This window comes from Musca vetustissima, unplaced genomic scaffold, assembly GCF_032173495.1.
Source record: "Musca vetustissima isolate MV318-11 ecotype Yass unplaced genomic scaffold, APGP_CSIRO_Mvet_v1 utg7762, whole genome shotgun sequence".
Taxonomy (NCBI): Eukaryota; Metazoa; Arthropoda; class Insecta; order Diptera; family Muscidae; genus Musca; species Musca vetustissima.
Genome location: NW_026887718.1, coordinates 1 through 58,106, shown reverse-complemented (window position 1 = coordinate 58,106; position 58,106 = coordinate 1). Strand labels below are relative to the sequence as shown.

General features: G+C 33.5%; 1 protein-coding gene across 1 annotated transcript; it reads left to right on the top strand.

Annotated features, from left to right (window-relative positions):
• The first annotated feature begins 562 nt into the window (after nucleotides 1-562).
• On the top strand, nucleotides 563-39,731 carry LOC133335416 (uncharacterized). The gene is made up of 4 exons (XM_061543686.1): nucleotides 563-680; nucleotides 744-1,614; nucleotides 15,370-15,436; nucleotides 39,543-39,731. The coding sequence occupies exons 1-4, from the start codon at nucleotides 563-565 to the stop codon at nucleotides 39,729-39,731; spliced, it is 1,245 nt and encodes a 414-aa protein (XP_061399670.1).
• Nucleotides 39,732-58,106: the final 18,375 nt, after the last annotated feature.

The window sequence follows — 58,106 nt, the reverse complement described above, 5'->3', positions numbered from 1 at the left end:
CTTATCTCTGCAAGCTTCTATTGCTTCTTCTTTTTAGTTTGCCCACCCTCCTGCTCCATCGATCGATGCTCAGAAATTGTTGCTTTCATGTCAATTCACTACTCATCGCTTAGTAAATGTTTTACAAATTGCCTGTTGGGTCCAAGCGTCCACATTCGTTACTTTTGCTGCTGTTGTTGTTGTTATTGACGCTGTCTCTTGATGAACTGTTTTTAAATATGGGGCAAATTCAATGTTGTTTTTTCGTGGTAATTGTTTTTCGTTCATTGGTCAACTAATGTTGTTGTTTTTATTATTAATATTTTTTTTTTGGGCAATGTGAAGTTATTTTTTTATCCGAATTGAGATTTTGGAGGGAATTCCAATTCTCCTATGAAAAAAGTCAAATGTTTCAAATTGTTTTGTATAAATTTGCCGAGCAGTGCTTGGTATGGCATCAGTATCAGTTGTTGTCTTCTTAGGCTTCGTTCCATTTCCATCCAAATCAATTAGAGCTTCAATCCATTAACACGAAATTGAACCGAGTTTTATTGCTGTGATTGATTGCCTAGGACCAACAAAAATGAGGGCATTTATTTTGTTTTCCACTTTGATGGTGGCTGCTGTAATGGCACGTCCCGAACCACCAGTGACATATCTGCCAAGCCAGCAACATGTCCAAAGAAATCATCCAGTGAATAGTAAGTTGGATATTTCAAAATATTGAATTTCAATATAATGGTGTCTTGTTTCTGTGATTCCAGGTCATCCAGCTAAACCACATGTTTACCAACAGCTGCCTAGTGACAACGGATTTAAAAACTTTGCAGCCGCACCAGCTCCAGTATCCAAGACCAACCAGTTGCCATTGGCTATGCACAACGAAGAGGATTCCTACAATGCCGCCTATCGTCATTCCATGACCGCTCAACATCAATCCGGATATTCCAACGGTCCTATGGAAACTCAAGTTCACAAACATGTCTATGTACATGTTCCACCCAAAGAATTCGAGGAAGAAGAATCCGTTCAACCCCGTGTAACACACCAAATGGGTCCCAAACAAAAGCATTACAAAATCGTCTTCATCAAGGCTCCATCTGCACCGGTCATGCGTGCTCCAATTGTTCCACCAACACCACAACACGAAGAAAAGACCCTCATTTATGTGTTGCACAAGAAACCAGAGGCTCAACCTGATATTGTTATACCCACACCTGCTCCCACCAAACCCTCGAAACCAGAAGTATTCTTCATCAAATACAAGACCAAGAAGGAAGAAGCTCCCGTCTATGGTCCACCACCCGGCACATACAATGGTGAACCCCGTCAAGCTGCTGAAGCATCGAATGAATATGCTTCTATTGTCCCTAACGATACCGCTGATTTCCCTCAAAGTGGCGCAGAAGAAGAAACTCAACCGCAGTACATGAATGTGGAACAGAATCCCGAATCATATGTTGAAGCATCTATGACTGCTCGTTCCGATAACGATGTTCCTGAACCGGAATCCGAACAGTATGTGGCCCCAGAAATGAGCTCAACTCCCATTGTTGTGGCCGACTCTGAAGAAGAACCACGTACTCCCGCAGCCACTTATGGCTCTCCTTCCCGTTACTTTATCAAGAGAAGAAAGTAAGCAGGAAGATGCTATGGTGCCATTGTGGTCCTCCGGATGACCACTTATTGTTATTTTATTCTTAAGGACATCGCGACATGTTGTTCATTTCATTTGCGTATTGCACATTTTCATATCAAATTATTATTCACCGTTTTATTTGTTACAATAAATTGATTTAACGAATTTTTTATTAAAAAAAAATATAAAAAAGGTTTTAATGATTTGTTTGTGGCGACTTTTCTTGCCAGACTACAATAACAATTAAATGTTATTGGCTAAATACAGCTAAATACGTTTATTTGTTGTTTCAATATTTTTGTAAAAACAACGAAATGTTTTTATAACTACCTAAGGGTTTTAGGTGCAAAGGTGCCAGCACTTGTACTGCCTCACAAATAATAAGTGTAAATAAAAAATCAAAATCCTAAAGTTAAAAAAAAGGAAAAAAGTCGGTCATCTCGAACTTTTATATGCTCAACCATGAAGTGAACATTCAAAATACATAAAATACATACTTAAATGGGGTCGAATCCACGCTGAGTTGCTACCACGAGAAACCAAAATACCAAATTACAGACACTCAGCCTTGAAAATTGGGCTAGGAACTTGAACATCTAGGAAAGGACGCGTTCTATAGTATTGGAACTTTGTAGCCAATGAGAATTCAAATCGCACACAGGTTTATTATTCGCTTTATACAAATAATATATTTTTATCAAGAAGTTGGCCGTCTTTGGTGTGGTACCAGGAGAGTTTGCCCTACAGACCCCATCTTCGGATTTAATGTTGGTGTGGTAAAATAATACGATGTGCAAACAGTGGATCAAATCGTTTATTCATTTCGTTTTATCTTTGTATGGTAAAAGGATTACGATTCGCAAAGATTGGATTTAAGCGGTCATTTCAAAAAATATTAGGTTGTACAAAGTTAAAATTAATTTCAGCAAAATTTTTACCATTTTGTTTGAGAGGTACTGAAGGAGTAGAGCGATATTCTCCATCTTCCAACTTGATTTTAATTTGGTAAAACTATTGAGACTATGTATAGAATCTCTTTCAGAGTCGATTTATGCATGTCCGTCTGTCTGTCCATGTTAAATTGTAAACAAAGTGCAGGTCACATTTATGATCCGAATGAAATCATGTGAACGTTGCTGTCTCTCATATATTAGGTTGGGGAAAAAGAAATCCATTATTTTGATAAGAATTATAGGACATTATTTAACATGCTTCAGAATGTGCGATTTGGGCCATATATGCACCGTTTTGTTGTAAGATTTGTTGTCATTTTAAAGGTAACTTCATAATGCCTCTCTCATAGAAGTCCTGCTTTCTATACGCTTCTTTTTGAATCCTGGTTTCAGTAAATGGCTTAAAACAGTTTTATGGTCGATTTTTAGCTCCGCTAAAATGCCGGTCAACTTCGATCATTTCTCCGAATTCCGGCCGATTAACTCAAAATTTTGTTCGTCGTACTGAAGTTAGTATAGTCTAACGTGTGTTCGGTTTTGGTGAAAATGGTTCAGATTTTTTTTCAGGCGATTGTAGGTGAATGGTGCAAAGTTTGTTCGATAGACACAACGTATCAAAATGGGTCTGGCAAGTTTGGATGAAATCAGTTCAAAACTAGCTACAATATAGATTTTCATCCGATTTTATCCAAGTTTGTCTGATTGTCACAACAACGTGTCGAAATGAGATAAAAATAAATACAAATTTGGATAAAGCTCCCATATACATATATATTGGTCCAATTTTATATAAATTGTGCATGAAGTAATGGTGCCGACTTAACAAAGCAATTTTTTGGTAACATTATTGGTCTGTTCCCGTACTCCAAGAATCTAAATTTGTAAACCAGGCAAATAAAATTCAATTCGCCTTGACATTTCAAAATTTAGGCAAATTTGATGCAACCAATCCAATAGTACGTTTACATTGTACCGGATTTGGTTAACCCAGTGGGTTTCAATTGTCAATTGCATTGTATACATGTCAAATAAATCCACATAGGGTAGGTTAACCCGGATTTGGTTAACCGTGTGGTTTTAAATTTTCAATTCCTTTGAATATATGCAAAATAAATCCTCATAAAGTAGGTTAACCCGGTAAAAAGTTCTAATGTAAATGCCATATTAGTCTTTTCTTGCTGTCAACTTTTTAATCGCGAAATACAAAGCAGAACACGATAAAATTTCGAAATATCTTTCAATAAAGTGTATTGATAAGATTGTGCACGTCTATTTTGTTTCCAATAAAAATATTTTTTGTTTATTAAGCAATCAAATAATACAAACAGCAACACAAAATTTAAAATTTATTAAATTAATCCACACATTTTTAGATTACATTCAAAATTTTAAATTTCCTGAATCTTTTGTTTTTATTTTCAACAAAAGAAAAAAATGAAAAATACGTTCTGTCAAAGTTGAAAATTTTCAACTTGAAATTTTGTGCGTTCGACGTATTTCGGTAACATTCATATAAATACATGTATGTTCTACTTTTGTGGTGAAAAACGTCGAACGAGCTAGTTGAATTTTAGGTAAGGCTCTTAATCTTCAGGGTCGTAGCTAAATTCAGTGCGTTGCGTACTAAAATATCCACCTTTATAGGGTTTGTTGAACGTCCGTATTACCCAAATACGCAAGGACCTTATTGACTTGTATATTGATTGAAAACGGCGAAAATGGATGAAAAAATTTTCTTAATTAACTCACATGTATTGAAAAACAAATTTTTTAATGACTGGAATTCAATTTTCAAAAAACAAAAATTCACCTCAAGCTGCCCTACCTTGTATTATTGTACCATGCATGTATTTAACTTTTGAGGTGAATAAAATCGTATGCAAACGCTTGAATTTAGGTACGACCCTCAAACAATAAATTTGACTGTCAATGAAGACTTTTAATTGTTAACCTTATTAATAAACCGTGACCCATCAGAACAAAATATTTTATAACCTACACATCTACGTTAAAAGTATGTGTTGGCTCAAGGGTTTGTAGCTGCACGATATATAGATCCTAGACTCAAATTTTTGTATGTCGTTATCATCTCTCAGAATCGTCCTAGTATTACACATGACCGTCCATTATAATTTGTAATGTGATCTAAGTCGACTTATATTGGTTTTGGTAGTGACCGAGGAAATTACGGAGACGGTGATTTGTCCTAAATATAGCTGTTTTCATGATAATCGTTCAATATTTAGCACGTCAAATAGACCAAGAGTTTATTTGAAAAATCGCTAAATTTTAATTGTATGGCGTACATATTTTCTACTGAAAGGTATAGATTAATAGTATATCCAAGGGGAGTGGTTAGCTTTTATAAAGACTGCAATTATATTAATGTATGTACACAGAGGTGGTATTTATATCGCACTTTCCAATATCGAGACCGCATAAAGTTCAAAGATGTCACAAATGATGATGGATAAAAATCCTTATTATCTCTCTATTTTCTGTAATATACCATATTTATAGTTCATATACAACCAAATTGTATATGAGAAATAGATTTGGGCAGAAAATAAACATGCATACATTGAAAATGAAGGTCCAATGGTAGTTGTGTAGGGTATTATATTGCGACGTCCGACTATACTGCTTAGTTCACTGGTTTAAAAAAAAAGTTGTATGAAGATGGTGGAGAAGTTAAATAAAGTGTCAATTTTCACAATGTTTTACTTCCTCCGCCATAAAGTGGAGTGTATATTCCATTTGTCATAGCCCTTTCGTCCAGCCTAATTTCTTGTAACTTGGACTGTAACATGACATTATGGGCTTTTTGAGTGTTAAAAACACCTTCTAAGAAAATCTTTCCAGTTTTGTTGTAGCCCTCATATAAAATTCCTGTCCATTTTTAGGTATTTTGGTTCTCTCGAAGTAAAATTAGAAAAAAATCACTAAACTTCAAATTTATTTACAAAATTTAATTTATTTTTTAAGGCGAATTAAACATTACAACAATTTGTTTTGACATTCAATGTTACAATCAACTGGGTCGATGCCACTACCTAATACATATACATTGTGTTTATTTTTTAGGGTCGTACCTAAATTCATGCGTATGCGTACGATTTTATTCACCTCAAAAGTTAAATACATGTATTTCAATGAATGTTACCCAAATACGCATTGCGTATAAAAATACAAAGTTGAAAAATTTCAACATTGACAATGCGTATTTTGAATTTTTTGTTTTTTGAAAATTGAATTCCAGTCATTGAAAAATTTGTTTTTTTATAAATGTAAATATTTTTCGGTTGATTAAGAAAATGTTTTCATCCATTGTCGCCATTTCCAATTGACACACGTTCAACAAACCCTATAATGGTGAGAAGGTGGGTATTTAACTACGCAACGCACTGAATTTAGGTACGGGCCTTAAACAATTATGTTCTTCATTGAAACCAAAGCGTTTCAAACTTTTTTCTTTATTGTTTGTAAAGTAAATTGTCAAAAACATTTTCAATATTCCATTTCGATTTCAAAAATGGTATTTTTTTAATAATAAAAATTAAAGAAAACTACATTCATAGAGGCGGACGGAAAGGAAACCTATGCTTAATGCCATGTACAGACGAGCGTTGTTCGCTCTCTCATTCGTTGTTCGACCCTTAATTATGAAGTAATTACTTAGTTGCCCATACAAAATTGTCTGAGCGAACACCGACTTTTGTACGTTGTTCAATTCGAATAACTCTCTGAATCACCAAGAAATTCGTCCCATCCCTAACAACTTAGAGCATTTATCGAAAATAAATTAATTTTGACAGCTTTAAAATATTTATAAAATTTTCAAACTTTTTTAGTAATATAATAATGAATGAAAAAATAAAATAATGAATGAAAAGTAAAAAATTGTCTAGTTTTTATATATGCAGCAGGATGTAAATTTTGTTATCTACATAATGCAATGTGAATTTCTTTCCCCATGGTTCTAATTAGCGTACAAAACAAGAAACAAATTTGGGGACACTCAAACAAAAAATTCTCCAAATTTTTATATGTGACATTTGCATTTAGAAAATATAAAAATGTATGAAAACAACAATATTTTCAGAAAAAATGGAAAACATGAATTAAAAGTAAATAGATATCGGTTCATACTATAGTCAGGAGAAAGAGAATTAATTTTTCTATTTAGATCCATATGTGATTCATGTAAATATGTTAGAATTTTGGCGTAAAACAAGAAACAAAAAGTTTGAAATAAAAAACTCTGATGACATGAAGTAGGAATAGTGTTGTATGAACGGGTTAATTCATGTACGTAATTCTGAGAGCGAACTACGTTGTTGGAATGCCCGTCAGAACATGGCATAAATCAGTTATAACCCCTTTCGCCGATTGGTCCACATATTTTATGTTATGCGTGGAAATCTGTCCATGAAATCGAGGAGATTGTGTTAGCCTATATTGGAATCGGCCCTTTGGTGCTTGTCACAATCCTCGGCGGAGGTTAAATACGCATATAAAAGGTTTTTGTTTATTTTTGTCAAAAACTTGTTGTCAGCATGACAATTTAATTTCTATAACAACAATGTTGTTTTTGTAAAATATTTGTTGTTGTATCTGATGCAGACACCTTATTAAGTCATGATTTAGATTAGGCGAGTTTACTTGCGGCAAGTCTTTGTTTGTAGGAGAGAGGGGCAAGGGGAATAGAAATGAAAAAAAAAATTGCTTGTACTGACAATTTTCTGGCAATTCATTTTGTGTATTTCGTATTTGTTGATATTTTATATATGTATATTTAAATGTGAAAAAACAACAAATAGAACAATATTTTGGAAACCGAATTGCCTTGTATAGACGCATGAAGCAAGTTCAAAATAGAACGACAAGAATTTCCGCAAGTAAACTCGCCTAATCTAAATCAAGACTAAATACACCTTGATTGAAACTATATCAGTTGTCAGTTTGGAAAAAAAATCACAATATGACAGACGTAACAAAATCAAAAATTACCTAAACGAGCCAATTTCCTAAATATGGATAATATCACAATGGAAACTTTTTAAAAGTCGTAAATAGAGTGGACCAAAATGGATTTCTGGCAAAAGCCTTCAAACTTCCGCAAATTCAGAGGAATCTTGAATTGATTACAAAATCGCCAAATGCCTTTGAAATATATGTATGCATCTATACATACATACATCCTGTACCCATGTGTGAGGGCAACGTCAAAAGATCAAGCTATATTGAAAGAGGTCTTCTAATCATTGAAAACCTGATTTTAAAAAATAATATGACACATAAATAACCAATTACTGGTAAGTGCCGCTACATGTAGATTATGCCTATTTGTGTACATATAAAATAAAAAGTCGTTAGTTGCACCGCTTAAAACTCACAGATTTTGGAGATTCATTTTAATTTAGAATGCCATATGGTCAGGGTAGACTGATATTTACGAAAACCGCGAAATATTTCAAATAAAATGAAGCCTATTTGCATTTTCCGGAAATTTTGTATCGAGTTATTATGATTGCATCATGCCGTTGTTGTTTTTTTACATATTGTGCAAATACACTACAACATTATGTAGAGAGAACAATCAAACAACTTATTTTACAAAGGTGATTCAGAACTTAATACTCTTTTGTATGAAAAATGTCCAAGGAAACGGATTTAAAATAAATAATTTAATAGTAATGAATTTTATTTATTTATTTTGTTCACTGGCATTTGGACAACACCACCTTTTGTCGTGATATAACAAATCCAAAGGCAGCAGAGAAGAAATGCAAAATAAACATCATTTATTATTTATGTAATTTATTATTCGAGACGAGCAAGTGAACAGAAGGAAGTTGGATTTGCTGCTCATTTTGAAGAGATTTGACGACATTCCCTTCCGCCTCTAAAGTTTCGTTAGAACAATATTAAAGTGTGTACTTCATTATAAGGCCCTGGAGATAAACAATTAAAATACATTTCGTTCTAAATTAAAAATAATTGTTTGTCGTTAATTGACAGTCTAATATTAGTTATTTTCGAAACAATAACCAACAATTCGAATTTAAAGACATTTATAATGTTTAATTTAAATGAAGAAATTTAAAAAATTTAATCAAAATTCTAAAATGTGAAATTTTGTGTTGATTGGTTATTTGGAAAAATAATTGAATTTAATAATTCTTTACATTTCTCAAAAGTTGTATACCGTTTAATTGTAACTCCGCTTAAATGAAAAATCGGTTGATTGAGGACCAAATTACTACCAAAATATATATGGGAAATTACAAAATTCTTTTAAAATTCCACTAAAAAATTTTTGAAAAATTTTTTTGCGAGCACGTTTATGATTTTTGGTACATAGGTTAAGAAAAATATGTTGATTCGAAATCTGTTCGCGTTCACAAATTCGGATGCTGCGCACAAAAGTTATAGCGGTTTTAAATCTTGTATTTCAAATATAAATTAAATGAATTCCTATTCATTGTAATTCGCGAATTTCTTCACAAATGATTAAACACTATTGGTTTCTTTGCACACTAGTCAAATCACATTGAAATACGGTATAATAGTCGCGAAAAACAAATAGAAGCATGAAGATATCGGAAAATAAAATAAATTAATTTTTGAATTAAAACATTTTTTTTTTTTGAATTTTCGATTTTTTAGTATGGTTAAGAGGATACGATTTTGCCTTAATCTTCTAAAATATACGACGCTTTCTTCTGCAAATTCTTTTAGATAATTGTTAAATATCGGTGAATTCATCTAATAAGAGTTTCATCGTTAAAAGTGACTAAATATATTGCACTTACAATTCATAAAAATGATCAATATTGGAAAGCATGCAATTCGCGTAATAGTTGAAATCAGTTGATGCGCATGCGGTTTTCGTATAAACAGAATCAATCTCTTTCAATAATTATGCATTTTTAGAGGTTTCATTAAGCGGCAAAGTGTGCCGCTCGATGCACTTTACTATGCAAAAACCGTAAAAATGGTTAAAAATGGCGCAACGTGCATACGATTTTTATGCGCATCCGATTACAGCAATCTCCTATGAAAATACACAAAAGGACACCCATTTTAAAAGGATCGGTTAAGAAACGCGGATGTGCCTCCACAATCGATTTTTGATAAAATACGTATATTATTCGTGTATCGATATATTATTGACCTATTTTCACACAGATTCGTGAATATGAATCTGTGTGAAAATAGGTCACAAGAATGAATGTATGTGAAATCAATTCGAAGGAATCCGCGATTATATACGCGAATTTGTCAAAATAAGTTTTTGCAGTTTTTGCCACATTCAAGGTACCTATATCCGCCGTTTTATTGGGCGGAATTGAACATGGATGGGCTCATTAGATCCGGCACGTAAAAAAACTAAAATCACGCGGGGTTCCACGGAATTTGAATGGACCTTCTTAAATTAGGATTCAAAAAATAGGTTTTTTATAAAAATTTACGCACCAAATTTTCATCTTTGGAATCCAATTGCAAAGAAGCTACGGTGAGCACATTCATGAGATATACACCAAACGAAGCAAAATTACGAGTTCTACAATCCTATAATCAGTGTAGTCCATTATCTGGATGCGCGTCCTGATTATAAGAACAATTCAAAAACACCGAAAATCCGACTTCAAAATGTCAGCATCCATTTTGGGTGGATACAGCGATTATATCGAAAAACCATACATTAGAACCACATTGTACATGGGGTATTCTGCCACTTAGTCATTGATCACATGTGCGTGCGTCGTGTAGTTTAGCTACAAATCAGGAACGAACACAAAAAAACTCGTTGGCTTCAACACATTTTCACCCATTTTTTTACATTACCAACATTACAGCTTCCACGCAACTTATTATTTATTACCAATATTTTAAGATTTTGACAAGAACACTTCATTTTATAGAAAGGAATTTACATTTTATGCAATATGTTCATATTTCCCGAGTTATAACCTTGCAAACCTCAGTTTCAAGGAATTTAAAAGATTTTTGTAATTTCCCATATATTTCTTTGGAATAAACTCCGCTTAATTTACAAATTTGCATTGTCTCAACGCTAGTTTTACACTTGCCTTACTTTTTTAAAAATATAAATCTCAGAGAAATTTAAAAATCTAAAAGCCAATATCCAATAAAAAATTTCAATGGTGAAAAAGTCTACTTTGAAGGATACCCAGGAGAAGCAACATACGACGCAGGGTTTATTTTGTAAAACATTGCCGTCCAACACATTGGCTGATAAATCATAAAAAAGTTACGTAAACTACATCATTGTAGTGAAAACCATTAGTGAAAACCATTCAAATACAAAAATTCGAATATCTGTCTGTAAAATTTCAAAACAAAAAATTACCTTTTTTAATTTGTTATAATCAATACATACAAAAAAAAAAATGCGAAAGGCATTGTTTTTTATAGAAAAAAACTTGTAACCAAATTCTGTATCCATCCGTACCGCTGTATACAATGTGTTGTACTTTTTAGTCCATTTTAGAACTTATTTCTGCAAAATATTTATGTATAAATTTTTATTGTCATAGTTCCAGGGAAGAATAAACCAAGCTTCTTTTTGTACTAAGATACTGAATACTGAATATTGTACCACAGTGAAAGGTAAAAAATACCATATATTCAGTACAATTTTCCTAAAATATTTATGCATATCGCTCTATTTGTAATAGTTAAGCTACATACTAAATTTCAGATTTCAATCTGAAACTTTTCCATTATAAGTTAATATTTTGTAGCATAGCATAGTATTTGTAGTATTTAAATCTATGTACCGAGTTCCAGATTTCTATTTCTTCCGGTTCCATTATACTACAGTATTTTGAACTAATTTCAAAAGAATTATGGATATCATTCTATTTGCAGTAGAGTAAGCTATATACTAAATTTCAAATTCTATTTCTAAAAGTTCTATTATATTTTATTAATTAGTACTTTTTATCAAAACTTTAGTACTAAATTCCAAAAAAATGTTATGCATAGTATGCTTTTTGTAATAGATAAAGCTATATGCGAAGTTTCACATTTAGACAATTTATAACTTTTTAATACATTTTACAACTTTTTAAATTTAATATATATACTACTATCTCATTTAGTACTTTTTAGTACCTTCAGTACTAATTTCCAAAATTTGTTCGTACATTCTGATTTGTTTATCATTGACAAAGCTGCATACCAAATTTCAGATTTGAAGTTCCAACTGTTCCGGCGTAATACAGTTTTTAGTACTATTTTGTACCATTTTAGTACTAATTTCAAAAAAAAAAAAAAAAATATTTTTGCACCTCATTCTAATTGTAATAACTTAAGATCCATACAAAATTTCAGATATCTATCCCTACATATTTATCGTAGTACAACATTTAGTAGGGGAGAGGGGGCACCTTTGAACAGCGCTCATAAAATCTCGGTTTAAAATTTTTCCGACCGCAACAAAATTTTTTTATATGCCAATTTTGTTCTTTATCTGCGTATACCATTTTGGTTAGCTTTTTCAGTTGTCGACAAAATTTACATGAGTGACTATGTTTTCGCACTGTAATTGTAAACTTTTAATTTTTTGGTTGTAAGGGCGCAAGAAGAATTCAGTGATAGTTTTCTTTCGATAAAAAATTTTTTGCATTCCAACAATCATTTCAAATATATCTAATGTATTTTTTGTTCATATATATTTACTACAAAAAAAGTTATTATAAATTTCCGTATTTCCCCACAGGTGGGGCACCTTTGAACATACCCAGTAAACTTTAGTAAAAAACGGAGTTTTCAACTTTTGGCTTCGATTTCTCGAAAATTTCAAGTGGGCTAATAAGATTACGAAATTAGCTGTATTTTTCACCATATAAATTTTTGTTTGTATGTCATTTTATGTTTTTATAAATTTTGATTAGAATTTTTTTAATTTTCGAATATTTTTGTATATATTTTTTAATAAAAAATGCATTTCTGATATATATGAATACAATACATATATATTTGAACATAAACACTGTAAAAAAACATGCCTTTCAAAAATACCAAGCTTTGTTCGAAGGTGCACCCCTGGGGGGCAGTTTTGAACACTTTGACTTCGTCCATTAAAACAGTAATAAAATATGTATATCAAGCTTAAAGTATGTCATATGTATATTCTTTTTAAATGTTACTTATGTACCTATTAGTTACAATTTATAAGAAACCATAAATTATAACCTAACAAATTTTATGACCCATTTAAGACCCTTTATTACTAATTTCCATTTTTTTAACACATTCTGATTTGCTTACCATGGACAAAGCTGTATACCAAACCATTCTGGTGTAATATAGTTTTAGTAATATTTAGGACCATTTTAGTACTTTTTAGGGTCTTTTAGTACTAAAATCCAAAACTTTTTACACATTCAACTTTGGTGGTCATAGACAAAGGCTACATACCAAATTTCAAAGTTCAACTTCTAACCATTCCCTCGTAATACAGTTTTTAGTATTTTTTAGTACGAATTTCCAAAAAGTCCGCCTTATCACACGCCTACACACCAAACCCGATCTACAGGCCGAATTTCAAGTTTCTAGCTTTAGCTAGATGATCAGTCAGTCACTTATAACGCAATTCTTATATATATATATATATATATGTTCATCACGTCATTACTCAACACTTAAACATGTGACGAATGTGTCCTTCAGCTTTTATCCCTTCGGTGCATAGTGTGATTATTTCAATTTTGTTGCACTGTGTGAATACTCACCTATCACTCGCGCTATGATATCCCTTTATTGTTATTGTTTGATAATAAACGATACATTATTAAGATGATTTATCTTAAACGAAATCATCTCTATAAATTTGATATCAAAAACAACAATCCATTTAAAAGATAAAGAGAGAGGATGGACATGCGCCCTGCAAATGGATCCAATCAAAGATTATCGGTTTGTTTGTTAAACACAATGAAGCAACTTGTTGACATTGTTTCGTAGCGGCAGACTGAAAGGATTCGAAAGCGGCAAATGGTGAAGGACATGCGCCATCTCGCTCAATGTGGAATTTGTTTTACTTTTCACGTTGATTATCTTGCGAAAGATGCGAAAAGCTAAACTCACGTTCAGTAAGCGGGTGTCACTAGTGGAGTTCATATCGTTCGTTCGGATTGAAATTTGGAAATTTGAAAATAACGCTGTTTATAATTTCATTACCTTACAAAGCAACTTTGTGAGAGTGCTTCAGTGTGTGTGTTTACCTTCTACGTGTATTAAATACATCCAAATTCAGTTGTCTGGGCAATGAAAATTTAAGAAAATTGATTTGTAACATCGTAAGAAAGCATGATTTAATTTGAGTTTTTCCTTGTCAGTGGTTGCCATAATTTAATAGATAACAAATAAATATAACAATCATACGTCGTATTCTAGGTGTGTGTCTGTGTGTATGTATTAGAGAGACTCATTTTAGCCACACTGTGTAAACACAGACATCCTCATCAAAGCAGGCGCATATTTGAGTGTATTGCCTGACGCCGGTTAATAATGTTGCCAGCTATCAAATATTCCGGCCAGTCGTAAGAAATATGACGCCAAATGTGTGATGTGTCGGTTGTTCGTTCGTCTGTGTGTCTGTCAGTCAGTATGACGCGGCGTGCATGTCCTCGTTACTAGTATTACTGTTATTATTATTCTGTGTTATGAACGTTAAGGCAATGAAAACACAACAAACCACAAGAAAAATACTTCACTTCCTGTCCTAGTCAAGCAACCAGTCATCCAGTCGGATACGTTCTGGCAAGTTGAGAGCGAGTGTGTGTGCTACGTGTGTGTATGGGTTTGTTCGTTCTATACAAGTGGCTTTGAACATAGAAGCACTTCAACGATTTTTTTCTGATTCAAAGTGCAAATAAAACAAGTGTTGTAGAGTTCAATTAATTGTGTGTTTCTCTGTGTGTGCGTGCGTATGTGTTGATTTCCATGGTGAGATTGCTATTTGGTCTACACACGCATACTTACTTACGACGACGTGCGAGTATGTTCATGTGAATTGTGTTTTTTGCAAAATATTTGTATACATAAGCCCTTAAAATCATGCATCAATGAATACGCTGGCATGGCCCATGATGTTGTCTTTAACGAATCAATCAAAGGAATGTCAATAAAATGTCAAACAAAAATTCACTGGGAATTCTTTGAATATTAATCATAGCCCACGCCATAAATCTCAAAGGAATAATTTATTCATCGTTGGAATCTAATCCAGGTTTGTAATAAAAAAAATAAATTAACAAAAAAATATATATTGTTAACAATTAAGGAAAACATAAACACCAAATGTGGGATTTACAACACATACTTGTATTTACATCAATAAAATAAACAAATTTTGTTGATATAATTCAGTTCATATATTCACTCCCCAATATTTTATTAGTGGATACGGGGAAGACAAATTCGTTATAAGCCCAAAGTGGTTAGATGGTGCGAAATGAAAAAAAGTAAAATTTTGTCTTCCTTAAATATGAGATGTGTAGATGATTGCGACAAAAAAATATTATTTTAATATACATTGATCATATGTACGCACGTTAAATGTTTATATGTTTAATAGAAATTTAGATTCATTAGTTATGTGATCAGTATTTACTACAGATTTATTCACAGCTAGAAAATCGAGGGCTTTGTATTTGATTTTCAGTTACTTTTTTACTCGTTTTACATTTGACCTGAAACGTCTACTTCTTAGAAATAAATCCAAATTAAATCAATGGTATGAATCCCCTATTTCTTCCAAAGATTCCACTATCTCTTCGATATTTGTTTCAATCATGGTGCTCAATCTATCGTATTTCACAACATGAATGTAATTTATTGATTTATTTGCTTCTCGAAATATTCTGCATAAAGTAGCAGACCTTTTTGGATTTTCTAAAGAATGAGCTAATTTCCAAAATTGTAGAAAATATACTTCAACTGCATATAAATTTAATTTTAAAATGTGAAAAGAATAATGAAAATATGCCACAAAAATTTATTTTGATTTAATATCTATCTGACTCAATTATAATTGACTGACATGTTAGAATCGCTGTCATATGCTTGACATCTCAAAATGTCTCAGAAATGTTTATTCTGACGATCGTTTTGTTTGCTGTTAACCATTCTAATTCCACGTAGAAAAGGAAACAACATACCGGAGGCTTTACTTTCCCTCAATGTGATGTCTTCCCTTTCACACAATAAAATTGTCTCAATATCCACTTTAACATTATACTTGTGTTCTTTCAAAATATGTAAACTTGTTTGTCCGCAACATGATCTATACGTTTCGAAACATCTTTCATTCTCGATATAAAGTCCAGAGTCCTCATCATCACATCTTTGTGGTATTCCTTTTTTCGTGGTCGGTGTAGCATTCGAGAACATCTTTCGAATTTGTAAGAGGGTTCGACAGAGGTAATTCTGGGACTTGGTGGTTGCCTCTTCCGCACCTTTCTTTATTAAAAATAATATTACAACAATCGCCTTTTGCTAAATCTGAAAATGCGACCCTATAAATTATGCATATATATACATAAAATTCTATGACGATTTATTTTCTCAGAATTTTGGGGGCTATAATTTAGTATTTTCAGTTCTTATTGGGTAGTAAATCTCTCTACCTAAAAATTTTAAAAATAGATACCATTTTTCGGATAGCTCCCATATAAGGGGTACCAGACAATTTTTGGTAATTTGAGGTTCGCGAACGCGTTTTTCAACCTAATTTTGCTGTAATTTGGTATTTTTACCATATAACATATAACTTTTTATACCCTTCGGCACACTGTTGTACAGGGTATTATGTCTTTGTGCATATCTTTGCAACATGCAAAAGGAAACACATGGTTCTTTATTCCGTCGATTTTAGGTAATTATATTTTCGTTCGATTTTAGGTTGCCGGGTGTTGATGCTAAATCGGTGCGCCCTAAATAAGGACGTACATAATTTCATATATAAAATTGGCTGCGAAGAAGCTATGGGAAGAATTCCAGTGTCAATAAGTTAACTATTCACCCTAATATGAAATATTGCTATTGAGGCACTGACATGCTAAGTTAGCACTTGATTGCTATACTTTCTTTACATTGGTTTTCGTTAATATTATTATGCAGAATCAACGTACATATTTTGTACTAACTGTATCGTAATGAGTAATTATTATCTTTAATTGTTTTTCGATAATAATCCGCTGAACGCCATAAAATTTATTTATTATTTAACCGAAAGGCAAATATCACTGAACATATCATAACTAGGCAATAGAAGGGTGTTAACCCGCCCACATATTATATTTGCATCATTTTTATTCAAACCCTGATTGCATGTATTACTCATTTTATATGAATTTCTTCTTCCAATGAAATTATATTAAATATTTTGGAATTATGACATAGCTTCCATATTTGTTCTAAAGGTATCATGAATTCCATTCTGAAGCATAGCGTCACGTTGACATTGCTCTGGATGGTCATACCTTTTCATTGCAATTTTCAAATATTGATAATGTCTGCATCGCCTTGATAACGTCTAGACCGTTTCTAAGCTTCGATTAAGCAGATAAAATCGGTTATCAAGAGAGAGCCGAAAATGTAAAAAAATAGAGTTTTTTTTTAATTAGTTTAAGGACTGAAATAAGAAAGATGTAATATGCTAAGGCTATTAAAAATTTGGCTCTACTAAAGGATAATACCTCCGTTAGTTCTAATTTGTTTTATTTATATAAAAATATATTTGTGCCTTTTGCTAATATAATAATCTAATATTGAATAAGTGTACTCAGCATTGAAATTGTTAAATCAAAGGATAAAAATTCGATTTCAAATGTTCATCCCTACTGACCACAATGTACCCGCTCATGTAAGTTAATTACATTATTTAATTAATTTTCCAAAAAAAAACAAAAACTTGAAACTAGAAAAATAACTTTCACAAAAGGCTTTTCATATCAAAATTAGTTTGATTGAAAATTCCATTTAGAATGAAATATTTATTTAAGTGCAAATAGTTGCATTCATAGCTTAGCACATATGCATGTTTGTATGTGTGTGAATTTTTACACATGGTCTCACAAAATAAACTTGAAATAGAAATTAACGTACACCTCCCCGCAGCTTTGGCATTGCACCAAACTCTTTTTTCCTGTTATAAATTTCTGTAGATTTCGATTCACATTGTATGTGTGGGCGAGAGGGGTAACACAAACAACCACTATCAAATTTCAAGAACTAACAAAACATTTTGTAAAATTAATTGGATAAAAACTTACTTTCACATAACCACAAAATTGGATTTTAAATTTGCCAGACGTACATACATATGTACGTAGCTACGTATATTTTTCCTAGGAACAAATTTAACCCCTTTATGACAGTTGGTATTTTATAGCCCCATATTTGTTGTATATACATTTGATTAAGTTTATAACATATAGTTAGTGTTGTTATTTTGAGATCATATTTTGAAATTGAGTGAAAATAAATTCTGATATGCCATATGTGAAATAAAACCTAAAGAACAACATGAAATTAAAATTCGAAAACGAATTGGAGATTCTCCTTTTTGAAAATGCCGACAACGAGTCTTTTGAGCATATATAAAATGACTTTCTGTGTCGATTTATGCATGTCCATATTCAATTGTGAGGAATTTTGATACAATTCATTTAATTGGTCCAAGAAGGAACCTCATTGAAATTGGAGACCATCGGTTCAGATTTATATACAATTTCGTTCGATTTCGTGTAAATGACACAAAAACGACATTACTTCTGTCCATTTGGCACGATAAGTTGCGTGGGATACCGAGCGTTATGTTCAAATCTGTGCGTTACAATAAGATCAATAAGAGCACCTCTTGTAGATATTCAAAATAGCGTAGGGTATCATATAGTAGGGCCAGTTCGACTTCGTTGCCTCCTAACTGGTTTTAGATCTCGAACTCGATTGGAATTCTATTTTTACACCAAAGAGTGTCATACATGCATTGGAAGATCACTATTTAAATGTATGCAGGTATCCGGCCATCGAATTTTACTTCCGAAAACGTTATGGGATATGTTGGAAGAGATATCGACATATATTTTTTATGACTGACTTTTTTACAACCTCATATCATATTTTAATGAGTTTTATACCCTACGCAACTATGTTGTCAGAGTATTATAGCTTTGTGTAGCCCCAGAGTTTGTAACGCCGTGAAATATTGGTCCTAGACCCAACTTTAAGTATACCGATCGTCATATGTCGACAAGCTGAGTCGATCTAGACATGTGTGTCCGTCCGTCTGTCGATTATAATTTGTAAACACGGTACAGGCCACAGTTATGAACCAATCGCCACGAAATTTTGCATGTAGAATGGGTTCTAGCCAATGATGATCCCTATTGTTTTTGGTAATGATTGGTTCGGTTCGGATCGGATCGGGATGAAATGGACCAAAAACATTATTTTTGTCTGTTTTCTGGCAGCTCTGGAGCAAAGTTGAACAGAACTAAATTGAGAGTATGTTTGGGAGAGCGTAACTGAGAGATCATCATAAAAAATGACTGGCGAAAAGAGAATACGTGGTTAGCCAACACCGCCACAGTTATAATCCGATCACCACGAAAGGGGTCGGACCAGTTATAATCCGATCACCACGAAAGGAGTCGGACCATAGAATATGCATGACTATTTTGATGAAGATCAATATTTAGTCAATATTTAGCTCATCAAATGGACCCAGACATTTGTGTGAAAAATTACAACATGTGTATCCTATGGCGTATATATTTACGACATTGATCCGAGAAGTTAATAGTGTATCCAAGAGGAGTGTTTGACCTTTAAATTTATACTAATTATATTTTGGTTTGTGGGAGATATATATAAATCTTTAATGGGATACACGAATTCTGATATTGTTAAGTCCTACTATTACCACACTAGAGGGCGGTAATGTAGCGCTGATGGGTAGGAAGTTTTGCTTCAGGTTCCGGTTATGGTCAAGACGACGACTATATTTCCCATGATGAGCAGATGATATTACTGGTATGAAATTTAGAGAAAACTGTATTTTCCTCTGGGTTTATAGTCGCTCTAACGCCAATATTATTTGCCGAACTTAAATTCACCATGGGGAAGGCGACCAACTAATTTAAATGGTTGACCTGATAACGATCGATCAATATTTAGGGAGTCAAATGAACCAAAACTTTTTTGAGTAAAATGACAAAATTTGAATTTATGGAATAATTTTTAACTAAGGAAATCATGATTCGGAAAAGATGCCTCAGATGAGCTGTTAACCTCTAACCGGTCATGAGAGTGCAAATATCGCGTAATATTTCCCAAGCTCAGAATATAGATCCGCAGATACTTCAGGGGTAGTTGTGTAGGGTATCATATGATCGGCCCCATCCGACTATACTGCTACGCTCACTGGTTTTACATAAGATTATGTAACATCTTAAGGTGATCGCTAAAAAACTTCAAGCAAAAAATCAATTTTTTATTTATGTGGATTTTAAAAACAGATATTTAATTGAACACAACTTAAAAGACAATTTACATAACATACAAAGACAGAAGGAAGTAAAATATTCACGTTGTCATTAAAGATGACTAATCTCAGTGGGAGGTTGCCTTTGCAACGGCAGGAATTGTATATAATTTTATATATAAATCGCATGCTTACACCACTGGTTGCTTTCTTTTTTTATTTTCTAATGAGTATTTAAGCATTTGAAAGCTTTCCAGTTGTCATTCAGAGCCGTAGATAGTTTTATTTCGAAATCTTCGATGCGACAAGAGTAAGAAATGTACGAACAGATTTCACAAAACCTGTTCGGTTTTCAGGCATCAGAATAAATGCAAGAAAAGCGAGATTGGTGCGAGAGTTACAGTGTGGGATCTTCTTGAACTCAAATGCTGAAGGCTGTTTTCAATTGATTCTGCACAAGGAGTACTCGATGCGTACTTAGTGAATATTTCTTCAGCCCGGGTTGGGATTTCAATGTCCTCAGCTGAAAGATGCTGGAACATTTTTGCTGCTTTATTGGACGACAGTTTTAACGTTGTAAAAAGGCATCTAGCAATGCCTGTTGGTTTAAGCTTCCTTTCGATCGTTGATGATCGATTGTCATCCTACCAAGGACTATATGTGCTGCTGTCGGATAAGTCGACCAACATTCGGAACAATCAGGTCCCCGTCCTCTTTACGCAGCCATTCGCTTTTCAATCCGGTCATGTCAACAATCCCTTCATTGCATCAAAATTTAATTTTTTTTTGCAGTGCTCGTTATCTTCCAGTTATCTTTCATTAGGCTGGTAAATGAACACCAATGCATGTTAAGGTTTGTAACTTTACACATATGGACGCATCCCAACCATAGTGTGCTAAGTCGACTTAGCATGTTTTAAAGTTCTTTGCGTTTTTAGATACTACGGTCCTTAATTTATATTCTCTGAAATTTTGGTAACCATCGGCCAATCCAAACCAAAGTTATAAGCAAAAATTTACTTAGCATGTCCCGTAAGATATATGAAACTTCCATACTTTGAGAGCTTCTACTGAAAAACTCACTTTTCAGACTTAGCATACTATGGTTCGGAGGCGTCGATATATAATTGAAGATTTAAAAGAGAAGAAAAATAATTTGCTACATTTGGTTGTTGTTTTGTTGATGTTTTTAGTGATTAAAAAAAGTTCTTATTTTCCAAGGCTGTTAGAAAGTTGCCCACAAACTAAGTTATAAATATAAGGAAGTTCTTCATCGATTGATTTTATCCTAGTTCAAACGATAGCATTACACTCCAAGAGAAATGTGCCAAAATTTAGAACCGATTGGATTATTAGTTTCTAGTTATCGTGCCCGCCATTCGTTAAACACGGCTTCGAGAAATATTCGTTTAAAGTTTGAGAATCACTTGATGCTGACACAATATCTATATCTTCAAGAGTTCTTGAGATTTTCACTTGAAATTTTGTAGGACATTCTTGAACTAGTGTAGATTCGAAAAACTAAATAAAAATTTTTGACACCGAGAATTGGGGATCCCCTTAATGCTTTGTCCGATACATCCGTGAAGTTCAATAGTTTACTCTACAGAGCTGTCCTTCCGTTTGAGGCTTCAAATTAATTATATCCTTAGGGGCATATAATTCACGTTGCCTCTTCTTGATGGTGCTTGAAACTGGAATATATTCTTTGTCCAGTTTTCCTTGTTCTTCTCCATATTAGAAGAACTTGAATGACCATTTCATTTAAAATTGTACTTTTCAGCGCTTTTGGTATTTATAGAATAGATAAATCTATTTATATTATGTATTTTTTAATAATTTACTGACAGTTATTTGTAAATGGTGCTATTTGTAGTGACCACGTGTGCATTATAAAATTGTCCAAAATAAAGGTCATAAATGGGATTTCTGTAAAAAATCATCCCAAAAGATAGCATCGGAAAAACAAAAAAAATCATAAAGAATTAAATGTGAATTTTCTCACAGCTACAATAACCGAACCAAAAAGGCCAATTGTTTTATCATTAACACTCACTTCATAAAAATTACATATGCAAATTTTCTTTGCGAAAATTAAAAAGAGTTTTGGCGTTCTTTACAAAGAAATGTTATCAATTCAAAATGAGACAATTTTCTTTTGGGTTTATATGGTTTTAAAAAGAAAAAAATTCAATTTGATCCCCACTTTTTTGTATTATTGGCAAAGTTCATTCATTCCTGCTACAGGATCTAAATCATACCTACATTTTTATTTAGACGTTTTCGAGGATAAATCAACCCACAATGTCCTGAAACCAGTTTAGGGTTTATTTTGATCTACAACTCACTTAACTTACATTTATTTGGTTCCCAACAACATACATGTTCTATACGAAGGATTAAACAATCCACTCAAAGATTAAGTTGTGCTAAGCACATCATTAAAAATATCTCTGACAGATTCTATTCTTTTCAAATCCACATTGAAGTTCGACGTACTTAGCAACATATCTTCTTATAACCCTTTCCCGATTACGACAAACAAACAAAGTTTTTTTTTGGCAATATAAAAACATCAAGCATCAAAGTGAAGGATATGTCTGCGACAAAATAACATCCTTTTTCAAAGAAGTATTCAATATGTTTTCGAAGAAATTAAATGTGGATGTGTTTGTGTGTATGCACTTGAATGAGGCGAGAGTAAACATTAAAATTAAATACAAAGCGAAAAAAAGAGAAATAAAATATCTCGGTGTGGGCGTTATGGTTAGTCGACACGTGTTGTTGGCAAAAAAATTGAAGAAAAACTTCCGACGACAATGGGTCAAACATTTCTAATCCGATTTGTTTTTAGGTCAAGTTATTTGGAAACAAAAAAAAAATAAATGTGTGAGCTTCTTGAAAAACAAAATACACACAAAAAAAGAAAATATATTTTTAATGGCAACATTAAATGCTGTACCCAATAAAGCTCTCTTATTTGTTGGGTAAATGGATTTTGAGGCCTTTGACATGTTTAAATGTGTCGCGAACTTTGTTTTTAATCAGTCGTGTCATCTTAATGCTCGAAATACTAATGTACTGTGAGCCCCGAAATTAGTTGAATGTGTAATCATAATGCTTTTACATTGATGTATACTTGGTAAGATAACATTAGGGGGAAAATAATGGCATAGTATTTAATTTTTTTGGAAGGACTACTAAGGCGTAGATTTTTAAAATATTTTTTTGTGAAGGACTACTATGTCGTAGATTTTCAAAATAATTTTTTGGAAAGACTACTACATTGATGTATACTTGGTAAGATAACATTAGGGGGAAAATAATGGCATAGAATTTAAGTAGATATTCTGGTAACTTTTTCTAAATTTCGGCTAAATTGGGGAAATGTTTGAAATGCGATTGGAATTGAAATTGATAATAATGTCAGTATCGTTATATGGGGTTTCTACGTGAAACCCGATTTATGTAAGTATCGATTTAAGGGTTCTTCGTGAATAGTTCTTGACAGTCGAATATGAGGTCTTATCAAAAAATCGCCGCTATTTTCAAGCTTGGTGATTTAGGTTTTTTTCTTATGTTGGCACATGCCTGTTATATTGGTTGTTTATATCAGTTATTTTATATTTTCAGTTTGTTTTTGACAGAAAAAAGGTATGCTCTTCGAGTTTTTACTAATCGATAACAGATCAACAAAACTGTAAAAAATCTGCTTCAAAAATGTCTGCTTCTGGGACGAAATGTCGTACCTTGATAAATTTAAATTTAATTCACAGAGGAAATTTTATAATTACACCCGATATAAAAACAAGTCATCAACGACCTTTGTAAATATACATAGCTCAATATGCGTAATGAGCCGGTAAACTAACGGCAAAACGCGTCGCATAATGGTGGGTTTGTAAATTCGAGATCTGGCTTTCCTCTTCATTGCAAAACTTCAATCATTTAGCTCAACTCGAAAACCCAAAAAAAACTGTATTCTGTTTTATGTAAAAACGAAATATCAATTTAAAAACATTGAAACATTTTGGATATTCGTCGGATCACTCTCAGAGAGGTTGTTATTGATATAGGCATATCTTTCGGCTTATTTCTAGAAAATGTTAGAAAATGAAAATTTTGCGGAAAACAACGTTGCATGGAAATCGTTCAGGGCGTGTTTAACATTGCCAACGACGTATCAGATTACCTCAAAAATGTCATTGGTGTATAGTATTGAAACCAAAGTACAATAGCGTGGTACATCATGTATTGTACACCGTATGCGCGAAACAATTTCAATTCAACAAACCTTTTCACATCTAAGGCGTAGATTTTTAAAATATTTTTTTGAAAGGACTGCTAAGACGTAGATTTTAAAAATATTTTTTTTTTTGAAGGACTACTAAGGCGTAGATTTTTAAAATATTTTTTTTTTGTGAAGGTGTTCAGATTTTTAAAATAATTTTTTTGGAAGGACTACTAGGCGTAGATTTTTAAAATATTTTTTTTTGAAGACTACTAAGGCGTAGATTTTTACAATAATTTTTTTGGAGGACTACTAAGGCGTAGATTTTTAAAATAATTTTTTTTGGAAGGATACTAAGGCGTGGATTTTTAAAATAATTTTTTGGGGAGGACTACTAAGGCGTAGATTTTTAAAATAATTTTTTTGGGAGGACTACTAAGAGGTAGATTTTTAAAATAATTTTTTAGGCGTAGATTTTTAAAATAATTTTTTAGGCGTAGATTTTTAAAATAATTTTTTTGGGAGGACTACTAAGGCGTAGATTTTTAAAATAATTTTTTTGGGAGGACTACTAAGAGGTAGATTTTTAAAATAATTTTTTAGGCGTAGATTTTTAAAATAATTTTTTAGGCGTAGATTTTTAATATAATTTTTAAGGCATAGATTTTTAAAATAATTCTTTTAGGCGTAGATTTTTAATATAATTTTTTGGGAGGTCTACTAAGGCGTAGATTTTTAAAATCATTTTTTTGGGAGGACTACTAAGGCGTAGATTTTTAAAATCATTTTTTGGGAGGAAATCTAAGGCGTAGATTTTTTTAAAATAATTTTTAAGGCGTAGATTTTTAAAATCATTTTTTGGGAGGAAATCTAAGGCGTAGATTTTTTTAAAATAATTTTTAAGGCGTAGATTTTTAAAATAATTTTTAAGGCGTAGATTTTTAAAATAATTTTTAAGGCATAGATTTTTAAAATAATTTTTTAGGCGTAGATAATTAATATAATTTTTTGGGAGGTCTACTAAGGCGTAGATTTTTAAAATCATTTTTTTGGGAGGACTACTAAGGCGTAGATTTTTAAAATCATTTTTTGGGAGGAAATCTAAGGCGTAGATTTTTAAAATAATTTTTTGGGAGGTCTACTAAGGCGTAGATTTTTAAAATAATTTTTTTGGGAGGAAATCTAAGGCGTAGATTTTTACAATAATTTTTTCTGGAGGACTACTAAGGCGTGGTTTTTTAAAATAATTTTTTTTGGCAGGACTACTAAGGCGTAGATTTTTAAAATAATTTTTTTTGGCAGGACTACTAAGGCGTAGATTTTTAAAATAATTTTTTTGGCAGGACTACCAAGGCGTAGATTTTTAAAATAATTTTTTTGGCAGGACTACCAAGGCGTAGATTTTTATAATAATTTCACTAATTTCAACAAACCTTTTTACATTGTAATACTTTTTCCCAACATAGTTTAAGTTCGAAGATGGGGAGTATCGGAGTATTCAATTGAAGCGAATTGAAGAACTGATTTGATCAAATTAAATATTTAAAAACTTGTTAATTTAATTTGAAATGAATTGAAGAACTGATTTGATCAACATTAAACCCGAAACCACTTTGATAAAAACATATTCCTTATATAAATAAATAATAAATCATGTGTGTAATTCCGAAGATCTCCGCAAACCAAAGGCTAAGGGTGTATATCTATCGGCAACACCGAGTCCGAAAATGGGATCCGTCCGTCCATTCCTTCTGGCACCTCCCCCAGTGTGAAATATTCGGCATATTTCGTGTTTAATACGAAGATATGGGTCTTCTGGTACCTCCCCATAGATGACAAGCTTAATATACAAAACTAATAATAAAAGCATAGGCTGATGGTATATACATATCTGTTGGTAACACCAACAGACACTCGTAGATACAAACAGTCGCCCTGATATTAAATTCTGAGTTCCAACTTAAAACTCTTACGTTTTAGTCAAAATATCCAAAACCCCTTAAGTACATACACCCGAATCTAAATATTTAATACTTACTCCAAATTAAAATTTCTTGGCCTTCCCTTTCTGCCAATGTCAATACCTACTATTCCCAAAAAATCTGCTATTTTACACAGGCAACTCATCAAGAATATCTATTATTCCCCTGTAGGTACAAATTTATCGATATAATTCGTTTATAGCCATAGGACGGTTAGTAAACAAATAATTTATTTAACCAAAAATAAATTGTCTTCAATTTAAATTAATTCACATCACCATAACGGAATATCCAATTCCAATCTCCAATATTAAATCTAATTTAGATCATAAAACAATATTTGAACATGAATGACAGAATACCCAAAGGATTTAGAAGAACAATACTGTCCTTTTTCATTCTTTTGTATATATGTACATAGATTGAAAATTCTCATCATATTTTGTGGGTGGGTGTGAGTGTTCATGAGTCTGTGTGTCACCTTGAGGAGGGTCACTTTAATTGTTTGCCTTTAATCAAGGGATGAAATATTCCAAATTGGGATTCATAAAAAAGTCATAATTTCTCATTTTTCGTTTACCTTTTCTGTCAATTAAAATAAGAATAATAAAGTCAATGGAATAAATAAATGTTTGTTATTTGTTTGTTTTTTTTTTTCTGACTAAAAAACAAGGACGACGAGTTGGAACGATTGGTAGATGTAACAGCAAATTCGGAACGGATGCTAAGTTACCATTTTAGTGGCATAAAACGTCACAGTTCACAAATTCCAGAGAAATGGAAAAGAAAAAAATTATTGTGGTGTACTCGTATAAGATAGTGGCAAATTTGATAGATATTTGTGTACTTGCTTAGCGTAGTATAGTTTGATAGATTAAAGTAATTAATAAATGATCACATTTCTGCTATATTTCAAAATTAAAATATTGTAACTTATTCTAAACTCCAAACTCAATAGAAATTGAATACCTACAAAAACAGGTGACGAAAATGAAAGCCAGAGAGATACAACATTTCCGCCATTACGCGACGCGTTTTGCCGTTAGTTAAGAGGCTCATCAGGCATATTGGGCAATGTGGCTTACAAAGGTCGTTACTTGTATTGTGTTGTATTTTAAATTTAATCGCATTTATTGCGAAATTGCATCTACGTATCAAATTCAACCTTATTAGTGTTCGACAAGAACTAGAAGAGATGCTGAAGCTTTTCTTAATCCCAACCAGCACGAAACAAAAATTACATGAACTTTTTGTTAGTTCATAGATCGAGTTTTTCACAAGTACAGTTTTCTTTAAAATCCATATGTTTCATGAAATTACTTTAGTGTGCACAGGGATCACAACAACATTTTCAACATTTTCACATTCCATTACTTTTTAATTAACAACAATTATCTGGTTTCAACTATACACACTAATAATGTTTCCCACTACGCAATTAACTTCGAAATATTAGTGTTTGTTATCCATTTCGTGCTTTCAAAAGTTTGGGTTTGGAATTCAACATCTGTCAAACTAACATGTTAAACGAATTATTTTTTGGTTGGAAATCTGACATTGACTAAAATGGATAGCTTAACTTTCTCACAATCAAAAACCTACTTAAAAAGTCCACGACAGATCGATCTACGATCCGAGTTTTACTGCTACAACAAAACTTATGATTTTGCCGCAGCCACATATCGTACATTAGAGGGAGATTATGGCTTACACAATTGTCCAATTACGGGCATGTTAATAAACAAAATTGTCGTACTTGGGGTTCTGAGAATCCTCAAGTAATTGGAGGGAGGCCCTTACATCCAGAAAAAAAGACTGTTCGGAGCGCTGTTTGGTCCGCTCTATTGAAGAACTCATTCTCATCGCGGCGATATCAACTGACCTTCAATACCATGCGATTTGAAATCACTAAAGTACGTTTCCACGACAGAGGTGTCTACGATCCGAAACGACCCGAGTCTTACCCGGGCAATGCCTGTCACCTCAGTCCATTGTGTAAAAGCAATAAAGCTGCTACAACAAAAACAACAACTTACATATACGATTTTAAATCAATTCGATAAACGAAATCCAGAAATATATCCGAATTGTTTACATATATCTCTAATCATGATCTAAATGTCGATCAGCTGATGTTTTTTAGTATTCATTTCCACCAAAAATATTTGTTTTTTTTTATACCCTACACAAACATTAATTTTTTGCGGTTCTATATTCAAAACCTGGGCAAAATTTCGCGATATGACCCTCTTGCCCGATTACAAGTAAACAGCTCTATTTTCCAGCCCTGGCATATTTTCCAAACCTTGTTTTCCCAAGTTGAATATTTACGCCATAAAATAAAAAGTTGGTCACTTTAGGTTTTTGTTGATTTAACCCCCGGAATATTGACCGATCACCATCTAAACAATCGTTCTAAGTATTTGGTCAGATCCTATTCACCGTTTAAAATATGTGATGTTCTGCATATAATAATCGGTTCATTGCACCCACTAAATATATTCTCCATATATCACCATAACCGGAACCTTTTGCAAAATATCCTAATGGAGAGACGGACAGATCAGAAATGTTACAGTATAACTCCCAGAACAACAATAGAGGTCTTCATTGCCAGAATCCGTCTTACATACAAAATCTCGTGACGTTTGGTAACATAACTGTATCGTGTATACAGACGGTTGTGAGAAACAGGGTGTTAAAAATGGAAGTGAATAAAGAGAAAATTCGGTACATTTTACCGATTTTTTTTTTTTGACAAAAGCGAAAACGCAAGGCAAGCTGTTAAAATTGAAAATGGCGTTTATGGTTCCGATACTGTAACAGCCAATTATGTGATATTTTGGTTCCGTAGATTCCGTTCAGGAATTTTTGATGTTAAAGATGCACCTCGCACAGGTAGACCGGTCGTCGACATGGCAACAAATCATACAACAAAACGGTGCATATTTGGCACAAATCGGATATTCCGAAGTATGATTAATAAAGCCCTATAGTTCATATAAAAATAATCTATTTCTTTTTCCCAATATAATATTTTGTTTTTTAAAGCGATGAATTTAAATAATACATACAATATTTCTCAAGAAATTTATACTTTAACAACAGAAAGAGTTTGTAATTTATTGACACAAACATATGTAACAAAAATCAATTTAAATTTTAAAATTATACTTTTTAAGCCGCTGGTAGTGAAATAACGGTTTCTATGAAAAATTTGTTTTTTTTTTTTGTTTTTAAATATTTCTGACAGTGGCATCTTGTGTCAAATTTTTAATTTTCTCCAAATTTTTGGATTCCTGGAATAGCTAAATACCATGACTGAATTCAAAATTCACAAAAATTCGACTGGCAAACTTATAATTTAACCGCATAGTGGCAAACATCTGTACGTATATCCACCACCAATTCCACAAAGAGCTAGAAATATATTTTCAACAGAATATACCCCAAACTATTCATTTTAGTTCATAAACACAGACATTTCTTTGGCTATGGAGTTATTTATTTTTATTTAGCAGTAAAAAAAGATATAAGACAACATAAACCACTTTAACCCATACGAATTTGGGGATTTTTCGGTTTTAATTGCCACCCACTTTTAGCTGTGCCACCTTTATACTTCCGTAAGGACAACAGCGTACCTGACTGGATGCGCAGAACAAAAAGAGCTCGACAACATGCGATTCATGATGATGCCCAACATATATTTAGCAAGCAAATAAAATGTTCAGAAGAGGAAAGATAAAAAAGTTTAACTGAAACTAGTTGCCCTCCCAGTTGCCCCTGCCAGCCGCCAGCCTTCCGAAACATGCTTTAGCTTATTTAACTTTCAACTTTTTTCGGAAAGCAGAAAAATAAATAAAAGAAGTTGTTTTGCTGCCGGGCTGTGTTGTTTGTTGTTGATGTCATGTTGACATTTGCCGGATTTCAATGATATTAAAACACGCTAAATTACATTCAAACTTGTGGAGGGAACATTTGCCGGGACATCTACTAGAGTTTGCCGCTGCCATAATAGTTTTATTTACAACATTATGAGCTTTTCTTGTTTTTAATGAAAAAGAAAACAGAACTATTTATCCTACGGTAAAACACATTATGACATGCTTTTTGGGGACATTTTATAAGGAAAGTTAATCTCTGTACAAAAACCTGTATTTAATCCCCATTCATAAAAGTGTCGGAAATGTCACACACATACACACAGCCACACCAAACGAATAAAAGATAATCTTGATTGAGGGTTTGTCCAACACAAAGTGTTGAAAAGAAATCTTCCCTTTGGCGATTATGTTCAACTGGACACCAAGGAAGATAGATAGGTAGACAACTGTTAGTGTCATAAACGTATACATAATTGTATGAAAATATAGACATAATGGACAATACCAAGGTTTGAAACAAAAAGAAAACAAATAACGTAGACATGTGTTGTATTTCTAAAGTTGACTAATATTCGGGACTGCGGATATTGTCATTCCAAATGTTCTGAACTGGATTTGGTTTAAAAGAATTACTTGCCAAATTATCAGTATTGGTACGAAGATGAACGTTAAGGATTTGGGGATATTCGTACTAAAAGGGTACGAAAAGTACTAAAAGGCACTAAAATTGGCAATCTACACCCAAACGACTGAAACTAGAATCCTAGTATTGGCACATAGGTGTGTCATAATGCTGTGATTTTGGAAATTCATACTTTAATGGTACAAAAAGTACGAAAATGACTACTTCCAATAACAAACGGCCAGAAATAACTGCTGAAACTAGATTCTTGAAATGTTGTATGTGAGAAATCATAGGTTCGAATGTGTGTGTGATAAGTGTACTATAAGTGTATGGAAATTATACCGAAAAATACTAAAAGTGGTAGCACCTTATTGAGTAAACCGAAAGTTCCTAAATTCTGACAAATGGATTGTGCTTTCTTAATGGATTCTGAATACTGAATTGTGATTTCTTAATGGAGCGTGAAGTAGAGTATGATGTATAAAAGGGTTTTTCGAAAATCGTACTAAAAATTTACTAAATCTACTAAAATGTATAATACAAATTATTATTCATAATGGGTGAATGAATAAACCTAAAATCTTGCAAATTTTGAATGCAAAAAATTGTTTAGAGAAAATTACTAAACGTTTAAATTTAGTTATGTAGTGGATGGAGCCCTTCAAATTTAATATGTGGAATGTTGTTCAGGCTTGTGGTAATCACTTGATGCTGTACACAATAAAGTTCATACTATATCTTCAAGAGTTCTTGAGATTTGTTGAACAGCGCTTAAAATCTCGTTTTAAATTTTGCAGGGACATTTTTTGTATATGGCAATCTGAATTAGTTTTTCAGTAGACAAAATGTAAATGAGTGAACATACTTTTGCAGTGCTATTGTAAACTCTAGTAAAAAACTACATTTTTAACATTTGGCTTCGATTTCTTTATGTGGATCACTAAGACTGCGACATTACCTGTATTTTTCACCATATAGCATGAAATTAAATTTTGTTTTTATGTCTCTTAAGTTTTAATCTGACTTTTTTATGTTCTAACATTTATGTTTTTATTTTTTAATAAATGAATTCATTTCTAATATGTATGTAATACATATTATGTATATATAATTTTTAACATAATCTTGTAAAAAACAATGCGTTCAAAAATGCCATTAAAATCGAACTTAAAGTATGACATATGTATATTCAGTGAAAAGGGTTCATCTGTACCTATTAGTTAAAATGTTTATAAGGCTTGAAAGTAAAGTGTTTACGTTGTCCCTCTCCCCTAAATATTGTAGAATGATGCGGTCTATCAGCTAACTTCTAATAGCACCTTCCCACCAATTGAAAATAACGTAACCAAAAGGGGTCAACACATTTATTATACATATAATAATATATTTATTGTGCCACTATTCAACATTTTGATTTAAAGCTAATAGAAAATCACGTTTCATATAACTTAACACTAATTGAAACTTCGACTTTAATGCCAATTTTAAAAATTCCACTTATATTCGTACCATCAAAAATAATGGCCACGAATTTCATATTATTTAGTAATTTATTACATTTATAGTACTAAATATATTAAGTTAGTACTATTTACAACTTTTGGTAAGTGTGCCAATAAGGAAATCTAACTTCTTAACAAAACCATGTACCTCAATCCTCATACTTCTATTAAAGATTCATTCTCTAATCATTCACTCAATACCAAAATTACTAATTTTTGTACTCTATGTACATTTACGTATACCTAATATCAAATATTATACTAATAGTGCTCAAACCAAAACAAACATATTTCCCAACCCTATACAATAAAAACAATCCACATATAAGAGTTAATAATTGAAGATCCATTCATTCGTTTTTTTTTTCTAAATATAACAATTATATTACAATTAATATTTTTTCAAAAATGTCGTAGTAACAATTTTCTGAATTTTTGATTTTCCCTTACCTTTTCTGCGATTTTTCGACACTGCCTTCTAAATTCAAGCATACGCAGTACTGAATAATATACTAAATTTCAAGATTTTTTCATTATAATGGTCCCTTCATTAATATTTAGGAACTCTACATTTGTATTCAAACCGTACATTATATAATTTTGGTACAAATTTCCAAAACCACTTTCTCATCTCTGCCCCGCACAGTATCGATCACCATACCAAATTTCAATATTCTATTTACTACTTATCGCGTGAATAATAAGTAGGAAATATCTCTCATATCTCTACATAATTATAACGATCTTCCCTACTACTAATTTTAGTACAATTATTTTTGCACTTACGTTTCTAATTTATAAATCCAACTCCAAACTTCAACTCTGTTCAGCAATCTTCATACTAATTTTAAAGATTCCAAATCCATTCGATAACTCAATACCAACATTAAATAATCCGTTCGAATGATATTCTAAATGTGTATGTTCTCAAAATTGTTGATAAATTTTTGAACTAAATCTAATCGTAATGATTAAATATAAATTCTATAAATAATTTTACGATTTCACGTAAATGGCGCATGGGCTACCGACTTGCCACTGGAATGATGTGTCGTTGATGATGCTCAACAGCTCCTAAGACGTCCTTTTACGTTATTTTTGCTCAAAATTTAGCTGCCGTACATTTAATGGCCTGAAACATTCGTAAAAATTGCTTGGCTGAGGCGAACGATATGCCAATATCATCACCAACCTTTGTGATAGTGATTCGAGTAGTATCCAAAATACTTTTCTTCACTGTTTCAAGGTTTTTATCAGTTGTTTATCAGTTGCTTTCAATTTTACATGAAAAAATTGACGGACATGCTTAAATCGACTCAGAATGTGATTCTCTGGATATCCTCAAAAGTATACACGAGTCAATCTCGTTTCCTTTGGCCTATTACAAAAATATGCACAACGCATAATATCCTGTCCACAAAAGAGAACTTGACAAAGGGTTAAAATCAAATGTTGTTATGTGACGATTGTAAATTCAATTTACTTGTTTATTATTATTTTTGAGAGAAGATTATATGTCTAGTAATAAATCAAGTATCTCTTCCAAATTTTAGCATTTATATCTTAAATATGGCAAAATCTTGATTTATATATGTTCCTACGAACTACCACCTAAGGTTTATGACAGTGCTAGTGAAATTAGTACTAAATTAGCCGAAACCCATATTTTCAACAAAACGTCGCAAATGCATTTTGTTGAAAATATGCATTCCAAGTATATTTAATCATAGTTTTACGAAAAAGGTCCTTTTTGTCCTTTCATGTTTTTCCGATTTGGCACTGAAATGTTGACATTTCGTTTTGTGTTTTCTTTGCTATTCTGAAAAAATAACAAACATACACACACTTTATTTATCCACATTTTTTGAAATGTTCATTTACCAGAGCTCACAGTTTACTTACTTTTTTTGCATTTCCTTTTTCATGTTTTTCATTCATCACAAAGTAACAAAATTCCATACGATGATCCGGAAACAAACTGTTTTTATTATTAGAAAATTGTGTGTAAGCCCTCAAACCATAAAAATAGTCTGAAGTGAAGGCATAGGATGGATATCAACAATGTTGGCCATAATCGCAGTTTAAGTGGCATTTGCTGGAGCAAAATTTAAGGATTATTTTTTTTTAAATTTGTTGAGATAGTAAAATGTAATAAACTAAAGCGGATTTTCCACCAACTACAAAGCTCTGACATCAGACGTAAGCTCAGCACTTAAATATCCTGGCCACAAGAACAAAACAACACCAGCTAAAAGATAGATGCTGTGATGGATAAGAAGGTCGAGCAGAGATCAAATATTTCTTTCTCGAATGACCGAAAGATGAGTCAGGATATGAAAAAGAAAACAAACACACACACACACAAATATTTGTGAAGGGCAAAAGGCACGCAACAGATGTAATATCCTTTGTTGCACTGTGAACCTTATCCAAACGATATGGAAGACGTTAGGAATTTACTTTTATTGCAATTCCAGAATTTAATCTATAGATTTTTCGTTTTGTGTGGGTGAAATATCTTACAAATAGAGTATTATGTGTGTGTGTGTGTATAGGAAATATTTTGACAAAATCAATAAATATTTCAGGAACCAAATTGCCCTTTGGGTATATAGGAAAGTATGCAGTCAATAAATGAGTGGACATAGTTAAAAAGAAACCAATAAGGAAATAAGTTAAATTGTAAAAAGCATTATGAAGCGCCATAACACTAAGTATTAAAATGGAATCTCATCCATTTCAATTCAATTTGCCATTGAGCAGAAGCTGTGCAAAATTTCATAGCATTGAAAATTAAATTCAGATTGTTGTTATTTATGTATCTGTTAGTACGGACCCGTGATACTAAGAAGATGTTTTCCATCTGTATCATACACTCAATTTTTTCTGGTAACCGAACTATGGTATTGTGTTTCAACCGTGTTTCTCTGTGGGCTTGGAGACATCAGTTCTTGTAGCAGCCGTCGACAAAATATTCTAATATTCCATGACAACTATATTCATAAAAAGTAAGCTTGTACCATCCACCATAAAGTACTCTAGTCAGAAGAAAAAGAAAATTAATTAAACTAAAGACTCTCCAGTTGCAGTCCAGTTATTGCCTTGAACATACATATATACCGAAATCCTTAAAATACCGCAAATTGCGGGTACTGTTATATGGGCGTTATTTCAACACCAGGACATATTACCTGGTGTTGGTACCTGAGAACCCAAAGTCGGGTGAGCAACGTTCCATAAACAACGAATAGCATTTACATTAGGCATACACCGAAACATTAATACTTATTGGACCAACATTAATACATCGAGCCATATTCGCCAAAAAACGTAAACCTCAAATTTGAAATTTTACAGTAGAAGGTTTTATGTTGATATGTTTTGTAAACTTTTTTAGAAAACCGAACCTAAAATGGACTTAAAACACTTTCAAAAAAACGACATATATAATTCTTCGGAGGAACACATTTGAGTGCATATATTGATAAAAAAACAAGTAGGGAAATAGTTTCCATATTAATGAAATATTTACATTTAAAAAAATAAAATTGGATCGATAGACATGTCATTCTGCAACCCATACTAAATGTTTCATTTTGTCAGATATAGAGTAAATCATGTAAATCAATTTAAAGCAAATATCAAACGGATAAATATCTGATAAACCTCCTCATGTTTATGTTTAGGGCACCATTTACTTAAAATCGGGAGAAAATGCAAATTTGAACCGATTTCAACAAAACTTTCCATATGCTAGATTATATTAACTACAGTTCATTGTACAAAATTGTGTGGTATTCGGACAAACTTACATAAAATTGGAAGAAAAAATATGTCGGAGCTATGTCTAAATCTGAACCGAATCTTAGCACACATCATTCTAGACTTAATTCAGTACACTATGACAAATTTCGTGCAAATCGAAAGATATATAGGGACTTTTGTGCACCATTTTACATTAAATCGGACGAAAATATATATGGGAGCTATATCTAAATCATCATTCTAGACCTAATATTACGCTGTGCCAAATTTCGTGCAAATCGAAAGATATATAGGGACTTTGGTGCACCAGTTACATTAAATCGGACGAAAATATATATGGGAGCTATATCTAAATCTGAACCGATTTTTTCCAATTTCAATAGGGTTCGTCCTTGGACCAAATAAGTGACATCGACAGACAGACGGACGGACGGATGGACGGACATGCATAAATCGAAAGTGATTAGAAAGTGATTCTATGCATATTCTCAAAGGGAACCATGTTCCTATCTCGTTTTCTTTTGCCTGTTACAAACATATGCACAAAGACATAATACCCTGTACCACAGTGTGATGAAGGGTATAAAAAGATTTCCAAGTGCGTCGGTATTATGCGCATCTCCTCCAATTTGAAAGACCACGTTCCAAGATGTTGTTTTCTACCTGGTCTTTCCATCTGATTCGTGGCCTTCCCCTTCTACGGGAACCATCAGTAAGCTCGCTTTTATATGCCTTTTGAGCTGGGTCATTCTTATTCATTCACAGAACATGGCCTAGTCATCGTAGTCGCTGCAGCTCAATACGACTGACAATGTCGATGTCCGCGTATAAATTTTAAAGCTCGTGGTTCATTCGACGCCGATATTCACCGTCGACGCAGATCGGCCTTTAGATTTTTCGGTGAATTTTTCTTTCAAACAGCCCAAGAACTGCCTCATCTGCTTGCGCAAGTACCCATGCTTCAGATCCATATAACAGCACGGGTAGTATCAGTGTCTTGTAAAGTGTGTGTTTGGTCTGGCGGGAGGTGGCCTTGTTTCTAAAAAGCTTACTTAGACCATAGTAGCATCGTTTGGCCATCACAAACTGATGTCATTCGTTTTATTTATGGCGGTACCAAGCTATAGAATCTTTAACTACCTCGCAGCTGTAGTTCTCAAGATCCACAGTTGGTCCGAGCCTACTAGATGTCTTGTGCGTTGATGCCATCAGACTCCTTTGGCAGACTCGTTCTCAATTTTTTCAAAGGTGGCTGTTACCGCATGCAATGTTCGACCCATTATATCGATGTCATCGGCGTAGGCGAGTAACATGTGTTGTTTGGTGTACACAGTGCCATTTCTGTTCACCTTTGGGTCTCGTGCGATCTTTTCCAGGAGGATGTTAAAAAGATCACGCGACAAACTGTCACCTTATCTGAATCCTCGTTCGGTATTGAAGGGCTCCGATCCGACATTTTCCGACATTAACTGCTGACTTTGTGCTACTTAAAGTTATCCTGCATAGCCGTATAAATTTTGCAGGAATGGCTTTAAAAACCTCTGAATGGATAGCTCTGTCAATGCGGCTTTATAGTCGACGAATAGGTGGTATGTGCCGATGTGTTTTTCGTGGGTCTTTTCCAAGATTTGGCGCAGAGTGAAAATCTGGTCAATGGTGGATTTGTCAGGTCTGCAGCCGCATTGGTATGGTCCAATAATGTCATTGACCGTAGGCTTCAATCGTTCACACAGCACACTGGACAGCACTTTATATGCGATGGAAAAAGGCTAATTCCTCAACAGTTGTCACATATCGTCTTGTCTCCTTGTTTTGTGCACTGGACACAGGATGCTGAGGTTCCAATCATTAGACATGCAGCCAAATTTTACTAATCGGCTGGTGCATGCTCCTGACCAGCATCTGACCACCAGTCTTGAATAGTTAGGCTGGTAACCCGTCAGTTCCTGCTGATTTCTTGTTTTTGAGCCAATTAATTGCTTTTATGACCTCATCTTGGCTAGGCGGTAAAATGCATAGTCCTTGAAAATAATTATCCTGTGGACTTAATTTGTCTAGAAAAGTTATGTAACAAATTCACTCTCGCGAATATGAATCTTTCGAACTTGATAGTTCGAATCCATTCCTTTCTTAAAAAATTGAAATTTGTTGATCTAGAGAAATATGCATTAAAAGCCGTGCTTGATACAATGAGACATATTCTTCTTCGTGGCAACTTCTTCGCAAACTTGGGGCTGTAAACCGCCCATCATCTAATGGATTCAAACATCATAGCTGTCCATTATATCCCAGCTGATTCCGACAAACCGTTCACACGAAGAATCAACACCGAATCAAAGGTCTCACGTAGTCCTACCACTGTAAATAATTCATTCTCCGCTTCGGAAATTAACTAACATGAAAAATGGTACAGCATCAGAGGTGGATTGCATTTACATAGAGTTCATTAAGCATTGTGGTCGTAGTACTAAAAATGACTTACTCAGGTCATATCCAGGGCCCTTTTAAGAAATTAATCAAAAATTTTCATAGAAAATGGTTTCGACCATATAGAAATAACAACGGTTTCTTCCTCGATCTGACGGATACCACGAACTGATACCAGACTGATATCCAAACTATCGATTTCAGTACCGCAGGAAAACTGAATTCGATCTACCAGGCAAACCATTATGAATCTTAAATCGCCTCCGCTCTTCCATTGGCCGAACAATGGAAAACCTACACAGATGAGGTCCCGCCTACGAGGCCAGTGCGGTACACATACCCAGTTGATCGACCACATAATTTATAACTGCTCTCTGCTATCTTTTCCAGGAAATTTGGGGAAGTACAAAACCTTTCATCAGGCGGAATATCCTAGTCAAAGGTATTGAACCTGCATGTACATAAAACTAACTAAATAAAAATTATTCTTAAAATCCACATTATTTGAGATGGTAGTAATAAAAATGTAAAATATATTGAAAACCAAATAGTTCTATATTTCTTAACAAATCTAAATAAATCCTTTTCCGATTTGAACCAACATTAACCGAATGTAATTTTAACCTATATCTAAATAGCTAAGCAAATAAAAAATGCAAATAATAATAAAAATATTATCTTACGGGGAATAATATTATATTATCTCACGGGGAATGCACGCTAAGTGCTCTAAACGTTGTTGGTCCTGAAATATTTTTTACCTCCCATCTTTATATAAAATAACGTGCAACCCACATTGACCATGGCTGGAAAAACTAAGTGAATATATACATATTTACGTATTCACAGTCCACAATAATGAGTTTCAACTTTTTTCTTTATTTCAACACAAAATCCAATTACTTAAATATGACCAGCATCAAGAGTACAATTTAACGAACTACTACAAACAACAACAAAAAACCTAATTAAAATTAACATCTAATTATTCTAACTAATTTAACATTTTGTTGCGCTTTCATTTACAGCAAGAAAAATACGAAACGGAACGCCCAGAGTGCGACCATAAAACTGTCACGACAACATCTGTGCTAATGAATGACAAAATAAGGCGCATACATTTGAAACACTTACAAATCGTTCGTTCTATGAATGCCAACCAACTGTTGAATGGACCACTGTTGAATCCGATGCAACTACAACACCAACAACAATAGCAGAAGGACATTTTGCTTCCTTTTTCCGACAAACGTGTCACTAGACTATCGCCAAGCCCCGCAGGAGAAGATTGCATAAACGGCGATTGTGGTTGTAATCGTTGTTGCAGTTTAATCCCTTTAGATAGTCACCATGAATGTCACTGAGCTCAAGTGTTGGGATTATTGTATTTGAGCACCGTTTCCGCACTCGGTGCTGTCTCCGTACATTACACAACGTTTGGCAATGAATTGGATTTGTACGTGGCCGCATTTTTTGCTGCCTCTCTCGGTGACACTGAATAGCAACAAAATGTGAAAACCAACAACAATGACAAAAAACTATGTAAATTGTGAAAAGCCAATTCGCTTTAAATCGTGAATAGAAAACATTAGCAACAGCAGTATTCACTCATAATAGCAGAATCAAATGAAATTATTTACGACAAAGCGAAGCGAGCAAATATCAAAAACCTCGTATACCAATAACGACAACAACAGCAGCAACCACAACAACAACATTGAAAGTCGTTTCCTTGAGCCATAGCTCTGTGACAGCTATTCTTCAGCCATCAATGACATGCCCAACAATCTAATAAGGATTTTATTATCGTCTAAAGCGTTTCAATAGAATTGCGCTGTTTTGTGCAAAACACCAGCGACGTTGTTACGTTGGGCGCCATATGCAGCATGGGGGCAGCAAATTCATCAAATCGTTCAGATAATAGTCTCTATAATGATGATGATGGTAAGTACGAATAGCATAGAATAGACAAAGAACATTGTAATACATACATAGATACATAGAAAGAGGGACGTTTTATAAATGGATATTGAATGGAAATTTATTCCCAAAGTAGACAAGTAGCAACTTGTAAGATATTGTATACAATAGTTGTTGTTTTATGATTATTTAAAATCTATGTGTGCCTGAGGAGAGATTCTACTGTAGTTCAAATGTATTTACTTGTACACCATTCCGAATATCAAATTTAATAGAAATTACGTATATTTTTGTTGAATTTCAATATTAGTGATATGGAAATAGTCAAATGATAGTGTTCTATTTTGGCCGTATTTGAATATAATGTAATTTTCAAAATGTAGATCCTTTGTGGAGGATGCACAGAAGAATGAGTGGAGACATCTTCGTATTTTGCGTAATATGCACGTGTAAAGCTTAGATCAAATCCGATATTCCATTACCCTCATATAAGATATCCAAATATACTTTGCACGGGAGATACCAGAAAGAGTGGATCGATGGGTCTCGTATTCAAACATGATCTAGTTAAACGACTAGATGCGTGAAAATAGTACTAAATGTTTGAATTAACTCAATTTCTCTTCATAAGGTACATTAAATATTTTGTAATGTTGACCCTTTGTGGTGAAGGTAGCAGAAGGAAGAACCGATAGAATTTATTTTCGGAAAAGATATAAATTTTGTTACCATTTCATTTATGGGGCGTGTACACCAAAAATTGTACACACTGATGGACGGACATCTCGAAGCAAACTCAAAAGTCTAAATTATCTATACTAATAAAAGAGTAAAGTGATTGACTGGCTGACTGATTTAACGATTCATCAACGCCGAGACGAAACGGCTAAACTAGAATCATGAAATTTTGGGTGAGGGTCACTCTTAGTCTAAAGGTGACAGAACGGTACGAAAAGTACTAAATGTGAAACCATTTGTATTTGGCGAACCGGTAGAGCTAGAACTCTTAAATTTTAAATGAGGTTCACTGATGGAGTGTAGAATAGATATAACAAAGGGGTTTTTGAACATTCGAACTATAAGTGTGCGAAAAGTACTAAAATGTACAAAATTTGGTACAATTTCGTAGCATGTGAATGGATAGAGCTAAAAAGTTGAAATTTGGAATTCGAATTAGGGGTTGAGATGTAGGGTCTAATTAAGGAGATGATTTGGAAAGCGTGTACTCATGTGTACGAAAAATACTATATGGTACTATATGTGGTACAAATTTCATTTAGAGATACAAATCGAGGTGTAATTCTCAAATTTGAAATTAACATTACCATTGGAGTTTAGGATTGGACTAGGATGCTTATGTGTACGAAAAGGACTAAATCGTATTATAATTGGTACAATTTGGATTTGGGTGAACCGATAGAGCGGAAACAATGAAATTTGGAGTTAGGATCATTGTAGGGGTGTAGGATTAGGGTCAGGATTCAGTTTAACAAATTAATACTTATGGGTACTAAATGGTACTAAATTTGGGTACTAGGTGAACCAATAGAGCTATAATCATGAAATTTGGAGTCAGGGTCACTATTGAGGTGTAAGATTTAAATATGTAGGAAGTCAGTAGTGTTGGCGGTTTATTTGGGATACCATTTGTATTTTGTTTTTGCAAAATAGTCAGGCTGAATCCCAGTTTGTTGTTTTTATAAAAAAACAACTATTTATTAGTGGGGAATGTATGGCATTGTTTGCCGAGGGGTAAGGCAGGGAAGACTATAGTTTCGGATCACGCCACTGATCCTCATCAGTTCCCTTAGTTTTTTGTTGGGATATTCTCCCCAGAAGCTATTGCTTCTATACAAAAAACCTTTCATACCCAAATGTCTCATGTAACAAAGCGAAGTACTTAGCTGACCAACGACATAAACTGCATGAGAATTTCGCTGGAGCCTCACTTCGAGGTTAACAAGGCATTTACAAACAATACCACACCTTTCCCACTGTTGTGTGTTGTCACATAGCGACAAATGCACACAACGACTTTGTTGGTGTTGCTAGTGTACAGCAACAAACCAAACAGTTTAACCGTGCCTGCGTCTACAACTTCAGTAGTGTTGGCGGTTTATTTGGGATACCATTTGTATTTTGTTTTTGCAAAATAGTCAGAATTTGTACTAATGTGTATTAAATTTGATACAATTTAAATTGTGGGTGAACCGATAGAGTTGAATTCATGAAATTGGATTTAGGATCACTGTGAAGGTATAGGTATAGGGGTATGTAGGAAGTTTTGGAAATTCGTACTTCTGTGTACTAAATTTGGTACAATTTTAATTGTGGGTGAACCAATTAAGTTGGAATCCTGAAATTTGAATTTGGAATCATTGTGGGGGTGTAGGATCGGGGTATGCAGGAAGTTTTGTTAGATGGTTGAGGAGGGTACTTATGGAAATAATGTGTGCTAAATGGAAAATTTGGATTTGAGTGAACCTTTAGAGCTCGAATCATGAAATTTTTTACTAAATGGTACTCAAATTTAATTTATGGTCGATATTAATGTGTGGTTTGTTTTTTCTGACATATGCAGTTTTCTGTGAAAATACAATAATATGTTAATACATCTTTAAATATTTCCCATATTCGCTAACGCAGTTGCGGGCATATGGTAGTAGATAAATAAAATCAATCCCTGAGGCAAAAAAATCAGAAAAAAATAGGTAAAATTGTCGTTAAGTTTGAAGTTTGATCTTTATATACCCTCTATAATGTGTTGTGCATTCAAAATTCCTTAATTCGGTCGGGACTCTTATATCGACTGTACAACCATTATATTTGATTACGGCAGCGCACCTACGAAGCATTAAATCTATAAGATACTCAATTGAATCCTTGGGTTTACTATTAGAGTAACATCGGGTAATGTGGACCACCATTTTTTTTTTTTTTTTTGATATTGTGGGCGTAACAACAGTAAAAAATAAAAACAAATTGGTTTCACAACATAGTAGATTTGTTGGCTAAAGATATTCCAAGTCCAACATTATATATATATTTGTCTATAAAATTTTTATTGCGCTATATTTCAAAAAACTCTAAACTTCAAATAAAAATAACTTGGTGCGTAATGTGGACCAGTATGTGTAGGCAATGAGGATCAGTAAGTTAAAGGTAGGTTGTGATAAATTTCAATTTATTGCACTCTTGGGTAACAATGAATGCAAAAATATATGGGTTCATGTTTTGGAATAGCCCCCGGTTTTTTGAAGGTCCTTTCTTCATTATCCAACCGATGCACCTGCAATTTCGCATATCGAGTTATCAGAGGATAGAATAACTCTTCACATATTAAATGCGTCCATTTTTCGAACTCGTCTTCGTGAAAAGGTCCCACTTTTTATAATGGTCCACATTACCCGACATTGAATATATTTATTTAAAAGAAAAATATCGGCTTCAAAAATGAATAAAAATTAAAAATCACCGATTGCAATTGCAGCTAAACGTATTTTTTTTTTTTTTTTTTTGTTAAAGAAAACAAGAAAACCACATAACTTCTTTATATTCACGAAAAACAAAGTGTTCAACTATTTTGAAAAAACGTTCGGCTATTGTGCTAAAAAAATGCTCAAAACACACTATTAAAATCAGAGCTAAATTTTCTACTACTACATTTTCAACATTGCAATTATTTATTAAAAACCAAGTTTTATGTTTGTTTTCACTAATTAGGAAAACATTTGTCAAGGCGTCATTGACATATTTCAAGCACTTTCTTAGATAAGGGGGTGGTCCACAAGAGTGTATGTCTGTTTTTTGTCATACTTTTTTTTGGCAATATTGCCAATTTTTTAACATAGCTGAAGCCGAGGTTCACACTTTTATAACTGGGGAATTACTTAAGTATATGAAAAAATGGAATAGTTCTCGGTTAATTGATCTGTCGTTGCGAACTTTGGGTGGAAGCTGTGTCTACTTTAATGTAAAAAATGTGCAAAAACAGGTTGAAGCAAACCAGTTTTTTTATGTTCTCTATCGATTTGTGACTAAGCCACTCGTGTCAAAGTAAAAATGAGGACTACGTCTCTTATGTACCATTTTTCAAAATTTTATCTGCATCTACCTTTCAATGATGCTGACATTTTGAAGCTCGATTTTTAGTGTTTTTTTGGATTTTACTTTTAGTTTCAGTGCCCAATCACGAATTTCTGAAAATCGATTATATGATTATTGAAGTCGCGAATCTGAGTTATTAAAGGCATATGGACTTTTCGGAAATTATTCGCGTTTTACGAGTTTTTGGGTACTTTAATGCAACGTGTAGTACATCTTAGCCGTCAAATGAAATTTCGTAAAATATACATGGATTGGAAATAAAACTCAGTACTTCCTGGAGGATTAAGCGATTAATTTTAATTTTATTTTAAGATTTATTCTTTCCTATCGGAAGGGTCTTGCTATAATCCGCAATATGCTTATTTATACTCTAGAAGTGGTAATTTTTATATATGCCGATTTGTCGGTGAAATTCGGGTAAAATAGAAGAATAAGCCCAACATTTTTTTCTAAAATTTCTTGTATAAAATGAAAAAATAAATATGATGACATTAGTTCCGTTCCAGAACCTAAAATAATCTACTAATATTACTAGTTTTGCAACTTTTTACTCGAAGCCCGTTCCTGAACCCACAAAACTGGTAAAACATTGAATCAATTTTAAGAGAGGACAATACAAAATGGCGTTCTATTTGTAAACTTTTTACCTGAGAAATTTGTCCGAGTAAAAATGGTAAACAGGAATGCCTACTTTTGATTGACTGGTATGTTCATTTTGAAGTATTGCCATCTAATTTTGGCATATTTAATAGATTTTCGTTCCCGAACTTTTCAAATTATTTTGTACTCTGAGAGCGATTTTGAAATGTTTCCCTTTTACTAGCTTTACTATTAAAAACGTACTGGAACAAACCAATTATTTCGTCGAACCAAAAACAAATAATTTTCCTCAATATCTTGTTTTGTTGTCGCTGTAATTTACAAACCGCTACACTGACTTGTGTCATTTTGAATATCATCTGATTTATCGTGGTGTTTAGATTATTTTGATATTTTTAAATTAATTTTTAGGTGTATGTATGTCATGAATATAATGAAAATAATGACATGACAATTTATAGAAATGAATTTAAATTATGTGCAATATGTTCATATTTCGCGAGTTATATGCTTGCCAACCTCAGTTTCAATGAATTTAAAAGATTTTTGTAATTTCCCATATATTTCTACACTGAGTCGGGTTCCAGTTGATATGATTTTTGCGATAGCCAATATGGCTTTCCGATTCTTGCTAAGAAATAAATGGCTCTCTTGACTTATATCAAACTTGTGCATATGACCTATTTATGCCTTGACCTATTTATAATGTCTACCAGGAAGCTGATTCATGCCTTAGTCTTCCTTTGCTGTCATGCTTATTAATAGCGAGAAACCACATCAGGATAAAAACTCGATAGTGTTGTACCACAGTAAGTAAACTTAACACGATGTCCTAACAAATAAGACTTATTTCATATGTTTTTGAAATAAGTCTTATTTGTTATGTTATTTGGAGATCTGTGTACTAGATTTGTCAAATCTTCTAATACAAGATTGCAATAATTCTGTTATTTTAATAAATAACAAAAAAATAATTTAGCTTATTGTCAATTTCAACTATCAATCACATCACCCGTCAAAATGCTGTTTGTCATTTCAAAATCGGAATGCATTTTCAAATTAAATTCTGTTTTATAATATTTTTTTCTCATATCAACATACACACATACATATGAATATGTAATGGAAATGGTATAGTCTCTCTGTCAACCAACTCACTACCCTCTATTAGCCAACTATGGCAGATGGACCACCATCGTCATCACCAGCATCATCCTTGTCGTCTGTTTAAAATCCAATCTTGGTCATGAGTGTCGGGCCATTTGCTGTAAATGCCATACTTTATGTTGGAATTTGCCTTGAGCTATGAATAGATGGCGGAGGATGGGAATGTGTGTCATTTAGCATTTGGAGAATCCCATTCAACATGAAAGCTGTCATCGGTTGAAAGGAACAAATGTCTGTTTTGTTCACTTTAAACGAAATGTCATCCAGGAGATGAGAATACCGAGTATTTCGTTTACACGATTTTGGCTATAACGCTAGTTAAGAAGAAGAGCAACGGCTACGTGGTTTTTGCCAAAGAAAATATGTAATTTCTCAATTTTTTCAAAGTGAAATATGAAAAATGTACATAAGGGTGGTGTGAAAGAATTTCTAGGTATGTCGATTTAAAGCTGTCACAAATCATCTTCAAAAAGGGTCCTAGACTTGAACTTGGACCGCAGAGCGTGAATTGAAAAAAAAGCACACCATTTTCAAAGTTTTTTTTTAGAAAAAATAAACGTCCAATTACTTTTGTATTGCAAACATAGAAATAAATTCAGTTTATATTTTAAAATATTTAACCTTTTATGCTCTCTTCGTAGGTAATCATTTGCATTTTCAATGGAAATTTATTTTCATGACATGACCTCATATGCAAATAATGCAAGGGGAAAAATATCTGTGAAATTTACTGTGAATTTGGAATGTTTACAATTCATGGAAATTATTATTTTTTTTTTTCATTTCTTTTCATAAGTATTTATGTTGGTTATTGCGAATACAATTTAAGGTAATTCCTTTACATGACTGAAAGTCATTTTTAGTACAATAAATCATGAGCCATTTTATTTCCATGAAAAATGTTTTTTTCTTTTGTTAAACAACAATAAAATATTTCCAACAATTTGTAGCATTTTCTGTTATTCTTGATATTTTTATGTGTACTTTCTAAGAATTATACCCTTAAACAATGAAATTTATTGAAATAATTCAAGGACATAAAAACTGTAAAGACTTGGCAGAATGCTTTTTTGTAAAATAGTTATAGACTGATCTTTTATCTTTAAAGAGGCCAAATTTGAAGTTAGAAGATCTGAATTTACCGGAAAATGTATAATTTTTAGTGGGAAGATTTTCTGCTCTATGAGAACCCAAAATACCAAATACGATATTGGTTGAATGTGGGGTTCATATCGTCCTTTTTGACTTACTGCCAAAAAAATGTAAAAATGGCTAGAAACAAATACAGAACTCTGATGAAACAACGTCGTCGAAAATGTCGATCAAATCGGAGAAATGATCGAAGTTGACCGGCATGTTAGCAGTCGTAACATCGCCCAGGAGCTAAAAATCAACCATAAAACTGTTTTAAACCATTTACACAAAGCTGTATTAAGAAAGAAAAAATCAGGATGGATCGAATTTACATCTGCGAAGCCTTGGCCAAACAGAATGAAATAGGCCCATTTCTTAAACGGATGGTGACTGCATATGAGAAATGGATCACAGACTATAACACTGCGCGAAAACGATCGTGGTCAAAGAGCGGTGGTTAAACCAGGACTAACGACCAGGAAGGTTCTGCTATGCATTTGGTTGGACTGGCCAAAATAAATTCTAAATTCTGATCTCTACTGTCAACAACTGTACCGTTTGAAGATATCAATTGACCAGAATCGGCCAACAGTAGAGGTGTCGTGTTCCACCAGGACAACGCTAGGCCAAACACACATCTGCAGTGACTCGCCAGAAACTTTGGGAGCTTGGATGGGAAGTTTTAATGCATCTGCCATACAGTCCGGACTTTGCACCAAACGATTATCACATTTTTCTTTTTCTTTAACAATAAAAATATTGTATCTAGGGAGGATTGTGAAAATCGAGTCCTAGAGTTTTTTGCAAATAGAGAGTAGGAATTCTAGGAGAGAGGCATTATGAAGTTACCTTTAAACTGGCAACAAATCATAAAACAAAACGGTGCATATTTGGACATTCCGAAGCATGTTAAATGAAGTCCTATTGTTTATATAAAAATAATGGATTTCTTTTTCCCCAAACTAATAGTTTGGAGAAATATTTAATAATAAATTCTGATCAACAAATTGCCATAGCAGTAAAAATATTTCTCCAAAATATATTTGGTGATACATTTTTCCGTAATCACTGGTTGTTTTATCGGTGTACCGTATTTTTTCCTAGCCATTTTAATAATTTTTTTGGCAGTAAGTCAAAATTGAATTGTTGAGATATAATATCAAGAACAGAACGTGGAGCTATAATGTAATGTATGCATGCCCGGAAGCTATACAGGAAGCCATATTATTTTTGAAAAAATCGGAAGGCAGATTGATTTTTGCAAAAGCTCATATTACTTGCAATCCGACTCAGTGAGAAAATATTATGTTCTCGAATGAATTAAAATTAAATATTAAATGCTCAGACACGTATAAAAATGACAATGAGAAGATCAAATAATTAATGGTCCAAGCCTCAGTATTTCAAGGGTATTTGGAAGCATGGAGGGGGGGTCAATAATGGTATGGGGATGTTCTTCTTTTTATGGAGTTGGATCTATTTATGAGATTTATGATACATTGGATCGGAATGATTATACAAATGTGTCGAAAAACGCTACAATTCCCTTCGCTCAAGAATATATACCCCTTGACTGGGTGTCTCAGAAAACATGTCAAAGATTGGTTGCGGAAGTCAAAAATCAAGATTTTATAAATGCCATCGCTATCATCATCAGATCTGCACCGTATATAAAAATCTATGTACTACCATAGATAGCAAAAGACCAAAGGAGATTCACAAAGAAACAAACATAAACTCTTGCCACAGGTTCAGGATGCGAGGAGTATTAATTATACCCACGCATCAGTTTGAACATCTTATAGATTCAATGCCTCGTAGCTGTGCTGCTGGCGATTACTAGCAAAATTATTTTATTTTTAACCCTTCATGGCCCAATGTTGCCCACAGGCAACAAAATGTTCTAGAGCTTATATTTAATACGTGTCAAGTAAATCAAAATTTTGGATTACATATGTTAAGAACAGATCATGGACGACACATATCAAAATCAAACTTTTGGATTACATATGTTAAGAACAGATCATGGACGACACATATCAAAAGAAAAATCTAAAAAATTAAAATTTTTGGTCAAGTTAGACGCTTTTCAATACATAGATGAGTGCAAAATATATATACAGTACCAAATTGTGTGTACAGTCCAAAATATTTAAATCGCTTCGTATCTTTAAATCGTACGAATTGTACCCTCTAAATTGTTGTTGAGTCTTGTAAAAAAGAACCTAAGGAATAATTAAAAGTGATTTTTTCGTCGATATTGCATTTGCTTTTGTTGATATTGGACTTTTATTTTTCGGAAATAAGATACTGTATCTCCCGAATGCAATGATGTAGCGACGTGAAATTTTGCTCATATCCTATTTAGGATAGTTACATTAAATCTGTGAACAGAAAATAGTTCTATTAGCACGGGTACAAATTCGGGCCACAAAGAGTTAAGAAAAAAAAATTGCTTTAGCTTTGAAATTTCATTTGTTCTGTTTGCAATTTCAGTTGCTCTAGTTTTGGCCACCAGTGTATATGTAAATGCCCAAAGGTAAATACTGGGATATCGAATCTATATAAATGTTAAAATTTTATGGAGATACTTCTTTTTGTTTGTGTATACACTTTGCTTTACAAAAAACATCTATATAAATAAGTATTCATATATATATATATATATATATATATTCTTCATAATATCAATTAAGTTAGAAAGTATACTTCTCGTTGAAACAATGTAATGCTCATTTCTACGAAATATACGAGTAAAACTAAAATGAATAACTACTATATATTAATTAGCGTACTTAAAGTAACTTTGCATTCTCCAAAGATTTTCAAATTAATGATTGAAGTAAAATAATAATGAATACCTTTTTAGTTGCCGCAAATGCAATACAAAAGAACCCTTGTTAATTTTCGCTAATTGGAAGAGTTACTTTGAAATAATGTGAATAGTTACAGCCAAAGGGAACAAAAACAAAATGAACAAAACAGAACAGAATAGAAAATAAGTTCAACAACACAATTAACTTTATTTTTATCTTTTTTTTCAGTTAATTTTGATCATTTTCAAATCTTGCGTGCCATTGGTAAAGGAAGCTTTGGTAAGGTAAGTAAATCAAATAAATTACACTTTAATTTATAATGGAATACGTTTACGGGTATCAAAGGTCTAATTTCTCTATGAGCTATGGTTTCATAATATTAATTACAATCGATAATTATTTTAAAGAATGCATAAAATTGTACATGTTGGATTTGATGGTGCGTAATGCTGGTTCTCATATTACTCCTGAAATCATTTCCCTAGCAACGTTTTTACTGAAACATTGTGATTTACGCTCAGAATTGTAGCAAAATCATACTTCGTTATGAAAGAATTGCACACTGAAAATAAATACCACATTAGTTTCATTTATCTTCCATATTACAAAACTTTCCGACAATTCCCTAAACATTTACATTTAATTTGTTTCTTGTAGTGGCGCATGTAGACACTTGAAATAATCTCATTTCTATTTTTTTGTATGGTTGTTGGCACACCATGGTTCAAAGGTGGGACACCTCTGTTCATTTGCATTGCATTAGCTAATGTTAACTTGCATTTATTTATCTTAAATTCCCTATTCTCAGAGACTTAGGAATGCAGTTCTATTATTAGAACATTAAAATGCATTCTCATTCACTTTAATATATCGTATTGTATGCTAGTAACTTCCGAGGGGGTGTGTTAGATACTTTGCTAGCCTCGCCCCTATCTCCTCGGTAGCCTAGTGGGAGTGTCTCTGGTTCCCATCCGTGAGACCCAGGTTCGAATCTCGCTGCGGGTAAATTTTTTTTTGTTTTCTTTTTATTTTTTTTAATGAAATCGATTATTTTTTGATTTATCTGGTCTCAAAACATTAATGGTTGCGAATACCAATGGTGATATTCAATCACACGAATTTTCGGAGTCACCTAGTATACTTTTGGTTGCTATAATTTCCCCTTACAAGGGTGGTGAGAAATTATGCTTTTCTTCTTACACTTATTTATTAGTTTATTGTTAACCAATACGTTTGTATATTTTTTTGTAATGAAATGTTGAAGTATTGGTAATTCGAATGAGCCATGTTTGATTTTGGAAGTTTTTTTCATGTATTGATATTCAGCCATAATCTTAGTGTAATAACCGAGATTACAAAAGGAGGTAGCAGAGGAGCCATCTTGGTCATTTTCGAGAATCTTTTGGTTAGTGAACACTAAATTTTTTTAATCTTGTTGGCGAAAAGAAACTTCCATTGGTTGCTCCTAATATCTCAACTGTTTTTTTATTAAACTGGCGGATGAAAAAAGCTGACAAAATCATTGATTTTGTTTAAAACAATTTTTGGTGCAAACGTTGTGTTTTTTTGGTACAAACGTTTTGGTTTGACCTTTCGATTGGTTTACAACATCCCCTGGTCGTTGGAGTGGAATTGCATATATTTCCTTAGCCTGCTGTTTTTCTTTGATATCCTGGTGATACCATAAAATTAAGAATTTGATATAATCATTGGTAAGATTTCCTGTTTATATGAAAGTCCAATTTCCTTAGCGCTGATTTTTCTATTGTGCATTTCAATCTGTGTTTAGGAATAACCTTTTCCCCTGTGCATTTTGCATACCGAGTGGAATAAAAAATATTAGAAAAATACATCTTGATATTTCGATATCGTTATCTGTTTCGCTCAGGTCCTTTTCAACTTTTCTTCTTTTTAATATTTTTATCTTTCCTTTTCTTTGTATTTCTTAGTCAGAGTTATAGTGATTCTTTGGAATATATAGGTTTTACGTGCGTGATTGCTGATTCCTATAACCAAGAATAACTATATCCTGCTCTCCAGCTGTCTAATGTGAAAATTTCGATTTAGATGAGTGTTTGAAAGAACTCTGAATGTGGACTAGCTTCTACTTCTGACTTCAGTCACAACAACTAAGTTGATTTTTTTTACTTTCATTTGCGATTTGGAATTTTAGAATATTATCGATGATATTTTAAACCATCGTAAATACTATTGTAGTCCAATTTTACTTCTCTTTCTATTTCTTTGCTGATTTCTAAATATTTTCTCACAGTATGATGATTTTTATACAATTTTTCCCACTTTATTCCTTATACCTGATCAAAATCAAACCGCTTGTCAGATATTTTCCAAATTTTTCTATTGGTTCAGTTTATTAGATTACCATTATTTTTACTTTTTCTTTTGTTGTTTTATGTTTACTTTTTATTTTGAAAATGCCTCTTGAAAGAAGTTCTGAAGATGTTTCTGTTGCTGGAGCTACGATTGTTGATAACGTGCCAGTGTGTACGATCTGTAGTTTAGTGATTCAGAATCCATCGTCTTTATCGGAAACGATATGTAGACATTCGTTTCATAGAATTTGCATTTCGAATTATATTAAAACCCATTCAAATTGTCCAGTATGTGGTGTAAAAATAATTAAGGATAATAAGCCTCAGTGTTGCCGAAAGTGGGCATTTATGCCCAAAAATGGGCATAAAAAATTTAAAATTTTGGACTTGGGCAGATTTTGGGCATTTTTTCGTTTGCGGAACATTTAAATTTTTGTATATATTTGTTTACCCTACACAAATATGTTGTGAGAAATTTTATTGTCCCAAGAATTTGTAAAACTGCGAAATAATTGCTCCAAGACCACCGATATATTTCGACTAGCTGATTCGATTTAGACCTGTTTTTCCGCCTGTATGTCCATTATAATTTGTATGGATTAATCGCCATTTGTATGTGGATCAGGTTCTATCCAAAGACGACTCTTATATGTTCAAATGGATCTAAAACTTTACTTTTGTCTGTATTCTGGTCGCTCTCGAGATCACAATTATGACCCGAACAAGACTAAACTTTACACAGGAAAAAATCATGGATGTTTATGTTTGGTTCTAATCGCTCTATAGACCATATGTATGATCTGAAAACCATGTAATTTAACCGGAAAGAGGATCTGGGCATCGAAGATCATGTCATTCTATGGTGGACATGTTTTTTCCACGAACATATGAAATAAAATAAATAATTTGTACTTTGAAATCATTTCAACTATCTTGACGTATGTAGTCGGATATACCAAAATGTTCATATGTGGTGACTGAAAATGTGTATTTAGTGTGTTTGTGTGTAGGGTATTTTATGGTCAGCCACGTCTGAATATTCTGCTCCGCTTCCTGGTATTATTTAAGGTCATTCTATCGGTTTTCGACATATATATACCCTGAATCTAGGTTTTTGAAATTACACTCTATAGCCAAGGTTGAACTTTTTTATTACATTGTCACCGATAATTGCACCAAAATTTATATTAAGTATAAGTATTAAGGTCTTTCATGTTTAGACCACACATTATTTATCATTCGCTTTATATAAGGTACATGTTTTTATCAAAGGGTTATGCCATAGAGGCCACATATTCGGATTAAATGCAAATTTGGTGAAATATTATCAATCAATGCATCAAATCAATATTTACAACCTTTTAAAATGTTGACCTGAAGTAATGACCCGTGGGTTCCCATCTTCGAACTTGATTTAGGTTTGGTAAAAGTAGGTAGAAAGTTTGAATCAGACATTCCGTTCATCTGATATAGGATGAAAACATTTCGACACAGAAGGTTTCTCTATCTCCGAACTTGATTTAAATTTGGAAAAAATGTGATGATGTGCTAAGTTTGGATGAGATCGGTTACTTCTTTCGAAAGACATCGTGCGCACCGGATGACTGGACAGACAGACGGTCATTTGTAAATGGAAAAAATTAGAACAAAAAGGACCCTTGCTTTTAATATTTAACGTCAGTGTATACTTTTTGAATTTTTGGGCATAAATTGTTGATTTTGGGCACTTTTTGGGGAAATTTTGGGCGGAAATAAAATTTTCAAACGGCAACACTGATAAGCCTTCAAATCCTACTGTTGCACAGAAATCTGTCCCTACTGATCGTCAAACTAGGGCTTCTTCGAAAGCGAAAAATTTCGATGCTAATAGGTCGGAAGAAACTCGTCAAGATGTTGTTGTAAGTGCGAATCCTTCTACTTCTATGACAAATCAACAACCCAGTTTAACGTTGGATAGTGTTAGAGATATGGTAACCTCATTGATTAATAGTCAACAATCGCAGATTGTTGAAGCCGTTTCAAACCAAATTTCTTCGTTGGTAGAAAGGAGTGTTGAAGCTAGTATAGCCAGGCTTAATATTAATAAATCTCGTCATGAGGTAAATGCATCTTCTCCTGTTGTGAATGGTAATGCTATGCCAATGCCTAATGTTTGCGATGTGGAGCAGATGACTTTGGAGCAATTATTAGGTTTACCGTCTTCAAATAATAACCAGGTTAACAATGGTTTTGGCCCTGTTAACATAGATAGTAATTCTGTGAATAGGTCTCGATATAGTAATCCGAATTCTTGTCATGATTTGTTGTCTCGTCCGGATAAAGTTAGCCAAATTATTGCCAATTGGAAGATCAAATTTAATGGTAGTACCACCTGCTTACCTGTGGATAATTTTATATACCGTGTTGAAGCTTTGACTAAGCAAACTTTAAATGGCGATTTTGAAGTTTTGTGTCGCAGTGCTAGTGCTCTGTTTGAGGGCAAAGCCAGCGATTGGTTTTGGCGGTTCCACCGTACAGTCCGCGATGTCCAATGGGGTAATCTGTGCAGTGCACTTAGGCAGCAATACAGAGACTCCAGAACTGACGTCGACTTCCGGGAAATGATACGTGATAGAAAACAAAACCCTAATGAACCATTCGATATTTTCTATGATGCTGTTATAGATTTAGTAGACCGACTTGATAGGCCTTTAGATGATAAGACATTGGTTGAAATCCTACGAAGAAATCTCCAACCCGAAATTCAGCATGAAATTCTGAATATGTCCATAAACTCAGTAGGTCAGTTGAGAGAAATATGTAGGCGTAGAGAATTTTTTATGCAAGATCTAAATAGAAGGCATGGTTTCACTGGTAACAGGCATAGTAACTTTAGCAGACGGGCTGCAGAAATAGAGTATGAGGAAAGTAATAGAGATTTGTTAGAATACGAGGAGTTGTCAGAATTATCGACTGTATGCTGGAATTGTAGGAAACCAGGACACCGATATCAGGAATGTTTATCGGATCGAACGGTGTTCTGCTATGGTTGTGGATCTCCACAAGTTTACAAACCCAATTGTGGGAAATGCAATAATATTTCAAAAAACTTGCAGAGTCCTGCACTGAAAAGTGCACCCAAACCGAAGACCTGTCAGCAGGGTTCCCAAACCATGTAAGGATTCTGACTCGATGCACTTCTAATAACAGCAATGAAAACACTGAATGCCATGAAAAAGCTAATTTTTACCCTGATTGTCCCAAAATTTCTGACGAATACCACAAAAATAAACCAGAACTAGATTTAAATTCTTCTCCAAGGTGTAAAGGACCTAGTCCTATTGTTCCTTTTCATGTAAGATTAGAGAGGTATAATGAAGTAAGGGATCGAATTTTTAATCAAGAGCCAAAAATATCCAGATCGAAGAAAAGAATTAAAACATTTTGGAAAAATGTGAAGAAGGTTAAGAAAAATTTCACCATATCCGTTTTGGAAAAATCTGGAAATATACGTCCTTATGCAGAGGTACATTTACTAGGTAAACGAATGGTGGGTTTGTTAGATACTGGTGCCTCGGTTTCATGCCTTGGTTCACAATCTGCCATTGATTTCTTATCGTCTAATGTTCCGTATAAAAAATTGAATACAACTGTAAACACAGCTGATGGTAAACCACAGAGAATAGCTGGTGTGTTTACGACAACTATTGTATTTCGAGAGGAAAGTCATCCAATAACTATTTACATAGTACCGAATTTGTCTCAAAATTTAATATTGGGTATAGATTTTTGGAAGCGATTCAATCTACTTCCAACATCCTTGTTGAACAATATTTCAAGTTTAGCCTTATTTAACAGTAATCCATTGGATCAAAGAGAACTAACTACAGATCAAAAATATTTACTTCAGTCCGCCATAGATAAGTTTCCTTCGTTCGCGAAAGAGGGTCTAGGGAAAACTAGTCTAATTTGCCATACAATAAATACTGGTTCTGCGACGCCTATAAAGCAGAGGCATTTCCCTGTCTCTCCGGCGATCGAGAAACTGATTTATGATGAACTGGACCGAATGTTAGCAATGGGAGTCATAGAGGAGTCTTCAAGTCCTTGGTCCTCTCCCATTGTTCTACATAGGAAACCAGGGAAAAATCGTTTGTGCCTCGATAGTAGGAAGTTGAACGCCGTGACGGAAGGGGATGCCTACCCACTTCCGCATATAGAGGGTATTTTGAGTCGTCTGCCCAAAGCAGAATATATTTCTAGTCTCGACTTAAAGGATGCTTTTTGGCAGATACCTCTAGACGAATCGTCGAAAGGTAAGACTGCTTTCACAGTTCCTGGGAGACCGCTCTATCATTTTAAAGTAATGCCGTTTGGCTTATGCAATGCGCCACAAACCATGTGCCGACTCATGGATAGAGTGATACCAGCGTCTCTCAGGACTGAGGTTTTGGTCTACCTGGATGATCTACTAGTGGTATCTCCAACATTTGAGAGACATATGGAAGTATTGAAGGAGGTAGCTAATTCTCTTAGAATGGCAGGACTGACAATAAATGTCGAAAAGAGCAAATTTTGCATGAAGGAAGTTCGCTATTTGGGTCACGTAGTAGGGGAAGGTACCATTCGTACAGATCCGGATAAAATTTCGGCTATAACCGATTTCCCAACCCCGAGATCTGTTAAGCAGGTGAGGCGTTTCTTAGGTATGTCAGGTTGGTACCGAAAGTTCATTAGGAACTACGCTGCTATTTCGAGCCCGTTAACAGACTTATTAGAAACTAATCGTAAATTTATATGGACCAATGAGGCCCAAAAATCATTTGAAGAGTTGAAATCCATTCTAAGCACAGCCCCTGTCTTGCATAGTCCTGACTTCACACAGCCGTTTTTCATACACTGTGATGCAAGCAAGACAGGAATAGGAGGAGTTTTGGTGCAAAAGAATACGGAGGGTGATGAGTTTCCGATTGCATTTATGTCTAAGAAACTCAACCAAGCCCAACGTAACTATAGCGTCACCGAACAAGAATGCTTAGCAGCAATGCTTTGCATCAAAAAGTTTAGACCTTATGTCGAGGGACATGAGTTCACGGTGATCACCGATCATGCTTCTCTTAAATGGCTCATGTCCCAAACTGACTTAAGCACAAGGCTGGCTAGATGGGCATTAAAACTTCAATGTTATCGGTTCAAAATAGAGCATAGGAAAGGCTCACAGAATGTAGTTCCTGATGCGCTTTCGCGTACCAACACTGAAGATCTCTCTGAGATTCACTGGTTGTCTGAAGTGGCGAATACTCAAGGTGTTTTTGTGGATTTGAATTCCGAACATTTTTCCTCAGAGGAGTATAAAGATCTTATAAGGAGGGTTGAAAGTAACAAAAATTTTACTCCCGATCTAAAAATCATTGACGGCTATTTATATCGACGAACAGATCATGCTGTAGGTGATCCACTTATTGACGATTTGGCATGGAAGCTCTGGATTCCACCGAGCATGGTTCCCGAAGTCCTTCGTAAACATCATGATGAT

Excerpts from the sequence above, each read along its gene's own strand:
- LOC133335416 (XM_061543686.1), top strand. The coding sequence starts at position 563 with ATGAGGGCATTTATTTTGTTTTCCACTTTGATGGTGGCTGCTGTAATG. Across the intron at positions 681-743 it reads AAGAAATCATCCAGTGAATA|GTCATCCAGCTAAACCACAT; the intron begins GTAAGTTGGATA and ends CTGTGATTCCAG. Across the intron at positions 15,437-39,542 it reads TCGTATTTCACAACATGAAT|CAAGAAAAATACGAAACGGA; the intron begins GTAATTTATTGA and ends TTTCATTTACAG.